We start from the raw sequence: 69,604 nt of genomic DNA on the forward strand, positions 1-69,604 counted from the left end.
CAAAGGCAAGGCAGAAGAGGGCAGGCCACCCATCCTGCCCTGGGGGAGGTCTCATCCTCAAAGGTGATGGTGCAAGAGGGGGCTGCAGGACTGGTTGGAGGGGCAAGGACACAGCAGCCTGGCCTTGCACTCCCACTATCCATGGTAGCAGCTGGATGGCTTCTCCAGCACTAAGTCCACTTGCAGCATCTTGGTGGGGGGACACAGAATCACAGAATCACAGAATCACAGACTGGCCCACAGACTGGCCGGGGTTGGAAGGGACCTCTGGAGATCACCCCATCCAACCCCTGCCAGAGCAGGGTCACCCAGAGCAGGTGGCACAGGAACGCATCCAGGTGGGTTTGGAATGTCTCCAGAGACGGAGACTCCACCACCTCTCTGGGCAGCCTGTGCCAGGGCTCTGCCGACCTCAGGGTAAAGAAGTTCCTCCTCATGTTTAGGTGGAACTTCCTATGGTCAAGTTTGTGTCCGTTACCTCTTGTCCTGTCACTGGGCACCACTGAGAAGAGCCTGGCCCCATCCTCCTGACACCCACCCTTTCAGTATTGATAAGCTTTGATGAGGTCCCCCCTCAGCCATCTTTTTTCCAGACTGAAGAGACCCAAATCCCTCAGCCTTTCTTCACAAGAGAGGTGTTCCATCCCCTCAGCATCTTGGTAGCCTTTTGCTGTCCCCTCCCCTGTCCTTGAACTGGGGAGCCCAGACCTGGACACAGCACTCCAGGTGTGCCCTCCCCAGGGCAGAGCAGAGGGGGAGGATGACACACAACCCCCAAGACCGATGCTTCACCAGGGCTGTCAGCACCAGCATCAGCCAAGGGGGAGGCAGGTTCCAGGCTGCAAACCCCCCCAGCCTGGTCTGGTACCTGTCTCCTCTGCTAAGCCCCTGCTCAGCTGCTGTCATTCACCCATCGTCACCCGGGGGCTGAAGGCTAATGCCGCGCCAGCCGCTCCCTCCCTGCCCGATAACACTGCGTCTTGCACTGAGTAGCCTCCTTCTGCTGTCACAGGCCGACCTATTTCTCACAAATCCTGACTGCTCTGGCCTTAAAACATCTTGACGCAGTGCTGGAACCGGCCTTGGCACAGCAGCGAGTCCCTGATTAAGCAGGAGCCGCCACGGCTTGGCGTGGGCTTTGCAGCCGGCAGGCGCTGGCTGGGCGAGCAGAGCAGCCACAGCGCGGCTCGAATCAGGGGGCACCTACGTGCTCATCAGGAATCATCAGGAGTTATTCTTGACTAAAAGCTCAACCATGCTCCACGGTCCTTGTCACCGACAGCCGTGGGGTGCTGGAGGACAGGGTACGCTCTGGCGCTGAAGGTGATGACAGTGGGCCAGGGATGCAAGAGCAGTCCTTCGTGCGAGCAAAACCACCACACCCCAAGCACTCGTTCGTGCTGCATGCGGGGCACGGGGATGGGAGCCGAGACCCCAAACCAAGACGGCTTCCTCCACAGAGGCAGCACTGCTGAGCTGCAGGCAGGGTGCCAGGTCTGGTGGCACACGGGTCCCCAGGGCAGGAGCACCTCGGGCAGTTTCTGTGCAGCCTCAGCTACAGAAACCACCCAGTGATGCCTGCAGCAAAGTCCCCAGCCTCCTGCAGAGCCGCAGCAGGGCGGCCAGCCAGGGCACTTGGCCAGCTGGACCTGCAGCTTCACCTTGCTGGGGACCCAGCTCATCCCAAGGTAGGCTGGTGGGATGCAGGATGGGTGTCAGCTCCCACCTACAGGATCCTGTCCAAGGATGCTGCCGCCGGGTAAACATCCTCCTTCCCCGGCTCAGGCACAGGCAGGTCTCAGTGCATGGTGGTAGGTCAGGAAGCCTGGAAGTCCCAGAGGTGAAGTGATGTGGATGTCAAGCCTTAGGGTGATGAAGGATCTCCCGTAGTTCTTCCCTGAGAAACGCCCTTTTCAGGCTTGCTCTGGTAGGGAGACGGCAATGAAGGTGACAGGAAGGTGTCCTTGCCCATGGTGGGGGGCGTGGAACTAGATGATCTTTAAGATCCCCTCCAACCCAAACCATTCTGTGATTCTATTCAACATCCCAGAGTCCTGGTGAGACCCTCCTGCCTCCCTGTCCCACATCTCGGCACAGGAGGTTTCTGGTGCTCATTCCCAGCGCAGAAGCTACAAAGAGACCGAGGGATCCTTAGCCCGAATTTGAAAAATGTGCAACTATTCAGAAGAACTTCAGCCGGGGCTGAAGATTGGGCTGGAAAGCTCCCAGGAGCTGCGTGACATGGGGCAGGTCACCTGGCCAGCTGGGGGGAGCTGAATTGGGGTGGTGGGGGTGGTGTATTTCAATTAACGCTCACAAGTGAGCTGGCCCAGCAGCCCCAGGCTCCAGCCTTGAAGACGATGAGACAGCCTGAGCAAAGCCAGTGGGCGGTGGTGAGTGTCCCCCACGGCTGCCCAGGCCTGGTGGGGGATGGTCACCCCCGGCAGACCCGCGTCGGTGGTGTCCCGCTGCGGTGAGGCTGCCAAAGCTGGTGGCAGCGCAGCACCAGGACACGCTGGGGAGCATCCACACACGGCCCAGCCTTGCAGGAGATGCTAGACATCCCTCTGCCCGGCATGGGGGCTCGCTGGACCCTGCCTTGGCCCCACAGCCCCCCAGGCTGGCAGCATCCCCACCAAGCAAACCCGAGCTGATCCCACCACCCCAACCCTCTACCACCGTCCTGTCCTTGGGGTGAACCACTGGGTCACTCAGCACCAGCCAGGACTCGACGCTCATGGCCGTCCCCATACCGCCAACGAGGGTCTCACAGCCCCCCTTGCCAAGACGCCGGCCCCTCCGTTGTCTCACCACCCCCCTCCCCACACCCCCGAGCCCCCGCGGGGCGCATGGCCGGCCCCAGCAGCAGGAGCCGGCTGCCGGCCGGGAGGTCACGCCTGGCCGGCGGCGCTCGCGGCGTCCCCGCCATCCGGCTCAGCTGAAGCACATTTTGTTCGGCGCTTCCTGCATCCTGCCCCATCCCCGCGCCGGGGGGGGCGGGTCAGCCCGGGGTCAGGCCGCTAATTGCAGCCTTGGGGACAGCGGGATGAGGTGGCCGCCAGCCCACCGTACCGGGCTGCGACCCGACAATGGGGGTCCCACTGCAGAGAGGGGCGGGTGACACCCCGCAGACGAGCTCGGCACCCCGCAATGTGCTGGGGTGCCCCTGCAGCAGGACGGGACGCGTCTCTGGCATCACCGCAGAGGTTGCAGCTCCTGCTGCCGGCTCTGCTGCAGCTCACCCCGGACCCAGGGCTGCGGATGCCGTCCTCCCCATGCTAGGCCAGCTCCACCACACAAACCACCGCTGGCATGGCCGCTGCGCCGCTGCACACCCCACAGCAGGGTCCATCCTCTCCTGGCATCGCTTGCTGGCACCTTCCCACATGGAGCCACCATGGCCAAGAGGGGATTCGGACACGGCCGAGCCCTCTGCGACTGCTCGCCCCAGGGCCAGAGGCAGGTTTTGTTGCCCTTCTGCTAACTCTGTTTAATGTGGATGTTAATTAAAAGTGACCGCAGGCCAGCTCTTGTGGTAGCACCCAAGGTGCTCCCTCAGTGCCGTGGTGCCGAGCTCGTTATCATCATCCTGTGCTCCCCATGCCACCCGGCTGCCGGTGGCCACCCCGGCACCCAGCCCTGGTTGCCACTTCCCCCCCAGCAGCTGGGCAGGCAGCGGGGACAGCCTGGCATGGGGGCTGTGCCTGATGGTTGCACTGCGGCTGGGCGCGCTAGAGAGGATGGGCTTCACCCTCCGGGGATGCCCGAGGTCCTGCCTGCCTGGGCTGGAGCTCGTTAGGCACGGCTCATTGGCCAGCACAGGGCCATCCACCTCCACACACAGCCGGGGGGCACGGATGCAGCCCAGCATGGGGGTCAGCTAGAAGTAGGGTGGAGGGGCCACCAGCAGCCCCAGCACCCCATCTCCTCCCACCTCCCCACCACAGCCAGGGGCTGAATCCCACCCTCTCTCTGGCTCCTTCCTTTCTCCCAAACCTGTTTCCCCTCCCGGGGAAGCCCCTGCTCTCCTTGTCCCCCATGAATGCCCACGTCCTCCCCGCAAGCACCGCGTGCCCCACTACGACTGCCCTCCCCTGCCAGTGCCCACCTCCCCTGCTAACACCCACGCTCCCCGCAAACGCCCAGGCTCCCTGCCAGTGCCCGCGGTCCCTGCCGATGCCCTGGCCAGAGGAGCCCGCAGGCGCTGGCACCGGAGGCGGAGGCTCTGGCGGAGCATCGCTCCCAAACCACCTGCCCATACCGCGCAGAGCGGCTGCACCGGCCTCCTTTCACCTCCTTGGAGCATTTGGGCTGCCACGATGCACCCTGCCAGTGTCCCCATCGGGGTGATGGGGACACACGTCCTGTGCCTGGTGGCTCCCCCAGGGGGAAAGCAGAGCCGGGGACAACTGCTGTCCCTGGCGGGAGCAGGCAGTGCAGCAGCAGCATGGCACAGTGGGGTTTGCCACAGTTGGTGGCACTTCACTGAGTGCCGTCACTGCACGCACAGCACCAAGCACAGCCCCGTTGTAGGTGACGTGGCCGGACACGGGGGACCAGCCCCATGGGGCAGCCGCAGCAGTCCCCAGCCCTGGCTGCTGGCGGGATGGAGCAGCACCCCGACTCCGCTGGCCCCACACCGGGTTGGGGCTGGAAATCTCTGCCTGCTGGTCCCCAGGACACTCTCCCAGCATGGGGCAGGGGCTGGCTCCCTCCCAGGTGCCAGGAGTGTGCGTTCACACCGCCCCAACCGTTAGCCACAGTCGTAAAAAAAACGCAGCCAGACTCCTTTTTCCCATAACAGCTCCCCCTTCACACACACCACATTCCTCCTAAGTGATTTCGGCTGTTGCCCGAGCAGCCTCAACTGGGAACCAGCTCCCCGCAGTGCCCAGCCAGTGCCACCCAGCTTGGTGCACGAGCTGGGCACGCCATGCACCGCGGCGCCACTGGGGTGTGAGTGGGGGCCTTGGGCTTTGTCCCTCGCTAGGCTGGCCCGGCTCCATCACCCTCGGTGTGAGCTCCAGCCATCCCCCCGGGCACCCGGGACCCGGCCATCAGCGTGACCTGGGTGCCCAGGGACCAAACCCCCCTGCCGGGCACCGCGGGGTGGAAGGCTGCTGGAGGTGGCGTTCAGGGCGGTTTTCCCCAGGGACCCCTCTGCTGGGTCCCGGCAGGTCGTTGCCCTGCAGGGACGGAGCCCACGCACCGCCGTCGTCCCCCCGCCCTCCGCCTCCTGCGGGCGCACATCTGGTCAACAGATGCTGGCCCAAACATGGCTGGAGCCAGGGACAAAGGCTCCGGCTACCTCCTCCCAGCACGGCAGGGTCCAGGCAGCTCTGCCTCCTCCCCCAGGCTGGGACGACCCTCCGGGGGGTTGGAAGGAGGCAGGCAGCCCACCTGCCGGGCACCGTGCTCAGCGTGGCACCCCAAGAACCAGCCGTGACCTCGCCGGCTTGCCCACAGCCGAGCCCATCCCACGTCCCCACCACCCTGGATGGCTCCAGCCGGCCCAATGCCAACCCATCCATGGGTGCCACCAGCCGCTCATCTTCCCCAAGCCCACTCACCTTCAGGAGCTCGTTTCAGACTCAGCCCCACAAAACGAGCCTGGCCACGGTTCCCCGTCGCACATTAATGACCTGGCTTTACCAAAACACATGGCGTTGCCCTACCTGGTAAAACTCCAGGCGGGTGACGCTGGGAAATATCCCCGGGAGGAGCCAGAGCTGGCTTATCCCAGCCGCTGCCGGGATTAACCGCAGGGATTTAGCAGCCGGGGTGGCTCCATCTCGGCCCATGGCACCGTCCTGCCCCGGCCGGCCGCGCGTCAGCAGCGTCACCCGCGGGACGGGGCACACAGAGGCAGGGGGGAATAGGCCACCGTCGGCATTGGGGGGGCCCGGAGAGCTGGAAAGAGGGGTGGGAGAGAAATAACAAAGCTGTAAATCATGACACAAAACATGCATTCATTTTATTCACAAAAACAGCCTGGATCGCTAAAACATTACAAACAGCATTTCAATTTAATGATGTAGAGAGAGCTGGAGAGACGGGGATTTGAACAGAAGAGAAATATCACTTTTCGTAACTGCTTCAGCACAGATCCTGCAATATTATTTTTATTTTGATTTTTAACTTCAGTTAAGTTTACAAAAAATTACTTCTAGGAGTAAACCGTTGCAATTAGGAGGTTTTTCTGTACGCAGTGTTTCTTGTTCTATATTAATAAACTAACAATGACTTTTTTTTCTTTTTTTTTTCTTTTTTTTTTCTTTTTTTTAAATTCTTCTTTCCTTTTTCGAAGACCGCCGGTTGTGTAGCAATTGTTTTCTTCCGCCTTTTATACCGAACCTCTTGCGGGTTAAACTTACATAGGTGAATGGCTAGGAAAAGGGATACTACATCGCTTTAAACATATTCTCATTTATAAACATGAAGTTGAGGCATTCTAGAAACTATCCACTCTATTGTATGATGGGAAAGAATCAAATAAAAAGTATAAATGAGGGTGCAATTAAACAACTGTGCTAAATTACAGTAGTGCTTATTAGTAACTAGATTTTAAAAGGTTACTGTAAATTTACATTCCCTACACAAGTACTGCATCTTTCACACATAAACAACATCAACACCAAAACACAGAAAGAAACTGATTGTCCATACTCTGTCTATTAAGTCTTGGTACTTTACAGATCCATTGTTTTTTTTGTTTTTTTTTTCTCTTTTAATTATTTTTATTTGAAAAGCAGTTAAATGTCTGACTAGGACTCGAAGATGTTAAAACGAACGCAAAAAAAAAAAAAACAAAAAAAAAATTATAAAAACAGGAATGAGATTTGCGAGAAAATATTTTTGGTTCTAAAGAGACACAGGTGCATCCATTCATTTCAGCCAAAAATCCCTTGCCTGAGACAACACAAGCAAGCAGTGACATTGCACTTGGATGACAGAGCTTTGGGATTCCCGTTCCTACTGGAACCATCTGAACGCGGCTCCTGTAGGAAGCATCACCTTCTGGAAAGGAAGAGAGACAGGGAGGGGGACAGAAGAAGAAGGGACAAGGCGTTAGGTCGGGTCCGGCACAGCCGCGCGGCACCAGGATTGTGCACCCGCGCTTCCCCCCCACCATCCCTGTCCCGGCATCCCGCTCACCGGCCTTGGGACACCGGGATGCCGGATGGAGGGAGATGGGGGTCCCCCCGCCGCCAGCCCCCCTCCCCTCCCCGGCAGCTCGGCCATTGTTCCCGCATCCCCGCGCCGTGGCCGGCACAATGGCGCAGCCCCCGACTTCCCCTCCGGCCGATAGCGAGCACAATGGCCGGGCCGCGGTGAGCTGGCACGGCCCGGCACGGCGGCCCCCTCGCTGCCAGCCCCCACCTCCCCCCAACCATGGACGGCACCACCACGGATTTCTCGGCATCTCACAGCAGGAAGAGGGATGAAGGTGGCCGCTAACACAGTCCAAGTCCTACCAGGCTCGATCCCACACGCAACAAAGGGCCTGACGTCCAACGGGACCCTGTTGAAGCCACCTCCAGGGAAGGTGGTGTGGGAGCCATGCCCCCAACAGTTCTGCGGTCCTCTGGAAGGAGGACCTGGGACACTTCCCAGCTGGGTGGGGGTGGGAAGCCTGCACAACATTCACGACACCACGGGTGGGAGTACGCAAGGACCATGATGTCTCTCAATGCCAATAGCCACCCCCAGGCAAGGCCAAGCCATGCTAGCCAGCAGACAGGGCCACGCGACCGCCTGGAAGACGTGCCTCAGAAGGCCCTTCAGTTCCTGCATCTCCAAACCAGCACGGGACACCAACGGGAAACCAAGCCACAAGCTGCGGTGACGGGCACGGGGCAGCAGGCTGGGCTGCCATGGGGTGGTGGGGGGACAGCCCCAGCCCCAGCTCCTGGCATCAAGCCCTGCAGGGCTCAGGCCACCTCATGTGTTGTCCCAAGAGTCAAACCCATGCCACGTTCAGGTCCCTAACCCTGCGCGGGAGCCAGCCGGCTCTCATCGGGTCCTTCTCTTGGATCAGGATGCCCCCCAAGCCTCAATGAGTAACCAGGGCAGCGTCTCCCCCCACCCCGGTGGACCCCAGCGCGCTCGCTTCCACAGGGACCATGACCCAAACATGGGGCTTGGGCAAGGGGAGGGGGGCGAAGGACGAGAATGGGCAAGAGATGCCCATGGTGCCCAGCTAGGCTGCTGAGAGCTCGCAGCATCTCCCGCTCCCGGCCCGCGCCTGGTCCTCTGGGCAAACTGAGCTGGGCCAGGCAAGGAGCAGAGCGCTGCAGTCATCACTTCTACCCCAAAGGTCTCTGCAACATGTCATCAGGCATCTGAGGAAGACACAAATGCCTCTGGCAAATGATGCACCGGGCTGTGGCACGGCATGCCACCCACGCTGGATCCCACCCAAGGCACCGGACGCAGAACCGGCAGGACAGAGCGTGGCAGACTCACCAGAACAGGCCACCTACTCAGAGACATCATCCCAGGAGAGAGGAACGAGGGGACAGGAGGCTCCTAGTGGGTCTGAAAGGAGACGTCTGATACAGTCCACCTTAAACACCTCTGCCCCTTCGTTATTAAAGGAAGATGGAGAACCAGCTCTAATTTGGATGCCCAGGATAGATCCCCCCTCGTCCCCATCATCACAGAATCTCTTGGGTTGGAAGGGACCTTCACAGACCAGCTAGTCCAGTTGCCCTGCCATGCACAGGGACATCTTTCACTACAGTAGTTTCCTTAAAGCCCTGTCCAACCTGACCTTGGACACTTCCAGGGATGGGGCACCTACATCTTCTCTGGGGAACCTGTGCCAGTGTCTCACCACCCTCAGCATAAAACATTTCTTCCTTATGCCCAACCTAACCCTGCCCTCTTCCAGTTTAAAACCGTTGCCCCTTGTCCTGTCACTGCAGGCCTCGGTGAAAAGTCTCTCTCCATAAAACTCACGTCAAGGTGGCAGTGACCCTCACACCAGCACTAGCTGGGGCACCAAGGCACTCCAACGAGGCTTCTCCAGATGGAGAACAGCTCTGTTGAGTCAAATCCCAGCTCTGCATGGCCTTCATGTGACCTACAGCTCCGGGGACAAGCCTGTCCGGGGCTGCCCCCCAGCCCCCTCGGCGTTACCCGCAGCGGCTGGGGCTGGCAGAGCCCGGAGGAGCCTGGTCGGTGCCTGCTCCGAGCACCCGACCTGCCTCAATCGGCCACCACCGGGACACCGGCAGCAACCGGTTATTTGGGCTCTGTAGACGTGCAGACAAAGCTTAACGGCGGCAGAGGGATTTAGCCCATTTTTTAATGCTGCCATAAAGGTTTAATTCTATTTTTTTTACTGCTTGATTTTAGATCAACTTTTAATCACAGCTGCGGCCCCTGGCCGGGCTCTCCGAGGATGCTCCTCTGGACATGCCGGGCTGGCAAGACTGGAGTCACCGAGGCTGCTCTTCTCCCAGGCAATGGCACAGCTCCCCACAGAGGGGGACGAAGCTTCACAAAGCCCAACGAATTTTTCAGCTCCATATAAAGGGTCAGCGAATGGCCCCTCCTGTCCCGATATCAAGCACTACGGTGTGATGGCACCCCACTGGGACGAGCGGTCCGTGGAGCTGCTGAGCCGCCTCCAGTCGGGTCTCCACCACAAGGCAGGTGTCAGTGGCTGCCCTAGGGTTGGCCCAACGCAACCCATTGCCAAGGCTGGTTGACGTGGGGCGAGGTTTAACAACCCAGTCATTGACCTGGGTGACCTTGGGACATCAGCCAGGATCCCAGCAACCCTGTCCCAGCCACAATACAGCCACAGCCTCATTCAACCCAGCCACATACAGCCACAATCTCTTTCAACCCTACCAAGGTCAACACACGGTGCAAAGGGATATCCTGACAGAGGGGAATATCTGCTCCGAAAAGGGGATGGTGATGCCCTGGAGTGACCCACATCTGCCCAGGCATCCATCCCCACAGGAAAAATGTCTCTCCTCAGCCTCAACACACTTATGGTCGCACCCAGGAGGGATGGGGAGCCATCCTTGGTGAGGCCCAAGTCTATCGCACCAAGAGGCCTATTTCAGTGGCTCCAATTTCTCAGCCATCTGCGGGATGGAGAAACCAATCAAGTGGGTGACCGTTTCACGGTACTGTCCCCGGACCTGGTGCAGCGCCGGGAGAAGGGAGCGGCTCCTCCGGCTGCTGCGAGCTCCGAGTCTATTGACCCGCTTTAGGACTCTTTGGAAGAGATGAACTTTTTTTTTTTTTTTTCCCTTTCTCCCTTTTTCCAGATCACTGACTCAGCAAATTAGAACAAGAACATAATTTAGCAATACAGCGGTTTTTGAAAGACACAGTCCCCCTCTCCTCATCCCCACCGCCCAAACAGATTTATTTCCCCCCCCCCGCCTTCGCTATTCATTCAGAGCTGATGCTAATTGAAAAACGTAGAACGTGGCTAAGAAAACGGTGGGTTGTCACTTTGGGAGGACCAGAGGACAGGCAATGCCCTCCCGCCAGGATACGCAATCCAGCTGATGTCCGGGTGACTTTTTAGTCTTTGCCAGCTCTGGGGATGCGCTCCCCGGCAGGAAGAAGCACGTCGGCACAGCTGACGGCAGGATCAGCTCCCGGAAAAATCAAACCCGGCTTAAGCGTAACACATGGGGGACCCGGTGGACAGGTCTTGGCCCAGAGCAGCCATGGGTGTGCAGAAAGAGGCTCTGGCGCAGCGGAGGTGGCCCTTGTGCCATCCCTGCTCCGCATCCCAGTGCCACCAGCACCCATCCTGCACCCACCCCACCCCACCATGGGCACCTGCCCGTGGCCCCAGCTGAATTTCAGCCCCACGTGGCGACCCGAGCCACCGGACTTTTCCTGCACTCCCCATGCACGTAACACACCTCCCTGGAGGATTTGGCAAGGCGGTACCCCAACCCAACAGCGGCTCGCAGCAACCAAGGAAAGAGGCAACACCCACGGATGGATGTGGTCCCCACGGGTGACAGGCGGTGACAGCCCAGGTACCGCCCCAAGCCTCACGCTGCGGGGGGAACAAGGCATCCCCGCGCTCAGCAGCGGCGGCAGGAGGAGGGGTGCTCCCAGCTCGGCTGGGTGCCGGACTGCGGTAACTCGGCTGGTGCCTTATGGACTCACCGGAGCCATCCTGGCTGGGGCCTCACTGCCACTGGTTGCCCCCAAGCTCTGCCCCGAAAAGCCACCTCCTGCCTCCCCACCTTCCCACCCCATCACCGGCCTAGTAGCCGGTCGCTGGTGCAGGGAGGTGCAGCCCCCCCAGGACAAGGGATGGCGGCACTGCCCGCTGCCACCCGCGTCTGCAAAGGGGACAAGAGCGCGCCCGGGGACCCCCAGGAGAGACCCCAGCCCTCCTCCCCAGGCCAGTAAACCCCAGTAACGTAAGGGAGGGTGGGGGCTGGGGGCACAGGGGAGAGCACACATCTCACAGTGAGAACTGTTAATGGAAAAGGGGAAAATAAAAAAGTAAGAAGTACCAGGTGTTTTATTATCTAGGGCAAGATCCGAACCCAGGAGCGCAGCCCGAGGAGGGGTTAGGGTGCCTGAGAGGGGCCGGTTACCTCCAGTGCTGCAGAAGGCTTCTTTTTGAGTTCTTCACATTTTCGGAATTTGCAAATCTGGTGGCCAGTTTTGCGATTCCTACAACTGCTGCACTGCTCGCAGTTTATCCGTCTTCGGCAGGGCGGGCACATGCCGCATCTTTTCCGTTTCTTTTTCCCCGAATTGATGGCAGATGCCAACTCATTCTGCATGGGATACTCTGCCAAGCCAGCCATATGGAGCGCGCTCTCTGCCAGAAACACGCCGGCAGGGGTCATAATGAAAAGGCCTGGGTTGATGGGAAAAGCCCCCAGGTAAGGAAAATCAGAGGGGCCGTTCATTGTCTCTGCAGCTGAGACGGCCTCCATGTCAGAGATACCAGTCCCGTGGTCGCTTGCTAGAGGGAGATGCTCCTGTACCACTCTTTTGAGCATTTCTGTCGACTGAGCAAACTGTTGTAGGGCGGTCTGTCCTTCTGAGGAGATCTCCGACACCCGGTCTAATTTGCTCAGCATACTAGAGATGTTTTTGTGCTTTGAGGTAGAATGACTTTTATCCACAGTCGCTTCATTGCCATTAGCTAAGGGGTTGCCTTTCTCTGAATGTTCGCTTACCGAGCTGCTGCTACCAAAGGTGGAATAGTGGGAGAGTGGACGGGACTTCTTAAGACTTTTGTTCAAAGGTTCACTTATTATTCCACTTTTGTTCCTCCTCTCGGAGTTGACGGGGGGTTGAGAGTCATCTTGGTTATTTTTTTCCGTCTCTGGCTTGTTCCCAGTGTCTTGATGGGAGCCCGAATTTGACATGGTGCCCAGAGCACAACAACAAAACCAAACCCAAAATTTAAAAAAAAAAAAAAAAAAAAAAAGGAAACAAAAAAAAAAAAACAACAAACAACCCCAAAAACCCACCCCCAACGCCAAAGCGAAAGACCCCCAAAGCCCCTTCTGGTAGCACCAGCCCGCCGGCCACCGGGGAAAGCTCAGACGGGAACGCTCATCAACGGGGCGTCTCCTCCAGCGCCGGCCGCAGAGGGCTTCAGTCCGATCTCAGTGCACAGACATACTCTGTGGCTCTGGGACACAACACGCGGCTCTGCAAGCGGAAAAGAAAAGAGAGTTAGCGCTGGCAAGAGCCAACGGGCTTTTCAAAGCAGCTCTTCCTCCCCCTGCCATGAAAAGTCTCAGCGCCGCAAACAAAGGAACTCCAGGGAACGGACCTCGGTGGAGATCCGTTCCACTGCTCTTTAAAAGGGTCGCCATCCAGATAGAAATGGGGGGTCACTGGGGAAGTCCTGGCCTGGGAGCAATGGCACTACGACGCTTAAAGGCCCTATGTGCCCGGCTCTCCTCCCCCAGGGACTGCACCCCCAGGGAAGTCACGGGGCTCATCTCCTGCTCCGCTCCAGCGGCACGCGGCCCCCATGCCACATGGGACACGGCCGCCCGTGGGATGTCACCAAGCTGGCAAGGGGTGCCTGGTCCCCACCCTGCAGCCGTCGTGTCCCTGCGCCCTCCCAGATGATGCTGCTCACCCTGCTCATGCTGGGCTGCTCCCCCTACCCTCCTCCTCCTCCTCCTCTTCCTCCTCCTGGACCCTTGTCCCTGGGCCACCACTGCACACCAGTGCTGGGCAGGGGAAGGAGGCCACCTAGGGAGCTGTAGTGTCCACCTCCGAGCCCTACAGGGAGCCACAGCATCCACCTCCAAACCCCACCAAGAGCTGCAGCATCCACCTCTGAGCCCCATGGGGAGCCACAACATCCACCTCCAAACCCCATAGGTTGCTGCAGTGGCTATCGCCGAGCCCCTGCAGCATTTATCTCCAAGCCTCATGGAGAACTGTAGCATCCACCTCCAAATGCCATGGGTAGCCGTGGCATCCACCTCCAAGCCCCATGGGTAGCCAAGGCATCCACCTCCAAACACCATGAGGAGCCACAGTGTCCACCTCCAAGCACCATGGGTAGCCACGGCATCCACCTCCAAGCCCCATGGGTAGCCATGGCATCCACCTCCAAGCCCCATGGGTAGCCAAGGCATCCACCTCCAAACACCATGAGGAGCTACAGCGTCCACCTCCAAGCCCCATGGGTAGCCAAGGCATCCACCCCTAAACACCATGAGGAGCCACAGCGTCCACCTCCGAGCCCCATGGACAGCCATGGCATCCGCCTCCAAGCCCCATGGGGAGCTGCAGCATCTACCTCCAAGCCCCACGAGGAGCCACAGTGTCCACCTCCAAGCCCCACTGCTGACCTCCTGCCGTGCCCCGGCATGCCTTGCCCCAGGCGCCCGGCTGCTGTGGCGGAGGCAGGGGCTCAGCGGCAATGGTGGGAGCCCCCCCTCGGCGCCGTTCCCCACAGCAGGGGCGATGCCGCCGTCCCTGGGGCGGCTCTGGGGCAGCTGGGCCCAGCGTGGCTGCAAACACTTGTTGTGAAATTCCTCCTCCTCCCCTCCGGAGCACGCACGCACGCACGCACAGGCACCGCCGGAGTAATCAGGCTTTAGAGGAGAAAAGCTGCAGGGCTTAGCGGAGCAGGAACCCACGTCCCCACCCCGGCAGCAGCTGGGGGAGGGCAGTGCCGGCAGGAGGCCCCTCGCCTGCCCTGTCTCTCCATCCCGGCTATCCTGGCTGCCTCCCCTCTGGAGTCCAAGCAGGGACGCAGCCATGTGCGGAGAGCTCTGCCAGGACCCGGCGATGCAGCTGAGCGAGGGGTACCCCTGCTCACCCCTCACCCTTTGTGTCCCCTTCGTCCCAGCCGAGCCGCGATGCAGCCCCAGCCACCCCTGCTGCAGCCCGGGACCCTTCCCCATGGACACGGCCTGGCAGCCGAGCCAGGGGCATCGCCATCAAAACGCTGACGGGGACAATGTCCCCCGCGCCAACCACCATGGCAGAGGAAGACAGCCCGTCTCACCCCGGTGCCAGAGCTGGCTCGCCTGTGGAGAAGCCCCCCCCGCCGCCCTCGCGCTAAAAACCGCTTGCTTCAGCTGCTGCGGGATTTAAGATGCAGCGCGGATCGATGCAGGGCTCGGGTTCCAGCCGGGAGCTCGCCAGGCCACGTGGGGAGGGAGGGCTGCGGCCGCAGGACAGACTGCCCTTCCCCAGCGGCACGCTCCGGCCGGGCAGGGGGATGCTGGGCGACGGCGAGGCCGGGGAGCATCCGAAATGGGCCCTGCAGCTGGACCCCCCCGTCCCCCGCTGCCGGGGAGGTGGGGACACCCGACCCCGCAGGCGTTAGGATGGGTCACACCTTAACGCCCCAAGCAACGGGTGCTGGGGCCGGAGCGGGGAGCGCGGCAGGAAAAGCGCCGGACGGGAGGATGTGAGATAAAACCGCCCGGCGGCGTTATCTCGTGCCCGCCCGCGGCCGCCTTTCCTGCGGCCCTGCACCTCTTCCGCCCCAGCGGGGAGCCAAGTGCCGGCACCCATTGGCCCGGGATTTACCGGCCTCGTGGCTGCCACGGCGTGAACCGGGGCTCTCCGGCCACGACAGGCAGCAGAGCAGGAGGGGCAGCAGGAGTTCGCCTCCCGTCGCTCCGGCAGAGCCCGAGCCGTGCCCGCGTGAGGCTGGCTGCCACGCCGAGGGGTCCCCCCACTCCCACGGCACACGACGGTGGGGTCTGGGTGCCAAACCAGGGAGGACACTGTCCGCAGGCACGCTGCCATCGCCGCCGCCATCAGTTCACGCCTTCCCCCATGGAAGGAGGTCTTCCCCAGCCGCTCCCACCCCGCCACGTAAATCAGGTGCCAGTGGCTCCAAGCCCCCACCAGCTGCAGCCTCCTCCTGCTGGGGCTGACGGCTGCAGAGCCCGGAGCACGGTCCCCCGGCGCACCCACTGCTGCGGTGGGTGGCACTGCGGGACGAGGGCACCCCCGCCCACCCAGCGCAGCCCCCCGCCACCCACGGGGACACGGGGACGCCCCAGCAGTGCAAGGCGGTGCCCAGCTGCTGGTGCGGGGTGCGGTGCCGAGCTGTGCCATGCCGAGCGGCACCGCCGCACAATCCCGCCATTGTCCCGGCCGCTGCTCTGCCTCCGCCAGCTCCCGCCATCTGCAGCTGCCCGCTCTGCCCTCCAGCTCCTCCGTGGCGGCAGGCACCGGGCACCGCTGTGTGCTGGGTCTGTCCCTACACTGTCCCCCGCCTCCCCGGGGACCCCAGGCCCCGCTTGCCGTGGGGTGCCCGGCTAATTTGCACAGAAGGGGGTGTCCCCCCCAACCCCGGCACCGCGGGACCACCCAGCTCAGCAGCCGTCTCAGCTGCTCCTCGCCAGCCTCTGCCCGGCCGGGGTTGCTAATTGCAGCGGGGGGAGGAATTAATGATCTTAATCCCTTCTTTATGATTGACCCGAGGAAAGACAGCGAGGTCCCGTCCCGTCCCCCCCCGCCCCCCACCCCATCCCGTTTCTGCCCCTTTTCCGACCCCCATCCCCTGGGGAAGGTGCTGGCAGCGTCATCTGGGTCCCTCCCTGTCAGAAGGTGCTTAGTGCCGGCCGCGGCATTAAGGGGCACGTGATGGGCTCCCTCGCCCGGCTTCGTGCAGCGGGCAGCTTAGCAGCCTGGAGGGACGCCAGGGTTCAAGGGGACACCGCCAAGGTCAGGAGGCCCCAGCACACACCCAGAGGGTTCCCAGTATCACCCCGCACACCCCCTGCTCTGCAATCCCCCTGACCCACAGGGTCTGCAAGCCCCGGGGGCCTCAAGCAACCTGGGAGCCACAGCACCCAGGCGAGGCCATCCCTTGGGTGTCACCCGCTTCGCCCTCCCCTCTCCCACCGAGATCCATTTCCATGGGTCACCCCAAAAAACAGCCCCCGCCAGCCCGGGATGCTCATCTGGGCCGAGGCAGCAGCATAGTCCGAGGAGGGAGAAAGGGAGTCACCCCTGGAGCTCAGCCATCACCACCCCGCATGCCCCGCTTCGCTCTGCCCCAGGCCTCTCTGCCTGTCCCAACGCCTCCAAAAAAATAAAACACAGTAAGGGTTGTAAAAAAGAGCTCGGGTGGTCCAGCACCCGGAGAAACCGTCCCCAGACGACGGACTAAGAGTCTCCCTGATTGCAGGCACCATTTACCGGCAGAGGGGAGCAGGAAGAGGAGCTTCGCTTCTCGTAAAAAAATGACAAGCTGTGATTTCCAGCCTGCTCCCCTGTGTTATTTCACCGCGTCGCTGGAAAGCCATCAGCTCCTGCCGACGTAAAAAGTCTCGTCGCCCTCGAGAAAGAACTTCTGCTTTCCTTTAATTTTAAATAAATCAACCTCCTCCCGGAAAAGCTGCCGGTCGGTCAGCTGTGCACAGACACGGCTGTAAAGGGAGAAGAAAGCAGCAAAGCCGACGCTGAGCTGCTCCCGGGCGCCGGAGACAAAGGGAGAAAATAAAAGTTCGGCTTTTTTTCTAATCTCTGGGCGCTGGGTGGGCACCGGGGCCGCCGGCTTTGTCCGCCCGGAGCAGACGGAGGACGAGGACGGAAGGGACCCCGGCGTCTTTTCAGCCTCGAGAAAGGCGGTAATTGTCCCCTCTGCCGGGTTTTTGTCCCCGCTTCCTCCCCCTCGCCATGCGGCTGCCCACCCAGCGCGGCCCCCACCTCCCCGGCAAAGCCCTGGGGATGGACAGACAAACGGACGGATGGATGGACAGACAAATGGATGGATGGATGGATGGATGGATGGATGGATGGATGGATGGATGGATGGAAAGACAAACAGACAAGCAGATGGACAGGCTCAACTGCGCCACAGGCAGCTCTAAGGAGGGCATCCACCACCGGCACTTGCCCCTCTCCAAGGCATCCCAGGAAGGGTGTAGGTCAACGGAGGCTGCAGCTGGAGGGACCTTCCCAGCTGGAGGTACCACTCATGGCTCCAGAGAGGGGCCAGAGGTGGGCCCCGTGCTCCTCAACCAACAGCCATGACCAGGACCTCGGGATGGCCAGGACTGTGGGGCCATGGGTGGTGGGAGTGATGCATGGGGAGACCCAAGATCCCTTCAGGTATCCTGGTGTCTGAAACACACCTTGGGATGAGAAAAGCCAGCAGGTAGCACAGGACCACCACCCTGTAGCCCCATCGTGGGTTAGAGGGTGCAGCTCCAACCCAGGTCAAAGGCTCAAGAGAACACGCACCAGCAGAACAAGGTTCAAAGCAGCTCCACGCCCAGTGCCACAACACCCCACTCAGCTTCTAGGCACCCCATTTCCACAGCACAGTTCAACCTGCTGCTCCCTCCACTGGGTGACACAGGTCAACTGAAAGCAGGCGGTGAGGTCTCATCACAGCCTCATTGACCACAAGTCAGGCAGCAGGTGCCAGACCAAAGGGCTACTGGACCTTTTCGACCACACAAGGAAGCACCATCATGTCTTGAGATGCCAAGGTCTCAGCCAGGCAAGAGCCAGCCACGGGGACTGCTGGCAGGGCAGAGACTTCTGCCAAAGCCACAGCGGGAAACAAGATGAACCAAGAGAGAAATCAAGCCACCACCATCTCCCAAGGTGGAATATCCCCGCAGGACACCCATTCAGGGAGAACATGGTGCCTGATAACTAGGCACGGGCACCCTGAGGCAAAGACAAGCATGTCCTTCACCTACATTGTTTGCAAGTCATCCTCTCTGTCAACCCAACAGCCCCCAAACTCTGCTCTTCGCATTAATCCGCTCAGAAACTGGTCCAGCCAGAAGATCCACTCCTGGATGCAACATGGAAGTTACCCGTCGCCCACTACATTTTCTCTGGACATCAAGAGTGGACGCCCAGGCCTGGGGGAGGTTTGGGCAGTGTCGTAAATGCTAAGCCTCACCCTGGGCGTCCACAGGTTAACGAGCCAGAGGTATGATGGGTTGCCAGATGGGTAACTCGTATGGAGATAGTTCATCTCCCGTGCTCCAGAACATCCTTCGACGGGCCAGTTGTGGCAGCCGCTCAGCTCATCTCTGCTGCTGAGGAGGCACTGAGGGACATTAAGAAGCCAACTCCTGAATTAAAAACGCTATGGAAGATTAAATCCAGCATCTGGAGTTAGCCCTGGAAGCAGATGGCGAATCATCATGGCGCACAGAGTGGCTTTCACCTGTCTCCTCCTCGCAGGCAGCCACTCGGCTCTGGTGGTGCCTCCCAAGAGCAGCTCTGGACACACACAGAGCCCAGCCAGCAAGGGCCAGAGACGCACCGTGCCAGGCACGTACTCCAAGGGCGGTGTGGTGGAGCCATGAGTGACGTGGTGAGGCCATGCACGACGTGGTGAGGCCATGCATGATGTGGTGAGGCCACGTGCGATGTGGTGAAGCCATGCGTGACGTGGTGAGGCCATGCCGCCACCCTGCAGATGCCCAGCTGAGCAGGCAGGAGGTGATGCCACCTCCCCGTCGGCCAACTGGGCTCCTGTGCCTGGGCTCCAGCAAAGGTGTCTATTTCCCCGCTGGTGGGGGTTTTCCCCACATCACCACGGGTGCTGAGGGCTTCCCAACCCACCGGCATGGTCAGACATGTAGGGACGCCCAAGCAAGGCTGAGCCCATCACCAACATGCCCTGGACTTCCAAGGAGGTTACCACCATGGAGAGGACAAGGACATCCCCAGAGACACCATCACCTCCATGCGCATCCTTGAACCTCCCCGTCCCCATGCACACCCGGGGCCACCACCATGGGGACCGAACTGTGCCCGGGGCCGCCCCGCGCCACCCGGCTGGGAAACGTGGCTGTGTCCTGCCTCTGCGGGGTGGGGGTTGTGGATTAAGGAGTCTTAAATGTCAGACGACCAGGCGCTCCCTGGAAATCCACTTATCTCCGCTGCCACTCGGAGCGGCCGGAGCCGGGCGGTTCTGGAGATAACGCGATTTGAAACGTCCACCCGAGCATTGCAGGGCTGCGGGTGCCCCGCGGACAACGCCAGGCACCTCCTCCCCTCCTCCGCTCGCCCAGCTGCTGCCCAGAGAGCCGGGTGACGGCCGCGCTGCTCAGCCCGGGGGCTGCACCCACCTGCGCCACCCCCTCCACTCCCCCGCTTCCCCAAATCGGGGGGACGAGGGAGGCTTGGCAGCCTCACACCCCCCCACCACAGCGCTCATCCATCCCCCCTCCCCGTGCCAAAGCTGCGCCAATTCGCTGCCCAAATCCTAAAACGACTGTAACTAAAACCTACCAGATTGAGCCTCGGGAAGGGCCCCCCCTCCTGTTTCTCCCCCCCCCACACTCCCTTTCCAAATGGGATTGAACAGATCTGCGCTCGCACGAGCCCAGCTCGCAGCCAAGCAGCATCTGACATTCACGCGCCGTGGCACGGCTCTCTGCCGCTCGCCCACTCCCCCCGCCTTGGCATCGCCTTTGCTGCCCCCCCCGGGAGATGAGGCATCGCTCCCAGTCTCGCAGAACCCCCCCCTGCCCTCTGCAAACCGCCCCCCCCCCCAGACCCTCCTGGAAGGACCAGGAGGGTCCCTCCCTCTTTGGTCCAGCTAGTCTCCAGCGTCCCCTCCACCAAGGGAGGTCCCCAAGGTGATTTCAGGGCTGTGCTGTTGAGGAGACCAGGTTGAATGACCCAAGGACTTCGGGGCCAGGTGGATGGGGGGCAGGTGCTGCCCGGCGGCAGATGCCAGCGACAACGGGCATCCCTGCAGGAGCCCCAAGAGCCACCGCAAAGGGCGACGGGGGACCCAGGCAAGGCTTCACCCTGGGGAGACCCACACGCAGCCCGCCAAGGCCAAGCTGAGACGTGTGAATCACTCCCGTTAACAGATGGGGCGATTACAGCGGAAATGACTCGGGGTCTAACTGCTAACCGGGTCACGGAGAGACTCATCAGCAGGCGCAGAGCTCCAAGAAGTTCATTAAAAATAAGAAAAAAAAGTTGTAGGCACAGCTGCATGGGAATATTGGATGGCAAAGAGCCCCAAACCCAACAGTGCCACCTCCAAGTGCCACCTCCAGTGGTGCCCACATCCACCAGTGCTACCTCCAAGCGCCACCTCCAATGGCGCCCAAACCAATCAGTGCCACCTCCAAGTGCCACCTCCAGTGGTGCCCAAATCCATCAGTGCCACCTCCAAGTGGCACCTCCAACTATTCCCAAAACCACCAGTGCCACCTCCAATGATGCCCAAACCCATCAGTGCCACCTCCAAGTGCCACCTCCAATGGCACCCAAACCCATCAGTGCCACCTCCAGTGGTGCCCACATCCATCAGTGCTACCTCCAAGTGCCACTTCCAATGGTGCCCAAACCCATCAGTGGCACCTCCAAGTGCCACCTCCAGTGGTGCCCAAATCCATCAGTGCCACCTCCAAGTGCCACCTCCAATGGTGCCCAAAACCACCAGTGCCACATCCAATGATGCCCAAATCCATCAGTGGCACCTCCAAGTGCCACCTCCAGTGGCGCCCAAACCAATCACTGCCACCTCCAAGCGACACCTCCAATGGTGCCCAAATCCAGCAGTGCCCCTTCCAAGAGCAGCCCCAGCCTGGAGAGGTCCCCTTGTGCTCCCCCCTCTCTCAAAACCCTATCCCTCCACATCCTGCCAGGTATCTCCACAGTGGCAGAGCACAAAGTGAGGGGCTATTCCAGGTCCCAGGAGCGCTGGCAGTGGGAAGGGCCAGCGCACCCATGCCAGCACCTGTGTCACCACCACCACCGGTGAGCCAGAAGCGCGTCGGCAGTGGGAATGCGCACTCAAAAGCGCCGGGGCGAGCTCAGTGCATTTGAGTTTGGTCATTAAGGGGCGGTGGGGACCTCGTGGTCCTTAGTGACGAGACCCCCCCCCACCTCAAGGGTGGCAGGGCAGGGTTGACACCTCGGCGCCTGCGCCCCACGGACCAAGCGAGCGCCGGGAAGCGAGGCAGGAGCTGTGCGAGCAAGGGAGCACCCAGCCTGGCTCTGTGGGCTGGATAAAACACTGCCATCCAAGAGGCATCTCCACTGCTCACCCCACAAACCCCCCGGAGTGCTGGATCCCTGCTGCTTCTGCGCTGGTGGGATTAAGGTGTGCGATCCCGCCCGAGCAGACGCTCCTGAAGGCGACCGCTTTGGAGGAATCGCTTTTGCCGCCAGGAAGGCGGTGGCCCCGTCGGAAAGCCGCCGGGGGTCGAAAACGGCAGCTATTGACAGATGTCTAAGAGGACGGCAAATAATCCCGTCTTCCTCTGGGAGGATTCGGGTCGCCCTCGCCCTCGCCGGGTTTATCCATTGTCTGGATCTGCCGGCGGTTGTTATTTTTGGTCAGCATCGCGTTTTGCTTGGCCTCGCTGGCAGGAGGGAAACAGGAGGAAGAAGAGAAAGGGGAGGAAGGCTGCTTGGCCAGGGCTGGGGGAGGGGAGGGAAGAAGAGCAGCTCCTCTTTGGGAGGGCTCAAGTGGGGCACCCCGCAGCCCTCGGGGAGTCCAGCTCGGTCTCCTCCCAGCCCCACAGCCTTGCTGAGCACAGCCAAAACTCGCCACAGCGATGGGGCTGGCCAACCCAGGCATCACAGCCTCCCCAGTGCCTGGGAAATGGCTCCCAGGAAGCCCAGTGGACCAGAGAAGCTTGAGGGGTTTTGGAGGGAAGGTCTCGCTGCCCAGCTGCCAGCATCCCCCCTGCGCCGGCCGCAGTCCGGGTCACTTCCAGCAGCAACACGAAGCACAGGGGGGCTCCAGCAGGGGCGGGCAGACCCTGCCCGCTGCCAGTGCCATCCCAGGCCCTGCCTGCAGACCCCCACCTGCCTCAGCTCCATCCAGATGGGCCAAAAAAAGCTGGGAAGCCTCAGGAAGGCAAGTCTCTGACCCCCCCTGACTCCCCCTGGGCTGTGGACCCCCATCCCTCGCGCTTCATCCCCAGCGCTGCGGCATCCCCGGCGGCAGGGAAGCTCCACCGGCAGGTCCCATCCTCCCTGATGGCTTGGGTTTGCCGACGCCGCAGGATGCAGCTCAGCCGGGATCCGCACCGTCCCTCCAAGCCGGGCACAACGGGAGGTACGGGCAGAGCCGGGCTAAGAGGCGCCCAAGAGTTCCCGGGGAGAAGATGCGCAGCTGTGCCCCGAGATTTTGCCCTTCTCTCCATCCACCCAGCAGCGACTCGGGGAGCATCCGCGCTCGCCGTCCTCCTGCGCGTCGCCTTTCCACCACCGCCCACTCCGCCTGCCAAGCGCCAAGACAATAAAAAGCTGCCTCCCCACTCGCCGGGCTTTCGCTCCTGCAAGAGATGGAGGGCACGCCGCACAAAACCGCCTTTCCCCAGCTCTCCCCACGCTCGGTGCCGCTTGTCATTCAAGCAAACCCCGTGGCCTTTAAGCTGCCAAGGTACCAGAGCTGCTCCGGAATCAGAGTTCGCTCGGCTCCTGCCCTGGAGCAAGGAATCTGAAACGCTGCCACTGGAAACGAAACAGAGCATCCGTCATTTTACTTGCCAGGAATATATCCAGCCCCCAAAAAAAGAAATACTGCCTGCTAAAGAGCCAGCAACAAAAGCCCTCGATTTCACCGGCAAAGCAGAGCCAGGCATCGGACATTTCCACCCGGGTCCCGACTCTCTGATGAATTCAAAATCACCCGAAATAAAGCGAGCGGCGGAGTCGGGTGCCGGGTCAGGATGGCTGGATGGACCGGTGGGCTCCGCCCGGGATGCTACAAGGAAAAGCCATGGGTTGGGGAAAAAAGGAGGCAGGTGGCAGAGGCAGGGCTGGAGGGGACGAAGGCTCCCTCCCTCCCTCCCGCCGCCCCAGCGCACCCCAGCACAGCCAGCCCCGCTGCGGTGGGTGCTCCCGGGAAGCCACCCTGCCTGTGGCACCCCCCCGGCCAGGCGGGTCGTCACTCCTCGGCCATTCCCAGTGGCATCCCCAGGAAAAGGAGCAGCGTGTTCCCAGCCAGCCCAGCCCCCAGCCCAGGCACGCCAACCCAAATATCTGCGCGAGGCGCTCCCCTCCATGGGAACGGCGACTCGGCACAGAGTTCACATGCCCCAGCAATGCCTGATTAAACTCCCAAACTCCCAGGGAATACCCCTGAGGCTGTCTGAAGATAAGCGAGGAGTGAGGCTGCTCTCAGGAAATGCAGGAACTGGGAAAGAGCAGTCACTTTTTTTTTTCCTTTTAAACCCAGAATAATACAGAGCAAACCCCGGCGCGCTCTAGCTCGGATGCACGCACTCGCTGCCGTGCGCCCCGGGGAGCTTCCCGCTCCCCGGCACCACCGGGAGGTCACGGGTGACCCCAGCACGGAGCCGGGTCCTGCCAGAGGTGGTGGGGATGGAAACCGGGGAGCCCAGGACGACTCAAGGCAGCGCCGGCGAGCTGAGCATGACCTGCCGGGCTCTGGGTGCCGGGCTGGAAAAGGTTGAGCAAGAGGACGGTGCTGGGGACCTGGGCGGAGGGAACGCTGCTGCTGCTGCCGCAAGGCCAGCGGGCACCAGGGAACGGGGACACTTGCTGCCGACACTTGCTGCTGGGCACTGGTGAGGCCCCACCTCGAGGGCTGTGTCCAGTTTTGGGCCCTTCACAACAAGACATTGAGGTGCTGGAGTGTGTCCAGAGAAGGGCAACGGAGCTGGTGAGGGGTCTGGAGCACAAGTCTTGTGAGGAGCGGCTGAGGGAGCTGGGGGTGTTCAGCCTGGAGAAAAGGAGGCTGAGGGGAGACCTTCTCGCTCTCTACAGCTCCCTGAAAGGAGGGTGTAGCCAGGGCGGGTCGGTCTCTTCTCCCAAGGAACAGGCGATGGGACAAGAGGGAACGGCCTCAAGTTGTGCCAGGGGAGGTTTAGACTGGGTATCAGGAAAAATTTCTTCACCTAAAGGGTTATCAAGCATTGGAACAGGCTCCCCAGGGGAGTGGTGGAATCACCATCCCTGGAGGTATTTAAAAGACGTGTAGACGTGGTCCTGAAGGACATGGTTTAGTGGTGGACTTGGCAGTGTTGGGTTGATGGTTGGACTCGATGATCTGAAAGGTCCCTTCCAACCCAGGCAATTCTAAGAGTCTGTGACACCTCCAGGACCCGTAATGCCCTGCAGGTGCTCCATCATTTCGGTTCACCCTGGGGAACATCTCAGACACTGTTTTCACTGGTCCTCGGGTCTCCTGCGACCCTCAATGCCCTTCTCCTCCCCTTTGGCTTTTCCATGACAGGTAGCTGTAGTACTAGACCCAGATTTCCCAAGCCATCCACACGCTCAAGGATGAGGGTAGTCAAGGAAATTATATTGGTGCAGGGACCAACACGATGGGCAAGCTGGAGCATCCCAGGATAAAGAGGAAGGAGATGACGTTCCTCCCTTTCATACCTGCTGGAGCCCAGGGAGCAACCATCTCCTCATCCTCTGGGAGAGCGGAGCCACAGGGAGGGTTTGCACCACGATCTGGGGAGAGTGAGCCCTGGCTCCGTGATGAGACACCGCGATCCCGGCTCTGATGGCAACCGACTGTGATGTCATAAGCTAGAAGTTCCACCTTCAACCAGGACCACTGCTGGGAAGGAGAGCTGCACCAAACGCATGCCGTGCTCTCGGATGGGCGTACGTGTCTGAGGCCAGAGGAGCACAAGCGATGCAGCTACCCAAGCCAAGTTCTCCTTGGGAGGAGATGTCTAACGGCCCTCTTGGTTCTTGACGCTTCTTCAGGAATCAGCCCAAGAGGAAGGGTCTCTTCCTTCCCATTAGCGTGCCAGCAGAGGGTGGAAGAACAGCAGTCCTGGGCAACCTGATGGGAAGAGTCATTAGGAAAACAGTTCCCAGAAAACTGCTGGGACAAGAATTCCTGCCTTAGGGATGTGGTGGCACGGCGGGGAGGGGTTGTACCAACATGGCCCAGCTTGTCTTTGATCGGATACCAGTTTGGCTGCAGAAAGCATTCAGACTGCTACAAAACGCTTAGGTTTTCACTGTGTGTCTCACACGCAGCCACGAGACCTTACCGTGGCCTTTCCATAGATGAAGGAGGCATCTAAGAAGGATGGACAGAGACTTTTCACCAAGGCCCGTCATGACAGGACAAGGGGCAATGGTTTTAAACTGAAAGAGGGCAGGGTTAGGTTGGGCATAAGGAAGAAACGTTTTACAATGAGGGTGGTGAGACGTGGCCCAGGTTGCCCAGAGAAGCTGTGGATGCCCCATCATTCAAGGCCAGGTTGGATGGGACTTTGAGCAGCCTGGTCTGGTGGAAGATATTGTGGAAGTGCAGGGAGAAGGGACTGGATGATCTTTGAAGGTCTCTTCCAACCCAAACCATTCTCTGTGGAGACAAGCGCTGTGCCTTACCAAAAAAGCAGACGGGAGACAGGTGAAGGTGGTAGAACTCAAAGAACCAGCCACAAGACAGTTGGAAAGCAGAGCGGGGGACCTGGGAAGGAGGAAGGGGTCACCACCACCACCACCAGCTGCGACACAAGTCAGGACCGGGGGGGGACCCTCAGATGAAAGAACTGCAGGACACACGGTAAGAAACAGAGGGGCTCACTGTAGGTGTGACCTCGAGGAGAGCCGCCATGGAAAAACCCATCTAAAAGATGTCACAACACGGATGAAGAAAGGGAAGAGCTGCCAGGCCGAGCCTTGAGCATGAAGGAAATGCTGCATTGCGGGAGCTGGAAAGGGCTCGATGTGCTGAGCTTATCCCACTGGAGATGTGCTTCCAGGGGACTTGATTACAGGGCATAAGCATCCTTCTGGACTCATGGTCCATCTTGGCCCCAAGTTCTGAGGGTCTACAATTAAAACTACCATTAGATATCAATGCTTCTGCCTTTCCTCACTTCCCCAAAAGCTGAGGAACAAGGTGGCAAGCTGGAACGGCAAGGAACAAGCTGGATGTGGTTGTCAGAGTTGGTGCCTGCCCCGTGGTGGTCCACCCCTTCCCCAGCCAGGCCAGGGTGGGTTCAGAGTCCCTAACCTTCCCCCAGGGACCTGCCTGCTCAAACGGTGACTCCCCTGCAAGAGAACCATCTTCCTTCACCCGTGCAGAAGGGTTTGACCCTATGTCCCCCTGAAACCCAACACCCACCTCCCCATCTCTGGACGCAGCACTGGCAAGCCTCTGAGATGGCTCCTCCAGAGCACGAGGCACCAACCCAAAGGGTTGATGTCCCCAGTGCCCGTTCTCGGCTTCCACGATGGACATCCTCCTCCCTCTGCTGCTTTCTCCATCTCCTCCTGCTCCCTCTTCCCCACGCTGGCACCGCCACGCCAGGGAGTCCTGCCCTGGGTGACACGCTCCATGGTGGACGAGCCCGAGCAAGCCTGGGGGACGAGCAGGGCTTGTGGGAACAAGCTGGGCAGGGGGCCCCAGCAAACTCCATCCCCCCCGCCAGCAGGAGCTCAGGGGAACTTGGTCTTGCAGGCGGTGGGTGGATCAGGCAGAAAGAACCCTGTCCTTGCAGCGAGGATGAGCCACCGGCATTTTCGGGACTGTCCAGGACACCTTCCTTGGTCTTCTGGCGGGGGGTCAGCAAAGCAGCGGCGTGACAGAGGGCAGGGTGTGGGGAATGCCGTGCTCACACAGCAGGGGAAGGCGCGTTTCCATCCCAAGGACTTCACAAAGACCCATCCTTAGGGTTTTTTTGTTTCCTCCTTCGGTATCTTCCGACACATTTGGACATAGGGCACGGCCAGGTTGAGGGTAGAAAAAAAAATCCCCCAGCAATTCCTGACCGGGTTCCCCTTGACCAGCGTGGCTTCCCCATCCTCGTGCACCCCAGACGGACCCACGTGCCCTCCCCGCGCCTTTCTCCTACACGCCGTGAAGCTGACCCTCAGCACCCGGAGGGGGAAGATCCTCCTTTAAGGATTTTACAGGGAATGAGGTGCTTTTTCTACCCCAACGGCGCAGTTTAACGCATCAAAGCCAAACCCCCGCCTCGCCAGGGCGCTCCCAGGGCTGCCGTCCCTGTCCCTTGAGGCCTGGGGAAGCGGGGCATTCGGGACGGGCGTCTCCGGAGGGTGGCCGCCGACGTCCCCATGTCCCCGCAGCGGGCGGCCCCGTTTCGGCTCAAGGGGTTTAAGCTGAAGTAGTGCAAGTCCCTCCTGCAGACCCCCGAGGCGTAAGGCTCCCTGAGCTCTTAATGGGCTTACGGAGCTGCTGGGACCAGAGCGGCTCCCCCAGCGCAGGGGCTGGGGGGACTTAAAGGCACCGCCGGCCAGCAGCCCCCCCCGGCACCCCCGACACCGGCCGTCCCTGGCACGGCAGGGGCCACCCGCCACCCCCGGCCCGGCTATCCCTGACAGCACCGAGCGCTCAGCCTGCTCCCACCCCATCCCTAATCCCACCCAAGCGCCCCCGGCTGGGTCTCGGGGACAAAGGCGGGTGCGTGCGTCACCCCCCCACCCCCAGCAGCCCTAAATCCCCCCACCCACCAGCCCCAGCATCTCTGTCCCATACCTCAGCCCATGCCTGCATCTCCCATTTCGCCCCACATCCCACCCCGCTGCTGGGCTGAGCCCACCCAGCAGGACCCCCCGGCATCAGGGCAGGATGGGGGCAGGATGGGATATAGGCTTCCCCCCCCTCCCCAGGGGGCTCAGACCCCCCTCAAATTCAGGCTGGGGGTGACAGCAGCGTGTGCCACCCAGCACTCTACCCGGGGAGGACGGAGGGGCCAGCACACCATCCCATGCCATCCCCGGGAAATCCTGGTTTTCCAGGCTTGGATCAAGCACGGGGGGCTGGGAACGACAGCCGGCAGGAGCAGGGCCGTCCAGGGGAAATCCTGCTGGATCCCCATCCCCAACAAGCCCGACCGGCGCTGCCGAAGCAGCCCCCCGCCGCGCTCCAGGGGCGACAGCTCTGCCGTCCCGCTTCAACGTATTTTGGGGGCTTGGACTCCAGCGTGCGCCTTCGGGTATTTTCGGAGAGAAATAGATATTAAAAAAAATAAAAAATAAAAAAAAAAAAGGGCAAAACCCACCCCCCCAAAATACCTGGGCACGCAACTAAGCTGCTGTGATTTCCGTATCAGCTGCTGTACATGCACGCGGCATGGAAAAATCCTTAGGAAATTTCTGCTAAAAAAAAAACAAAAAAAACAAAAAAAAAAAATAAAGGAAAACCCACAGAAGGCTGAGCTCGCCGGACACAGCACGCCAGGAGGGGCTGACAGAGCTGTTACGGTCTATTGGGCCAATAATCCACAAACTGAGACGGATTTATTGTACATGGCAGATCGTAACAGCTCCAAAGAAACCATCACTGTCTCCCCGTGCTTAAAATTCACTTTCTTGGGGGGAAAAAAAGGGGCCAAAATATGGCTTTATGAGATAAGATGCGTGGTTGTACCGTTCGGTGACAGACAGAAGCCTGTGCAAACGCATATATGGGTGGGTTTTTTTTCTTCCTATATAAATAAATAAAATATCTCCTCTCCCAAGGCGAGCGCGACTGCATTACCCGGCTTGGAGCGCTGTCGTTACCACCGGATTACCCGGCTTGGTTTCACCTCCCTTAGCAAGATGGATTTGCAGGGACCTTGTTTCCGCCCCAATATTACCACCCGAACGCACCAGGAGATCAAAATTCAATTAATTAGGGCCAACTTGAGCCCCTGCGCCCATCTGCCTCCTTGGGACGGGTGGATTTGGGTCCCCTCTCCTTGGAGGGGCATGCCAGCAGCGAGATGCCGGAGCGGAGAGCAGGCTTTTCCCACCGGCGCCACACCACGCCGGCAAGCCCGGGATGGGAGGATAGTTGGAAAATAATAATAATGAAGGGCAGAGACGGTGCTTTCCTGGGCAGCTTCGCTTCTGGGCGGGCAGGAGCCCCAGCCAGCGCGGAGGAGCCGGCGCAGGAGCGAGAACAGCCCGACCCCGGCGGTAATTGCGGCGTCTGTTCGAATCGCCGCCACGCTGGAAATCACGCCGGGCCCGGCCGAGAGCTTACCGGCCGGCTGATCATATCAGACGGGGATCAAAGAGGCTCAGCTAACGGGTTTAGTGCGCGGCTCGTCCCAGCCGGCGCTGCCGCCGAGGGGGGAGGCTGGGCTCCCGCTCGCCCCGGGAGGGGGCCGCGCGCCCAGAATGCTCACGGGGAGCACCGCAGCGGGAGCGAGCGAACCTCGGCGGGGCGATACCGGAGGGGTGCCAGCCCTGAGCAGCCCCCCCACCACCCCCCACAACAGCGTCACGCCTGGGCGATGGGTTGGATACGCCACGCTCTCGCCCTGCCAACCCACCCCCCCCCTCCCCGCTGCACCCCAAAACCATCCCGGGGGAGGGAAAGCGGTGGGATGCTGGAGCGGGCGACCACGAGAGCGGCTTTCGGCCGCGCTGGGAGACTCGGAGCGATGCTCGCGGGCAGGGAGGGGGTCGCACGGGGTGCTCCAGCCCCCACCTCCCCGGCAAACAGCGCAGCCCGGCCGCAGAAAGCGACGTGCCGGGCCCGGCTGGGTGGCTCCAGGGAGGGAGCGAAGCCGAGTAATTAGAGCAGGAGGCTGTGAGTCAGCAAACGATGCGTAACCTCGGCGAGGCTGACAATGAGGCAAAAGATGGCAGTTTCGACCCAGAGCGCCCGCCGAAAGGGCATGGGCAGAGACGCGGGAGGCAGCAGCTCCCGGTGACGGCGGGGCGCTGGCGACCCACTCCCCAAACCCGCGGCTCCACAGCCCCCGGCCGGCTGCCCAACATCCCGCGCCTTTCTCCAAAATCATGGCAAATAGAGACGCGGCCGGTCACAGCCCAAATTCGAGGGGAGCAAGGTGGCGGGGACGGCTTCCCGAAAAGGGGGTTCAGGGTCAGGGGGGAGGCACCCCCTCCTCCGGCACCCCGTGCTGCCCGGGGAGCGGGATGCGGCTGGGCTCCGCAGCTGACCTTGCTCCGGATGCCCGGGATCCTGCCGGCACGCCCGCCGCGCTCCGGGATGGATGTCAAGGGCCAGGTTTGGCTTGGAAGCAAACCCCAGCCCCAGCCACAGGCTCGTGTCCCCCACCCCCCCCGCCCCCAGCTTTTGAAGGGGGGGTTCCATGAGGGCTGCAGGCAGGTAGGGCCGCAGCCCTCGGCGAGGAGAGTTTAATTAACCCCGGAAAGCAATCGTTAAACGGCCAGCCCGGGTAATCGATGCGGAAGGGGCAGCTTGCTGCCGAGGGACCATCTGCTCCAGGGAGGAATGGCAGCCCGTCATCGTCATCGTCCCCCCCACCTTGCCGGGAAGCCGCCGTGGGGCAGCTGGTTTGGGGGCCCGATCCTGAGCTTAACGCCGGCCGAGCCGCCCCTCAGCAGGACGGGAGCTCCGGCACGGGTCCCTCCGCCCCTCGCCTCGACCCTCGCTTCCCGTCAAGCCCCAGGCCCCCGAGCCACGTGATTTCCTACCCGTCGCAGCCCCCCCACCCCGGCACAAAGCCCGGCCAAGGGGGGACCCTGCCAGAGAGTCCCCCCAGAGCAGCCCCCGCAGCCAAGACGCCGCTGAAGCAGAGCTGGGCAGGGATGTGGCCAAGCGTCCTCCTCGCCCCGCGGTTATTTTCACCCGTGCGATGAGTTTGGGGCAGTCTCAGCCCCCAAGGGCACAGGGTGGGGGTGTCTGTTGGAGCACCCAGCCTCCCACACATGCATACGGCCATGCTCCTAGGGGAATACTCCGAGGGATGCTCTCAGCACCCCAGCATCACCCAGGCTACCAGCTGCCCTGCCGCGGGGCACCGCGTTCCTGCCCATCCCTGCCTGGGCAAGGATGCTCCACGGCAGCCGGGCGGGAGAGCAGCCGGACAACCCAACCCCCACAGGCAGGAGCTCCCTGGAATAGCTCCGCTGCCAGAGGGAAACTGAGGCAGGGAAGGGGTGGGATGTGCCCACGCTGAGGGACCCGGATGCAGTTTTTCGTGCTGCTCCCCGGCCCGTGGCCACCCCGGTACAAGCGCACGCACGACTTCAAACTCTGGGCCCTTCTGCAACACCGTGCTTCCAAGTTTCTCCTAAACTGCTTTTATTTCCACCCAATCGATAACTGATGCCAGGTGCATTGGGGGGCAGCGGGGCCAGTGTAGGGGGGGATGGTGCGCCCACTCCTGAGGGACGCAGGAGCTACTCCCCGCTCCGGGACACTGACTCCAGCTCCAGTCCAGGATGGGGGCAGGGATATCCCTGACCCCTTGCCCCATGGTCAACCTCTGGGAGAGCTTTTGGGGGGCACCTGGGGATGCAGCCGTCCATCCAGCCGGGGTGAGGAGAGCAGGATTTTGTCCTCGAGGATGGGGCTCGGCGAGACCGGTGTCCCCAGCGGTATCACTACTCCCTCTCCTACCGTCATCACACCCGGCCCGGCTCCCAGTGCCACCAGTGGCATGCCCCCCACGGCGGGGAGTGCTGGTGATGCAGATGCTGGGCATGGAGCTGGCATCCTCCTCCCAGTCTGGATCTGTCCCCACCCCGCAGGAGGAGAGGGGGGGACATCTCCGAGGAGGAGGGCGGCTGCATCCCATGGAAAGCCAGGAAACGCCGCGAGGAGCCGGATGGTGCTACCAGAGCAGGTGCTGTGGCAGGGACGGACAAGGAGGGACAAGCCCTGGGACACGCCACAGCCCTGGCGCCAGGACAAAGCCCTGCCCTCGTCCCCTGCCCCCGGGACGGAGGGGAAGGTGCAGCTGCTGCCAACCCGGGCGCAGGCAGGGTGACAGATGGGTCCCCAGGGCGGCCGGGACCCGCAGGGTTCAAGGTGACCTGCGAAGCAAAAATAGTCCCCGGGCTGGGAGACACCTCGGGCTCCTCTCCACCGCCTCCTCGTGCTGCCCCAGACCCGCAGTCCCCCGGGGAAGGGGACAGCGTGGTTCTCCCCTCTCCGACAGCAGCAGCTCTTTGGGAAGGGGACGGTGCGCCCTGCACCCATGCGTGCACCCCCTCGCACACCATGGCGCGGGCATGGGTCCCAGCTCCAGGGGGACCTCTGCTCCAGGAGAAGGTCCTGGTGGATTCAGATCCCATCCGGAGATGGCTGCTGGGATGGCCAGGAGAGCAGGCTCAGGCTCCGGCATGGAGTTGGCCAGGCGAGGGCTTGTCAGCGCACCCCATGGCACCCGAGTTCCCAGCGGAACGCTCCCGAGGGATGCTCTTGGTACCCCAGCATCACCCGGGGTACCGGCCGCCCTGCCACAGGCCGTGGGGATGCAGTGTTCCTTCCCATCCCCGCCTGTCTGGGCAGGAGGCAGCGGGGACACCCCTGGAAGAGCTCTGCTGTGGGAGGGAAACTGAGGCAGGGAAGGGCTGGGATGCACCCGCATGCTTGGTGCCAGCCAAGGGACCCAGAGCCGGCTTTTCCTGCTATCCCATGGTACGAGTGCACACGGAGGAGGACAGGGAGCAAAGAGGGAGCAGGAAAAACCCATCCTGAAACGGTGCTGGGCCCCCCCCAAACCAGCACCCAATGCTCAAACTGGTGCTCAGCTTCCCGAAATGGTGCTCCATCCTCAAGCCAGTGCTCGTCCCCGCCACGCCGGCGCTGGACCCCTGAGCGGGCGCTCAGCACCCCCCACACCGCTCCTTGACCCCCGAGGTGGTGCTCAGCCCCCCACCCAGCGCTCAGACCCCCCGAAACAGTGCTTGATCCCCAAGCTGGTACTCAGCCCCCTAAAAAAGCGCTCGACCCCCCCTAAACCAGTGCTTGACCCCAAGCTAGCGCTTAGCCTCCCAGAATGAGCCTTGACCACCGAGCCGGTCCTCGGCCCCCCCAAAACGGTGCTCAATCCCTGTGCTGGTCCTCAGCCCTCCGAAACGGTGCCCCCCCCGAACAGTGCTCAACCCCCAAGTTTGGTCCTTAGCCCCCAAAAATAATGCTTGACCCCCCAAGCCGGTGCTCAGCCCCTCAAACCAGTGCTCAGCCCCCCGAAATGATGCTCGACCCCCCACCAAGCTGGTGCTCAGCCCCCTCCCCCCCCAAAAAATCCCCTCCCCATCACCCACTGCCGGCTGTGGCTGCCTGTGGCCACCACCAGCCACCAACTGCCTGGCCCCTGGGGACCCCTGGGGACCTGCCACTGCCCCCACCAGCCTTTTTCCCCCCGGGTCTGGCATCTCCAGACCCCCACTCACAGCCCCATCACTGCACTATCCCCCCATCCCACTGCCACCCCCCACCCCTAAACACACTGCCACCCGCGGCACAAATTCATCCCATTTTTTAATCTTCACAGTGCATCAGCATGGGGAGGGGGGAGGAGCGGAAAACACCTTTTTTCCTTTTTTTTTTTTGGGGGGGGGGGGGGTGTCTTAATCTTTACCTGGGGTCATATTTACTAATCCCCTCGCTAATCCCCCAACGCCTTCGCAAAGAAAGAAGCTGCCCAAGATGCAGCGAGCGGCGGCTGCTCCCGGCGGGAGCGGGGCTGGGAGCAGCTGGAGCCTGGCGAGCGTGTGCCGAGGCCCCCTGGCACGGTGGGTTTGGCACTCAAGGTGACTCCAGTTTTCCCCAGCGAGGTGGCCAAGATGTGTTTTTAAAGGCTTTTTCAGTCGAGGAACCCGAACGTGAGGATGGGGAGAAGGGAGGCGACGTGTCAGCGGGGAGACGCGGGCGCGCCGGGCGACGGAGGCGAAGCCTGAGGGTCTCGGCTCGACTGACGGGCTCCAATATTTCGGAAACATTTAGGGAAAGGATGAGAAACTGCCTCTTAGAAAGGATCTGGTGGAAAACCATCCACCGCTGGTTTGCACCCCCCATGGATGAGGTGCACGAAGACCCCCAGGAGCATCCAAGGCCAGGTTGGACGGGGCTTGGAGCAACCTGGTCCTGGCAGGAGGTGTCCCTGCCCAGGGCAGGGGGTGGCACTGGATGGGCTTTAAGGTCCCTTCCACCCCAAACCATTCTGTGACAGATTCGATGACACCCCCCCCAACGCTGGTCCCTGCCTGCCGGACACGCAGGGCCCCGAGCCACGGTGGTGCTGGGGGTGCAGGCAGCAGCGCCACCCTCCTCTGCCTCAGTTTCCCCATGTGTCGAGGTGACGGGTCGCCCCCTCTCCCCGGGGAGTCTGACAGCACAGGCTGCCCTTGAGCTGCCCCTGAGTCCTCATCCATGCCGGGCGGGCGGACACTCAGGAACCATCCCAGGGCTCTGCAGAGGTGGGGTCAGGGGTCCCTGGGCATGGCGGGGACACAGGGCTCTGCAAATATGGGGACAGGGTTCCCTGCAGAAGGGGGGGATGGGGGTGCCTGAAGACAGGAGGGAGCACGGGGCTCCAAAATGGGGGACAGGGCCCTGTAGATGGGGGGACAGGGGTCTCTGCAGACCAAGGGGCTGGGGGTCTCTACAGAAGCGGGGACGAGGGTCCCTACAGATGGGGGAGCAGGGGCTCTGTAGAAGGGAGACAAGGGGCTTCGCAGGCGAGGGGGGGACACAGGGGACGGGATTCACTGCAGAAGGAGGGGACGGGGGTCCTTGAAGACAGTGGGACAGAGAGGACCTTGGAGACCAGAGGGGACAGGGGTCTCTGTCGATGGGGGGACGGGGGTCCCTAAGATCTGCCCTTCTCAGCCCAACCGCGGCGCACTGGGGCTGCCCCCCACCTCTGCCGCACAGACAACCCCCCCCTGCCTGGCGCGGCGGGAGGCAGGGGCTGCCCGCAGCCCCCCGCGGGCCCTCGCACCCCGCCGGCGGCCGGCAAGCTAACCGGTTATGGCAGCGCGGCCCTCTCGGCCGCCAGACAGCGCACGCTCGGCCGCGGCCGGCACCTTGCCGCGCCAGCCTGGAATTTGCAAGCTGTCCTGATGCATTAAAGCGCAAAAACCCGGCGTCCGGCTCCCAGCCCTGCCAAGGCCACGCCAGGTTGTGCCGGGCCATGGCATCCCCTCCCCAGGGACGCCGACGCTGGGGCCAGCTGTCCCCAAGGGCAGCTGGAGCCACCCTCGCCATCTTCATCCTCTACATTCGTGTTTCTCCCCCCCGCCCCAGCTTGAAATAGCTCCTTCGGCAGAGCGGGGAGACGCTGCCAGGCTCCTGCTGCCGCCGCAGCGTGGCAGGGGACGCGGGGGACATGGGAAGCGGAGGGTCCCCACCAACGCTGGCACTGCGGGCAGGCGGCCCCGGCCAGGCGGAAGCAGGGCAGCATCGTCGGCAATGGGGCCCCTTCTGGCGGCAGCCCGGTGTGCCGGGTCAGTGATGTGCGCCGGGGCACGGAAGGGGATGGGGAGGCGCAGACGGACACAGGGGGACAGACGGACGGGATTCTCCGCTCGCCATCCCCAGCGGGGAGCGGGTCGGGCAGAGGCACAGGACCCCGAGGCGGGTGACACCCACCCATGGGCACAGCACCGCGAGGACCACCGGAGAGCCGGCCGGAGACGGGCTGCAGTCCCCCTGGGGAGCACCCATTCCCTGGGGACCCCGAGGTCCCCCCTCCCCTGCACCCACAGCCCCACCGTGTCCCCCCCAGACCCCCTCCCCACGCTGGGTGCTTCCCACTGGGGCCAGCACCCACCACCCCACGTCCCCCACCCCAACATCTTTCGGAGAGCCCCCTGCTCCCAGGGGACTCCCTGGGACACCCCCCGTGCCCACCCATCGCGTGTGCCCTGAGCTGCCCCTCCAGGTCTTTCCAGCGGGCTGGGCGCGCTGCGGGTGGCTGGGGCCCCCGCCAAGGCTGTGGGCAGAGGGGACACCCCGCTCCCAGCCATCGGCACGCGCTCGCCCCTCGCCCACACGCCCAACGACACCCTCAAATGGCCATGGGACCCGATGCTCGCCCAGCGCAGACCTGCAAAGGGACACATCCATCCAAAGGGACACATCCATCCCGCCGCCGGGCAGGATGGGCTCGACTGGCCCTGCCGATCCCAGCCGGCTCGGGGCAAACGGCAGCGGGATGCCCGTGGGAGGAGGGAACGGCAACAGCCGGCTGGAATAGGAGTGTGAAGAAACGCCTCTTGCGTGCTCTGTCCGGAGCCAGCTAACGAGGCCATATTTGAAATGCTTCGCATACCTCCGGTCATCAGATTAGCGAGATGCAGAAGGTAAAGCAGAGGGCAAGGGGAGTGCTCCCAGAGCCAGCAATCCTCGGCCGCTGGCTCCCACGGGCTGCGGGAACTGGGGGAAAAGTCCCCGGCTGGCAGCGGGGACCCCGAGAGCGACGGGTGCCTGCAATCGACCTCCCTGCTGTCGTCCCAGCAGGACACGGCAGGGATGCGAGATGGGAAGGTGGGGAAGGAGAACCCAGATGGGCACTGGTAGCCCTGGGTTTGGCCGCCCTGGCTGTCTGCACGCCCGCTACCACGTCCTGGCCACCAACCACTCACCTCCCCGTGGCCCAGTCCAGGCCTGGACCTGCTGAAAGACCTTTTAAAACATAAAAGGGGCTTGTAGGAAAGACGGAGGAAGACTTTCTACCAAGGCCTGCAGTGACAGGACAAGGGGCAACGGCTTTAAACTGGAAGAGGACAGGGTTAGGACGGGCATAAGGAAGAAACGTTTCACGATGAGGGTGATGAGACATTGGGACAGGTTGCCCAGAGGAGCTGTGGATGCACCACCACTGGAAGTGTTCAAATTCTGGCTGAAGAGTGCTTTGAGGAACCCGACCTAGTGGAAGATGTCCCTCCATCTTCTGAGGGGAAGTTGGACTAAATGATCTTTGAAGGTTCCTTCCAACCCAAACCATTCCATGAGGCTATGGAAGGAGGCAAGACCCCACACTGCCTCCAAGCAACACCTGTGAGCACAGGTCATTTGCCCTCCCTTCGCCTAGACCCAAACCCAGAGACAGATGCCTGCAAAGCAGAGGGCAGAGCACTGGTCTGCACCTCCCACGGGTGTAGACCTCCCTCCACCAGGCTTTGCACCCGTGTTGAAGGGTGTCCAGCCACCCTCAAGACATCAACGCTCCTTGGGCACAAACGGTCCTCCCCAGCCACGCTCCAGCTCCAGGAGAGGCTGGAGAGCAGGAACCTGCCTCCGGGCAGCAAACAGGCACAGTGGAGAAGAGCCTACAGGACATGGAGGCAGCAGAGCTGAGAGCACCCACGTCTGCAAACCCTTCAGGGCAGGGACGTTCAGGTGAGAAGCCCTCAGCCTTCAGGATGTTCAGGTAAGAGGCTCAGGACTCAGACCTGCACCCCAAACTGCTTTTCTTGGCCTGTCTCCGAGGGAGGAAAAGAGGCACCAAAGCCACAAGGACGATTCTCAGCAGGCCTGATGACCCCAGGAACCTTGGGGACACCAAGAGACCATCTCTGGTGGTCCACGTCTGAGTGGATGGAGCTGCGTTGCTCATTTGGGCACAGCCGAAGACTCATAAGGAAGGCCGTGGGAGGTGGATATTGCCCAGATATCCCTATGAAGTGCTGGAGGACAGGCACGAACTCAAGGAGGGTTTGCAAAGCCAAAAATGAAACACCCATCAAGCCACAGCCGCAGGCGAGAGCAGGGCTGCCTTCCAACAGCGGACAACCACCAGCAAACCAAGAGATGACCAGAGACAGCAGCACCAGAGGACACCAGAGGTGACCATGCCCCATCCCACCATACCAGAGCACAAACTCAACCCTCGCTCAAGCCTGGGCCATCCCCAGGAAGCCCAACAAGTGCTGAGGAAACGTATGCTGGGGTCAGTTGAGGTCTCGTGGGTGGCAGCAGCCTCCCAGAACCCCCTGGAGTCACCCAGAAGCACCTCGCAACCCACAGGGACAGTATATTCCCCAGTCCTGCCACCACCCACTGTCCAGTGCCACACAGGTGACAATCAGACCCTTGGGATGAAGCCCATCTCAGAAGTGCCCCAGAAATGCCAGGCTACATCTCACACCGTGGCACAGGTACCACCCAGCACCTGCTGAAGAAATGTACCACAGCGTTGACGTGGGGCAGAGCCCGTGACCTAAGCCCTTTTCCAGCTCCCACCTCACTGAGCCGGGAGAGCGGAGATGGAAAAGCACATCCCGCTTGGAAAAACCAGAAAATGGCACTTCCTTTCTCTGACACCAGTTCCAGGGTGGAGGCCAACATGTACCTCCCCACGTCCGGGCCACCACGCCATAGGCATCCCTCTGTGAGAGGCGACAGGTCCTCATCCTCCCCGCACAAAGGATGTCCAAGTTCCGCTGATGGAAGATGCTTCAGTATGAGCGACACGGTTCGAGTACGAGGACATAGAGCCGGATCCACAAATCCCAAGGGAAGACCACGGCCTGGCAGCCAGGCCTTCACAAGGTGGACACTGCAGGGCCGTTATTCAGGTCCCTTCTCCATGCCCTAACGACGGATGGCTGGAACCCAGGGACACCAAGGCAGTCTCTTGAAAACCCTGTGACCTTAAAAATCCTTTTATTCACATAATAACAGGCTGCCGCCCCTGTGCAGCAAGGGCTGTCACTTCAGCCCGTAAATGCCCTCCACCTGCTTGCAAGCCAGGATGAAATCACTCCAAAGACGTTACCGAGGAACCCCTCCAGCCCCGCAGTGCCACCAAAGAACAGAATACGGGGCAGGACGAGGAACTGCCCCACAGCACGTCCGCACCATCAGCGCTGAGACGTTGATGAACCCAAAAGCTTCTTTCAACCCCAGTCTTCAGGCGCCGGAGGGCCATTGGCGAGGGTAAAACATGCCCTTTGGACTCTCCCACAGGTGACGGGACCCAGAGGTCGCCCTCAGCCACTCGTCGGGGTCCCACCGTCCTGCTGCCTGCGTCTCCCTGGAGCTCTCCTAGGGCTCCAACACCATGAGCATCCCAAAGGACACTGGGCATGGATGGGGACACAGGCTGCTCCTTGACCCCATGCCCTTGATGCCCACCTGGCGGCTTCCCCGGCACAAGGAGTCACACTCCAGCCCATCTCCCCACCAGAGCACGTCCCTCCGGTGAAGGCAAAGTCCGCTGCAGGCCTGATCCTACCCGGCTCTGCCACAAACCCACGTGTTTCCTCCCCACCGCTCCGTGCCCAGGCTTTCCTGGATGGTTCTTCCCAGAAGTTGTTCCCCCTCCAGCCACCCCTTTGCTCTTCCCTCCTTGCCCATCCTGTGCCACTGCCTGCCTTCACGGCATCACCGAAGGGTTTGGGTTAGAAGGGACCTCTAAAGACCATCCAGTCCGAACCCTCACCGTGGGCAGCAGCATCTTCCACCAGACCTGGCTGCTCAAAGCCCCATCCAACCTGACCTTGAACACCTCCAGGGATGGGGCATCCGCAAGATCTCCAGGCAACCTGTTCCAGTGTCTCACCACCCACATCGTAAAACATTTCTTCCCTCTGTCCAGTCTAAATCTCCCCTCTTTCCATTTAAAACCGTTCCCCCTCGTCCCATGGCTCACTTCCCTGATCCAGAGTCCCTCCCCAGCTTTCCTGGAGCCCCTTTAGGGACTGGAAGGGGCTCTTAAGGTCCCCCCGGAGCCTTCTCTTCTCCAGGCTGAAACCCCCCAACTCTCTCATCCTCTCTCCATGGCAGAGCTGTCCCAGCCCTCGGACCGTTTTGGTGGCCTCCTCTGCCCCGACTCTCACAGGTCCGTGTCCATCTTGTGCTGGGGACCCCAGAGCCGGACGCAGCGCCCCAGGGGGGTCTCACCGGAGCGGAGCAGAGAGGGAGCATCCCTTCCTCGACCCGATGGCCACCATGACAGTGATGCAGCCCAGAAGACACTGGCTTTCTGGGCTGCGAGCGCACGGTGCGGGCTCACATCCCACCTGCCACCCACCAGTAACCCCAGTCCTTCCCCGCAGGGCTGCTCCCAACCCCCCCGTCCCCCGGCTGTGCTGGGACTGGGGGTTGCCCCGACCCAGCTGCAGGACCTTGGCACTTGGCTTGGCCGAACCTCTCCCTGTTCCTCCTGCCCCGTCGCCCACCCAGCAGGAAAACAGCCGATCCCGCACACCGACTACCACCAGCAGCTCCATCCTACCCCCAGCCACCGCGGCCCATCCCTGTGTCCCCAGCAGGGCAGGGGGGGGCCACCGTTTCCCCGGGATGGTGGTTTTCCATCCTCCTCCCCAGCCTGGATGGGCTTCAAGAGCCCCATTCCCTGGTGGCGGGGACACCCTTCGCGGAGGGGAGGCTGCGAGGAGCAGCGGGGACAACTGGGGGGGCTGAGGGGGAAGGGGGAGGGGGGGGGCGGGGGGGCGCAAGACCCCCCCATGCTCCCAGGAGTCCAAGTCGAGGCGGGGGAAAAGGAGGGGAAAAGGAAAAAAAAAAAAAAAAAAAACCAAAAAACAAAAAACCAACCCTTTGGAGTGCAATATTTTAGTTGAGCAACAGAGCATGAGTAAAGGAGGGAGCTTTTCGTGGTCTGGTGAGTTTAAGCTATGAGCTGAAAGTTTAACTATTAATACACTTAATCAAGAGGTTGTTCCTACGGCCGGGGTTTGGGAAAACAAACGGGCCGGTGGGGCGAGGAGAAGGCAGGGGAGTGGTGGCACCCGCTGCCGCCACCCCAGACTGTCCCTGCTTGGGGGAGACGGGGGGACACAGAGGGTGCGGGACCAGCCGGGGCCGGACACAGCCGAAGGGCTGCAGCAGGAGGTGCCGGGGGGGACGTCGGCTGCGAGGGCCGAGCGCCAGGATCCGGCCCTCCTCCCGGCCCCCCACACCCCACCCCCGCAGGAGATTTGACGGAAGGGACAATTTTGGGGAGGGGATGCCACCCCCAAGTCCTGCAGCCTCCCCAGCTGCTGGGCAAGCAGCACCTGCGCCGCCGCCACCCACCCGTCCCCAACGACAGCGGGGGATGCCAGTGGGTGAGGGACCCCCGGGGTGGGGGATCCCCAAAACACCCCCCTTCCCTGTACCCCCCCCAACGGCTTCTCCCCCGCCGCCCGCCTTTGCGGAGGAGGAGGATGAGGAGGGAGAGGCTGAATTTCGGGGCAGGGCGCCCGGAACCCCTCTCCCCTGCCCGCCCACCTCACGCCCTGGGCAGGAGGTGCCGGCAGGCGCCTGGCAGCGCGCCGCGGCCGCCCGCATCTCCGCCACAAAATCCATGTCAAGGACGACGCGGCCGCCTCCTGCCTTCTTCCCACCCAGGCGGGGAGCGGGGGAATGGCGTGCGCGGCTCTCAGCACAAACAACCCCCCCTCAAACCCCTGCTTGCACACACACACACACACACACACACCCCCCGGCAGCCAGGCAAAGCCCCCTCCCTGCCCACGAGGCCACCGAGGCCACCAAATCCCAAGACTGCGCCGGACGGCTGTGGCAGGGGGCCAGGACGAACTTCTGAGCGCCACCGGCGAGTCCTTTGTTACTTTGCTTTTGTTGTCACACGCCGGCGCGTCCCCGTCCCCATCGTCCCGTCATCATGTGTGTCCCCCACACACACCCCCCAACGCCGGCCCCGGGGTCAGGGCACGACATCTGCCAGCTCACGGGGCGGCATCGCGGGGGCGACGCCGGTACCGGCATCCCCGGGTTTGCCAGGCCTTGGGTGGGTATCCGCCGGCAGCCGGAGCCACCACGCGCGGTGACACTTTTCGGGTTCGAGCCTCGGCCCACGTGATGCCGCCACCGATTTGAATTCGATGCGGTGGCAAGAGCCGGCGGCGGCGGCAGCGGGGAGGCGAGAGCTGGCGTCCCCAGCGGGCTGGGATGCTGGGAACGGGGGTGCTGCGAAGGAAGGTGGTTCTGCAGAGCTTTCCCAGATAGGCGTTTTAAGGAGAGACGGACAGACGGACGGACAGAGAAGGGTTTCCATGCCTACGGGCGCTCCCGCTGAGCGGTACCTTTGAGGGGGGGGGTCACCACCTCCCCCCCACCTCCGCCTCCTCAACCGACCCCTCCTCGTCTCAACCCTGCTGCCCTCCCGGGGAGGGGGATGCCACTCAACTCCCCGGGGAGCCACGAAGGGATGGGGAGCGCCGCGGGGGCGGGGGGGGGGGGGGGTGTCCATCCCTCCGCGGCCCCAGGTGCCGCTGGGCAAGGGGGCCGAAGCCGGCGGAGGTGGCGGCGGGGGGGGGAGAACGGACAAAGCGGCACAAAGGGGCTGCTGACACAGCAAGGGCCCGTTTCCAGAGAAACAAAACTTCCGCCGGCTCCGGCCTCCGCGCCCCAGGTAGCCGGGCTTGTGCATCCCCCCCCCTCCCTTCATCCCCAAATCCTGCCTCAAACCTCCCCCCCCATCCCCGCAGCATGTCAGCTCCCCCCATCTTCCCCCACCCCCCCCCACCCCTTCTTCTTCTTCTTCTTCATCTTCTTCTTCTTCCCGGGGTCGCTTGCAGGGAGCGGGGGGGGTAAAGGTTGGCCGGCCCGGGGTCAGGGGCGACGGCGGCGCACACATGTGATCCGTTATCGCAGGATGTGTGCGCAGCTTTGTTTATGCGTGGGACGCGGAGCGGGGAGGGCGGCAGCGCTTTGCCCCGTGTCCCCCCACCCCCCGTCCCCCACCTCCATCCCACCCACACACCCCCCCCCCCCCGCGCCGCTTCTCTCCCCAATCAATCACCCCGGCAAAGAATAAACCGACCCAAAGCAAGCAAACGCGGGCCCGCAGAAGAAGGTCGGCAGCGCTTGCGGGATGTGGTGGGGGAAAAAAAAAATAGTACTAATAAAAATAAAACAAGAGGGGGGTGGAAACCCCCCCACCCCTCCCCCACCTTCCCCCCGCACCGTGGGGCGGCGATTCCGCGGAGTTTGGTGCCACAATCCCAGGGCTCGGGCATCGCTCGCAGACCCCGCGGTGGCTTCGGGGCTGGCAGCGAACGGGGAATATTCCACGGCGGGCGCCGGGATCCAGCGGGATCTCCGGGAGCCGGGGTGCGCCGGGTGCCCCCCCCCCCCCCCGCCCCAACGCGAGCGGGGGGTTCGGGAATCCCGACTGACGGCGAAGCTAGAGTGGCGGGGGGGGGGGGGGAATTACTTGGGAAGACGGGGTGGGGGGGTGGATAATAAAGTTGGGCTAGTTGTTGCACATGGCTGGGCGATGGCGAGCGGCGCCGCTCCCACGGCCACCCCGCCGCCGGTCACCGGCGGAGGAGCCCAACTGCCGCCGGAGCCCGGCGCGGCCCCGGGGGGGGGCGGTGAGAGCGACCCACGCGGGGACCTCGAGCGCAGAGGGGCGGCTGCGAGCCACGGCCGCCGGGGGGGGGGCTCCTTTCCCCCCCCTCCATCCCCCCCCCGAGGCGATCCGCCGCGGGTGGCGGTGGCCGGTCCTGCGCGCTCCCCCCGGCGCCGCGGCGCTGCCGCCCCCGCCGCCCCCCGGCCGCGCCGCCACCATTGTCACCCGGGAAACCACCGGGCGATGCCGCGTCGAGGGGGGCGAGGGGGGGGCTCGCCCCCATCCCCCTCCCCCCCCCTCCGCCTCCCAGCGCATCCCCGCCGGGATGCGGCGGACCGGGACCGGGGACCGGGACGGAGTTGGTGGGGGGGGTGGGGGTTCAGCCGCACCGGGAAAAACTTTGCTCGTTACCCCGTTTCCCCCCCCCGCCTCCCCGCCCCCGGGAAGCGGCGGGGCCGCCGGGGCGCCGCGCAGGCAGCGCGGAGGGCAGGCGGGCAGGCGGCCAGCTCCGCGCCCCGCCGCCGCCGCCGCGGGCAGCCCGGTAACAGCGCCGGGCGGAGCGGGGCCAGCCGCCGCCGCCCCCCGCCAAACTTTTTCTTCACCCCTCTCCCCTTTTCCCACCATCCCCCAACCCCCCCCATACACACACACCCCCCCAACTCCGCCCGCCGGAGCGGCCCCGGCCACCGGGCACCTACCGGGGCTGCCCGGGAGGCGGCGGGGAGGGGAGAGGAGAGGAGAGAGGGGGGGGGATCAGCACCTGCCCGGTGCCGGGGGGGGGGGGCTGGGGGGGGGGGGGGGGGTGTCCCGGGGAGAGGGGCCCCGAGGCGGGCAGGGTGCCCGCCCGCCGCCGCCGCCGCCGCACACCCACCTCCACATCGCCGCTCGCTCTGGGAGTGCACAGCCCCCGAACCGCGCTGCACGGCGCTGCCGCCGCCGCCGCCGCCGCCGCCGCTGCCCGCGGCTGACGGCAAAACCCGGACCGGACCGCGCCGCCCCGCCACGCCGCCGCGCGCGCGCCCCCCGCCGCCCCCCGCGCGCCACGCGCCCGGAACGCACACCCCCAACCCCCCCCCCCACCCCCCCCACCCTCCACCTCCCACCGCACACACACACACACACACACACACACACACTCCCCCGCAGCACGCACCCCGCACCCCCCACACCCCCGGCCCGCACCCCCCCCGACACCCGCACCCCACAACACCCCCCCCGCACCCGCGCCCTCCCCAGACCCTGACACCCGCACCCCCCCGACACCCGCACCCCACACCCCCCCCCCCGCACCCGCGCCCTCCCCAGACCCTGACACCCGCACCCCTCCGGCACCCGCACCCCACACACACACACACCCCACCCCACACAACCCCACACCCCACCCGCACCCGCATCCCCCCATACCCCACACACCCCCCCCCCGACAGCAGCACCCCCCCACCCCACACGCCCCCCCGCACTCGCACCCCTCCCGCACCCACCTCACACCCGCATCCCACACACCCCCCCGCACCCATCCGACACCCGCACACCCCCCCGGACCACACACCCGCACCCGTCCCCAGCCCCCGACACCCGCACCCCACATAGCCCCCGACACCCGCACCCCCCCCCTCAGCCCACACCCCCCCCCCCGACACCCGCGCCCCACACACTCATCTGACATCCGCACCCCCCCCACCCCCCCCGTCCCACACCCACCGCCGCGTCCCGGTCGCCCCCCCCCCGCCCCCACGCGTGTCACCCCTCCGTGTGGCATCCGCCCCCGCGGGTGTCAGCGGAGCTGCCCCCCGGGTCCTCTCTGCCCCCCCTCGCCCCCCCCCCAGGTGTTCACCCTATTCTGACTCACGTGTCTTACCTGTGTCCCCCCCACCCAGGTGTCCCAGTCACCCCCCACGGGTGTCACCCTGCTGAGCCACTCGTGTCCCACCCACCCACACGGGGGTGTCACCGCGGGCGGTGTGCCACTCGTGTCCCGGCCACCCCCATGGGTGTTAGTGGAGCGTGCCCCCCCCACATCACATCTGCCCCCCACGGGGTTCACCCTACTGTGGCTCATGTGTCTTATCTGCCCCCCCCCCGCCATGTCCCAGACGCACCCGTGGGTGTCACCACAGTGTACCACTCATGTCCCACCTGCCCCCACGGGTGTCACCCCGCCGCGTCCCCTAGGGCTGTCCACCCCCCAGGGGTGCCGCTGTGGTTGCCCCCACCCCCCGCTTCCTAGCCATCCCCACGAGTGCCATCACAGTGTGCCCACCCCCCCCGCGTCCCCTCTGCCCCCACGGGTGTCACCCCACCACGTGCCATCCGCCCCCACGGGTGTCACCATGGTGTGCCCCTCGTGTCCCAGCCACCCCCACGGGGTGTCAGCAGAGTGTGGCCCCCGTGTCCCATCTGCCCCCCACGGGGTTCACCCTACTGTCACTCACGTGTCCTATCTGCCCCCCCCCCGAGTGTCACTGTGGTGTGCCCCCCACCCCATCCCTCGTGTCCCAGCTGCCCCCACAGGTGTCACGCACTGTGCCCCCCCCCCCCCCCCCCCCGTGTCCCATCAGCACCCATAGGATGTCACCATGGTGTGCTCACCCCCCCATGTCCCACACACCCCCACAGGTGTCACCCTGCTATGCCCCCCCCCATGTCCCGTGTGCCCCCAGGGGGTGTCACAGTGGTGTGCTGTCCGTGTCCCATCCGCACCCACAGGTGTCAACCCCTGTACACCCCACCTGTCCCCCACGGGTTTCCCCCTGCTGTGCCCCCCCGCCATGTCCCAGCCGCCCCCACAGGTGTCACCCCACTGTGTACTCCCATGTCCCGTCTACCCCCGTGGGTGTCACCCCGGTGCATGTCACCCCCATCCCCTCCTGTGGGGTGTCGTGCTGCTGTGCCTCCCCCCCCGCCCCGCCCCGAGCGGTGACACCCATGTGTGTCCGTCCCCCCCCCCCCCACGTGGCTTGTCCCCAGGGGTGTCACCCTGGCCTGCGCCCACCCTCCCTGTGTCCCGGGGGGCTGTCACCCCAGGGTGCCCCTCCAGCCCCCACAGACCCCGTGAAACTTCACCTCGGCAGGTGGCCCCCATCCCTCTGCCCCCCCGCTGGGGTGACCCCGGAGTGTCCCCCATCCCTCTGTCCCCACCCACGGGGTGCCCCCCGGCGTGTGCCCCATTCTTCCATCCCACCCCTGGGGTGCCCTATTCCCATGGGATGTGCCCCATCCCTCTGTCCCCTCCCTGCCGGGTCCCCCCCGCCATGTACCCCATCCCTCTGTGTCCCATGTGGGGTGCCCTACCCCTCTGTCCCCCTCCCGTGGCATCCCCCCACCCGTGTCCCCCATCCCTCTGCCCCCCCGCGGGGTGTCCCCTGGCATGTGCCCACATCCCCCTGTCACCTCCTCAGGGTGCAGACCCCCCCCCATCCCACACCAGGGAGCTCCGCGTTGGCCGAGGGTGGGGGGATGAGGAACCCCAACTGCGAAACCCCGGAGCCCCCGCCAGCTGGGGGGGTGGGGACACCTCGCGGGTCCCCAAGGCGCAGCATCGCCCCGGATAAACATCAGATAATCAATAAGTCACGCGGAGCAGGGGGGGACAAATCCCCCTGAGGTTTGTCCCCCACGGGGGGGGGGGGACGACACACACTTGGCCCAGAAGTTTCCAGTTTAACTTTTTGTCAGGATTTTTTTGCTGCTGGGGGAGGTGTTGGGGGGGGGGGGTAGGGTGGGGGGCGGAATTTCTTTTTTTATTTCCCCCCTTTTGAAGGGTGGGCACTGAAAAATTGGCGGTTGAAAAAAAAAAAAAATTCATTAAACCCCCGCTCCCGAGGCGAGGGCAACTTTCCAGGGACAAACAGCCCCCCCGCCGCCCCTCCCCCCCCCCCCAAAAAAAAACCACCACCCCCCACCCAACCCACCGCCCCCCATTCCCACAGCCTTTCCGCCCGCCAGCGAAAACGCCCCAAACCTCCCCAAAGCAGAAACCCTGACAAAAATGAAACCGGGTTTGTGTTGCCGTTGATTTTTTTTTAAAATTTTTTTTTTTTTTTTTTCCACGGGAATGCGAAATCGCTTCCCACCCCGCTCCCTCCTCTCGGAATGAAACAAAAAAAAATAAAAAAATTTCAGGTTTTAGAGGTTGGGGGGGGGACTGGGATGGGGGAGCTGCGCGGATGCGCCGTTTGAGCCACGTCTCGTGAATGATGCGCCTTCGGCAGATTCAGGCATTGGGATTTTTGGCCACGCTCCGGCTTCCCAAAAACACCCCCCTCTCCTGGGTGGCAGCGATGGGGGGGGCCATGCCCCATCCTCCCGGGCACCCCTTGTGCCCGGGCCCGGTTGGCATCGCCCCCCTCCCCCTGGCACGCTCTTCCCCGCCTGCCCCCGCCATTCAGCTTCTCGCCCCCCCAGAAAAAGGCGGCGGAGGAGCCTCATGCCAGGGATGCGGGTGGCACCGGCGACGCGTGAGAGAGGACACCACCCAACTCTGTCACCGCCCGGCCGCGGTGACACCAGCGACACTGCCCAGCACGGGACACCTCCTCAACCACCTGGGCTTCTCGTCATCATTTCTTTTGCCCTTTTTTTGGCTATTTCTCAGCACCCGAGTGCGCCCCGACCCCCTGATGCCACCGCGCAGGGTGGCCCGTCCCCCTCGCAAAATCCAGCAGCGGGAGTTTGGCACCCACCAAATGTCCTCTCCCGGCCGCCGCGGGATTTCGCTGCTCCCGTGAACCAAAACTCGCCCTTTCCTGAGGGCTGAAGTCCCCTGGGAGAGGGGAAACTGAAGCACGGAGCCCAGTGGGCACCTGCTCGCAGTGGTGGCAGCAAGGCTGGGGCTCCAGCCCGGCGCTCCCCAGCAAACCTCCCGCTCCCCAGTGTCCCCCCATTTGTACCCGCTGCCCGGCACCCAGTGCTCTGGCCCTGGGGAGGACGGGGTCCCCCAGAGTCCCCAAACGGGCGCATCCTCATGGCATGGGGACAAGGGCGTCCTCCTGGGGATGCAGCCCATGAGCCTCCGTCCGGCTGCTGGACCAGTATCCCTTGGTGTGCTGGGGGCTGGGGGGGGCCACGGGGACGGGGTGGAGGGCAGAGGGGACAGGGATGGGGGATGGGGGGGCCAGGGATGGAGGGTGAGGGGGACAGGGATGGAAGACGACAGGGACTGTGATGGAGAGTGAGGGGGCTGGGGATGGAGGGTGATGGGGATGAGGATGGAGGGCGAGGGGACGTGGATGGAGCAAGACGGGGAAGGGGATGGAAGGCGAGGGGGACAGGGATGGAGGATGAGGGGGATGGTGACGGGTATGGAGGGCAAATGGGACAGGGATGGAGGATGACAGGGACAGGATGAGAGGGATGAGGATGGAGGATGATGGGGATGAGGATGGAGGGCGAGGGGACATGGATGGAGCACGAAGGGGAAGGGGATGGAGAGTGAGGGGGACAAGGACGGAGGGCAAGAGGATGGTGACAGGGATGGAGGGCAAATGGAACAGGGATGGAGGGTGAGGGGGACAGGGATGGAGGGTGACAGGGACAGGATGGGAGGGGCGAGGATGGAGGATGACGGGGATGAGGATGGAGGGCAAGGGGATGTGGATGGAGGGCAAGGGGACATGGACGGAGCAAGACGGGGAAGGGGATGGAGAGTGAGGGGGACAAGGATGGACGGTGAGGGGGACAGGGATGGAGGATGACAGAGCCAGGATGAGGGGGATGAGGATGGAGGGTGACAGGGACAGGATGAGAGGGGTGAGGATGGAGGATGACAGGGATGAGGATGGAGGGCAAGGGGACGTGGATGGAGCATGACGGGGAAGGGGATGGAAGGCGAGGGGGACGGGCATGGAGAGTGAGGGGGACAAGGATGGAGGGCGAGAGGATGGTGACAGGGATGGAGGGTAAATGGGACAGGGATGGAGGGTGAGGGGGACAGGGATGGAAGACGACGGGGACAGGATGAGAGGGACGAGGATGGAGGATGACGGGGATGAGGATGGAGGGCAAGGGGACATGGATGGAGGGCGAGGAGATGGTGACGGGTATGGAGGGCAAATGGGACAGGGATGGAGGATGACAGGGACAGGATGAGAGGGACGAGGATGGAGGATGGTGGGGATGAGGATGGAGGGCAAATGGGACATGGACGGAGGGTGACAGGGCCGGGGATGGAGGCCATGGGGCACAGGGGACAGGGACAGGATGCCAAGCCTGCCTGCAAACGGCAGCGCCGCCGCCGCTCTCTGCCCACCGGCACCGATGCCCAAACCTCCCCCGCCGCACCGGGCACCAGCGGGGTTTGCAGGAATGACGCGGCGGGGGGACACGCAGGGCATGGAGGTGACGCTGGGCAGCCAGGCCCTGTGGCGGTGACGGGGAGGGGGGTTCATGCAGGTCTGTGTCCCCCCCGGGTGGCGGCAGGGGACTGTGGGACAGCAGCTGGAGGGCAGGAGACGCATCCCAACAGCCCCCAGAGCCCAAACACGCTCAAAAATACCGAACCCCAAGCCCCCCCAAGCCCGGCCGCTGCCATCCGAGTGGGTGACAGAGCTGGCACTCGCTTGTCACCTCCTCCGCAGCGGGTGCGGGGCGTCTGCTGGCAGAGGGGACCCAAATCCGGCCAGACGCTGCGCCAGGAGCCCCCGACCGTGGTGACATCCCTGATTTTGGGGGTGGGATGGATTTTTTCCACCATCGAAAGCCTCTTGCAATGGGTTTCCCCATGTAACCTCCCAGAGCTGGGGTGGGGGAACCTGGTGGGACGCACTGGGAAGCTGGACGGGATCCTCCGTCTGCTGCGCCAGAAGTGCCCCCCTACCCCCCGCCCCCGGCCCCAGCAAGTCGGGGTCAGGCTGGCACAAACCCCTTGTTTTTTTAGAAACCAGTTTGATGCCAGAAAAGCCAAGCGGGAGCTTTTTGGGCACCGACCTCCAGAGTGTTCTGGCCACACCTGGGGTCAGAGTGACCCACCGTCCTGCCCGGTGGCTGCCCCAGGGGACACGCCACCCCCTTGTCCCCCAGTTGGGGGGCCGCGGGAGTCCCCACCTTCCCGGCCCCCAAAGCCTCGGGTGCCAGGGAGGGGGTGACCTGAGCAGCACGTAGCCCTCGGCCGGCCCCCGCCGCCCCGTTAATTGAGGCTCTGTCTGCGTTAATTTTTAACCCCAGCTGTCTCCCACATGGCGGCTCCCGCTGGCCCCGCTTCCCCCGGGGACGTCGCGGTGCAGGGACCAGCCACCCCTTCCTGGAAAGGGCTGGGGGGAGGACGCCAGCCCCCGCTGCCCAGGAGGGTTGCCAGGGGGTTGGTGGCCCTCCTGGGAGCCCAGCCTGGGTCCCCCGGATGGTTCGGGGAGAGGGACGTGGCTGCAGGGCAGGCGTGTGGCACTGGCCTTTGCAAGCCGGGGTGGGGGCCGCAGCCTGGGCTGTCCCCCCGGCTCCTCCACGAGCGGCCGCAGCCGCTGCCCGGGAATGTCCTGGCAGGAGGGACCCGGGCCTCAAAGCAAACAGACGCTGGCGGCGGTTGGGAGAAGGGCAGGAAGCCGCTTTCCCTCTGCCCTCTCCCACCCCGGCATGGCGGAGCCAGGGGGGAGCGCGGCACGGTGAGCAGCCCCCAGCCGCCGGCAAGGAGCCCAGGCAAGACCCCCACCCCAAACCAGCCCTTGTTGGGGGCCGGGGAGCTGCGCCAAGGGACACCCCGGCCACGCCGCCTTTGCCGGGAGGACGGGGGTCTGCCAGAGGGCCGGGGGGGCTGCTGGGCGACCCTACACCTACGTGCCACAGGGACACGGGAGCCACAGCGTTCCCACCTCCGGGGACCCTGGCAGGCCTTGGATTTTTTAATTTTTTTTTAATTTTTTTTTTTTTTTTTTTTGAGCCGGGGATTCGCCTGGAATTCAGACGCCCACGTGGTCCAAAATAGCCTGGCTCCCAACATCCGGAGCGCCCTGCGAAAGCCATCTGCCTGCGCAGGCAGGGCAGGCAGCCGCAGGGCCGGGCACGCCGAGGCGGCTCCCGGCCCTTCCGGGGGGCTCCCGCGCCCACTGCGGGGGCTTGCAGGGACGCGGTGCCCCAGCCCCACCAAGAAGAGAGGGACAGGCAGGCGCCGGGACGCGCGGCCGGGCAGGGGACACTCGTCCTGGGTCACTTTAACACGGGAGCTCTCCCGGCACCCGCAGATCTTTGGCTCAGGCCAAGCTGCTGCTCGGCAGCCGGGTCTGGGAAGACACACTAGTGACACGAAAGCACCCATTCTCAGCTCAGGGCGGTTGCCCTTCAGGTGGGAGCTGAAATGCAGAGCAAGCCAGGCTCAGGGGGAAAATTATCCCTGCTCCGCTCGTCTCCTCCCATGTTTCGCCTCTTGGCCAGCCCTGTGTCACCGTCTCAAACCCAGCACCAGCCCCGTGGTGGCACAGGCGCCTTCAGCCCCAGCGCCTGGGACAAGAGGACGCCTGCTCGACGTGGTCCCTCCTCCTCGCAAGCCCCCACCACGGGGGCTGCCGGGCTGGACGGGGCGATCCGAACGGCACCCATCCACCCAAACAAGCAAACACCCACATGGGTGAGGCCAACCGCGGTTTTAGAAAAAGCCGTGCGAGTTAAATGATTTCCCTGGGAAACACCAGAAGTCACTTACGGCAAGAGCTAACTTGGGCAATGCTTGAGTCAGGAGCCGTGGAGAAACAACCGTGAAAACTGTGCCGGCCTCCTCCTCCTCCTCCTCCTCCTCACCAGGGCATCACCTCCTGCCCAGCACGCCCCGCTCCGCGCTGCGCCCCAAGTCTTGCCCGTACCCCTTCCCGGCAGGCAGCCTCGGCGGCAGCGGGGATCCAGGTTCCTGAGGATGACGGTGAGTCTCATCTGGGCACGTTTGGGTCTGATTGGAGGCCGCAGAGGAGCAATGGCCTGGAGCTCGTAGCCCAAGACCTGGTTCACCGCAGCATCCCTCCAGACACGTTGGTGTACGTGGGCTAGCAGCCAGCAATGTCCACGGGCACAGGAGAAGGAGACGACCTCTGGGTTGCCGAAGCAGGGGACCATCCCCCGTCTTTTATAGGGAACATTTTGCCCCACAGCAGGGCCCAGTTTGGGGGATCCAGCCCCCCGGGAGCGCTGGGAGCAGAGCCCCTTGCCAGCGAGGACGCCAGCCTGGGGGGATGCTCTGAAGAAGAGAATCTCTCGGGAGCCCCAGAGGCACGGGAACCTCAGAGCAGAGTTTAACCCAAAGGGTTATGAGCCCCACCCCGGCCATGGAAAACCCCGTCGTCCATCGCGTCCCTGCGGAGGCGGGTCAGGTCACCCCTTTGGCGGTGAGAAACGGTGAGGCTGAGAGGGCCTGGCAGCCAATTGATGCTCTGTCGCCTCCCACGGTCGCAAAGGCTCTGAGAAAAGGTGTGTGGTGGGTCCCTCCACGGTGACATCCCGCTCGGATGCATTCCCCCCCGATTTTCACCTCCCCTCTTCCCAGCAACGCAGCCGCAGCTGAGCCCCGATGGAGACACTGCGACAGGGACGTAAGCCATGCACACCCTTCCTTGCAGAGAGGACTCTCGAACGCCACCTTCTCTGCTTGGGTTGGTCTCCTTTGCCCAGCGCCACCACCGTAGGCCTGAGGAGCAATCACCCTCTGACTCTTAGGTGCCCCAAGCCCACCACGCTCCTCTCTGCTCCCGTTTGCTGCCCGTAAAAGGCGTCAGCAGCAACGTGTGATCGATGCTATTGAAAGAAGCTGACGGATCTGACTCTATGGGTATAGGAAGCCGTCCCCCCTTGGTCACCTAAACACCATCCATCATTCAGGCTGATGCCACCTCTGCGCTGATCCGCAGCCTGTATTGGATTGGAAGATGTCAAAAGGACCCGTTACATCCAGATGACTCTTCCTCCAGGAAGGAACCTTAGGGGCTGAGCAATATCTGCATGTCTTTCACATCACATCTGAAAAACACCTAAGAAACCTTCAAGGTATCTCTCCTCGCTCCATCTTCAAGGGACCCTTCAACATCAGAGTTCAACTACAACGGCAGCACCAAATTCTTGGGCAAGCTGAGATGTGCCAGGGGGCCCATCAAGATCTTCTGGGAGACACCTTCTGCAGCCAGGAGACAGCACTCACTCGCTCTCCTGCTGTCACAGAAGCCACCTCTTCACTAGGAAGCTCTCTGTGACCCGGCTGGGAACACTGGTCCTTAATGGAAACGGGCCAGATGGTCTCCCAACCAGCTGCTTCCCATCCCACCTTGCTGCTCTCCTTCGCTGGAGGCTTCCCTGAGCCCACCCATTCCCCACACCCAGGGGGGACCTCTGCCGCCCCCCAGGAACGTCTGGCATTGAAAGCCCCTGCAGGTGGAGAAGAGTTAGGCCTGAAGTTCTGACTTGTAGCTCCATTTCTTCCGGGGCAAACACAACCCAAGAAAGCACGGCAAAGCGCCAGCCTGGAGTTGGATGGGAACAGACCACCATCTCCTTACCTAGGAAGACCAACTGGACTTGTCAAGAGGAAAGAAATTCATCTACATCTCACACATATGGTCTCATCCTAATGGATATGTATGAGCATAAGGGAAGAAGAATAACCTTCTGGTTAGGCTAAGGGCTTGGCAGTTGAGATTTCGCGATGCTATTCTCAGCGCTGTCCACACCTTGCTCCAAAGCCTTGGAAAACTCTTTATCCATCCTCAGGCCTCACACTTCCATCTGGAAACGTGGCCGATACCTATTTTGCGCTCGCAGCGAAGGAGAGAGGAGGGACATTTGAGATGCGTCTCCCTCCTAGGGCGACTCTCGTTTCGAGTTAAAGAGAGCGGCCATGAGAGATGGGAAGAAGGAAGAGCCACGAGGCTCTGCCGGGAAAGCTCCAGCGCTGCTTCAGGCTTCCTAGAAAACTCAAACCTTGGGGGGAAGAGGGAAAAAAGTCCTTTCCCAGCAGTCCGGGGCAGCACAACGCATCACCTCTGATAGCCCAGAGCAAGTTGGAGCTCTCGGAGTATGTTTTCATCCTCATGACCCAGCCCCAGATGCTTCCTGGGCTCGATGTGTTCCAGGAGGGATCCATGGACATGCACTGTCTAAGCCGGGGGTAGCACCCGGGATGACCCGCCAGGCTGCCAGCCGGACAGGAGGCAACAGGCTGGTGGTGGAAACCCATTGTTTGTTTGTCAGAAAAGCTGCACCTAGAAGCATGCTGTTGCCTGCTGGAGGATGGTGCCACCACCAGGACCCACACCAGCCGGTGGCCCTGCCTGAGGTGCTCCAGGGAATGAGATCCTCCAGGCACCCCGAGATGTTCCAGGGGCCTGCGGCACGTGGCCGGGCTGGAGCTGGGAGAAGTCATTGGCTTCCCAGAGTTGGATGAGGTGTCCCCTCTCCCCACCACTTCCCCATTGCTGGGAGACCCGGTGTCTCTCTGTGCCCATGCTGGGCAGCATCACCCACCTCCAGCCCAGCACGGGGGTCCCACCCCTGTCCTGGCTCTCCCAGCCCCACAGTGGCCTCAGACCACACCAAGGGTGGCCCTCCCCACCCTGCCTCCCCTAGCCCCCCTGCTCCCCCGGCTCGGCACTGGCTGGGACCCCGCTCCCCGGAGGGACGCCATCACAGGCTCCCTCCTCCGTCTCCTCCTCCTCCTGTGGGGCATTTCTCCCCAGCCCTGCAAGGAGAACACGGAGCAGCCGTAAATCCTTCCTGGCAGACCAAAGCTCTGCCAAACTCTCCCTTCCACCCAAATTTATGGAAAAGCAGGTCCCTGCCAGCGAAGCGCAGTACAATGGCGAGGTAGAACATGCGGTGCTCGCCGGCTGCCTCCTCCGCTGACAGCCCTTCTCTTTCTCTTCCTCGGGCTGTCCCCCCACCTCACCATGGCCTGGGGATGGATACATCCCTGCTCAGCTGGAGCACCCAGGGCACAGTTTGCCCCCCTCATCCCGCTCCCCCTGGGGAACACCAGCCCCCCAGGAGCGCTCCAAGCCACCAGTGTGAGCACGGAGCCCCAAAGCAAGGGAGACTCCCCACGGATGGGCACAGATGAGCCCCCCACCACCTCGTGCCACCCCCTTCCCCCCTGTAACCCCCCGGGGCTGGCAGGGGGAAGAGCCCAGACGTTGTGGGGGGAAGACGGAGGGCTCGGGGAGGGAGTGGAGAGCCAGAAGCTGAGCATCGCCGGGGATTTCACCGCGGTAGCAAAGGTCAGCCGCGTGCCAGCCCCTTCCTCCGCTGTCACGGCAGAGGTAGAGCTGACAGCAGACCCCAGTATTTGCATTTCCTGATGGCTGCGTGCTGAAATTTGCAGTCTTAATGGTGCATTAATGCTGGCTCCTGCATTTCATTACTTCCGAGAGCGAGAAAAGGCACAGGGCGAAAATAAAAATTCCCCTCAACTCAGCCGGGTGAGCCTGGCCACCGAGCGCCTGGCTCCTGCTGGCCACCCGAGCAGGCGTCTGCAGGCTGGCCCCCGGCCCTGAGCCGCACGTCTGCAGAAATCCCATTTTAAAACATCACCTCTTTCCTTCGTTTTATCCTTAACCCCGGGATGCTCCTTCCCAGTTACGGTGGAGCCCGGAGCCCGTGCTCCCCCCTGCCAGGCTCCCCCGGGACCCCCCGGCACAGGGGGAGATGCTCTGGAGAGGCGACTCCTCGGCCGCCTGCCCCGTGTCTCGCATCCCGCGCTGCACAGGTCAGGGAATTCAAGATACTTTTTTGCCCAAATGAGACTTGGCTGCTGCTTCTTTGCTGCAGCCTGGACACGCATTTCTGGGCCTGAGCACTTGGAAACCTCCCTGGTTTCCAGGGAGGAAAGCCCGGGGAAGAGGGACAGCCAAGGGAGCAAGCACCAGCGCTGGAGGAGGCCGAGCCGAGGGACGAGGGGGGAACCTCCCCGATGTTCAGCATGGGCCAGAGCAAAGCTTGCCTGCTGGTCATGCTCTCTGCAACGTGCTTTTTGGGGTGAGTTTTGGGGTGTCCAGCACGCCGATGGCCAGCACCCTCTGTGACCCTGGGGACTTTGACTCACGCATGTGTCCTAGCCCGACCCACGGGCCAGGAGGCACGTGGAGGAGAGCACCCGGGCAGGACCGCAGCATCTCCTGGGGCTTTCAGATCTGCAAACCTCTGTGTCTCTACCCGCTTTGATTTTGAGATCCACCATCAGCAGGGTGGCTCCTCTCCCATCCCCTCCCTTGTTTGGGATTCACGAAGGTCTCAGCCAGAAGGTCTCAGAGAATTAGGTCGGATGAATGTGACTCCCCAATCCCCCAAAAAAACCCAACCCCATCCCCAGGGTCTCCAGACCCTCCATAACCCTACTTGAAAGCGACGGGCCAGAGCTGACCCCAAGACCTCCGTCTGAGCAGCCTCCCACCGTCCCCCGGGCCAGGGAGGACCATCCATCACCCCCATGCCATCTGGGGGGCATCGATAGCTGGGGAGCGGGGAGGGGGAGCCCTTCCTCCATCCCCCCCCACCCCCCGGGTGACCCTCCCGATGCCCAGCCTGAAATTCCCGCTTGCTCTCCCCAGCCTGGTTTCCATCGGCGCGGCCAGCCGGCAGCCCCCTCCTGCCCAGGCGGGCCTGCCCTGCCTTTCCCGGCCGTAAAAACAACGGGGGCAGTGGAAATATTTCGGAAACACCTTTTACAGTTCTCTAGGCAGGGCTGCAGTTAACCCCTAAAGGAGCTGGCTGCCATCAGGAAAAACAATTTCATTCCAGCCAAATTATTTCACAGGAAGAGGCTGATTTTGGTGCCATTTCTGACGCGGATGACTTCAGCAGCTTTGCCTCGGACTTTGCCATCTTTTCCTGCTCTCACATCGCGCAACAACCCGCTGCTCTGGCATTCACCGCAGCAAACATTTTCCCTCGCTCCACATTCAGCAGTTTCGGTTCCTCGGGGCGTCTGCCTCCAGCTGCCCCCCGTTTTGAGGGACGGTGATGCTGCGCCGTGGCGGGCGGCTCAGGTCCGGCAGCGCTGCTGAAACCCAGCCCCTCCGGCTATTTTCAAAGGCACCTCCAGAGCATTAGGTCACAGCGACTAAAATAGCAGATTCCGGTCCAAATCGGGGCGATGAGCACATTTTGTCCAGCCCTTGCCCAGGTCCCAAGCGCCGGAGCTGCTCCTGTCACAGCTCTGGGCAGGGACACCGTCACCCCGCGGGTGCCAGTGCCACCCCACTGTGAGGCACCTCATCAAACCTCTTGCTTCCAAAAGCGCTTCTTCCCCGCTTCAGACCTGCTGGAAAAGTCCAGCGCCTGGTCAGGATGAGACACCCCCCCCACCGCAGGGGACCTCTGCTGGAGTCCAGGCGCGGCGGGACGGGAGGGACACAACCCTCTGCAGTGGGGCAAACGGGAGGGTCTGGGGCTCAGACACCCCCCAAGGGGTGCTTTTGCTCCGCACGAACGACACGGATGAGGTCTGCGAGGGGCGAAGGCGCTAAGCTCAGCCCCACGGCGGCTCCTCTTGCGGCGGCGCTGACCTCCACCGCGTCCCAGCCCCCTCGGCCGCTCCTGGAGACGGCAGCTCCAGGACGTGACATTCCCTTCGTTTTATCTTCACACATGGGCAGTTCTCAACAAGCACTTCGCTCCGCCCGCAGCAAAGGCCAAACTCTTCCACCACCTGGCACGTAAGCCGGGATGGGGGCAAAGCCAGGCTGGGAGCGCCCGTGTCCCACACACAACCGGGGAAAAGGACACCCTATCCCCGTCACCCGGCTTGAGCCCACCACCAAGGTCCCCAGGAAGGGACAAACACTGCCCGGAGGTGGAAACCACGTTCTTTCAAGCAATGCCCTGGCTGTGGGGTCAGATTTATGGGTCCCAGAGAAACCTGGTCCTCAATCCAAGAGCGTTGCCTTGGTGCTGCTTGGGCCATGGCACGCTCCTGGGCCAGTCTGTGGGTGGGCACAGAGAATGTCCTAACGAGGGCCCCGTCTACATGTGGCACCGGCAGGTTGTACAAGCTGCCCCGAGCAAGCCAGGCGTGAATGACCTCCTGGAAGGTGGCCACTGCGTGCCCCAGCAGATGCTCCATGGAGATCTGGCTGCTGACACTCGCTCAGTTCACGGATGATCCCAAATACCTGTCTCCAACATGGTCCTGAGGAGGACATCATCTCTGTCCCCTGCTCCCCCACTAGCTGGACCATCTCCCCGTGCTGGGGTTGGTGCCCCGCGTGGTTTTCCGCTAACCGCTCCCTCCTTCCTGAGGGCTCAGCATCCTCAACGAGTGCTTCAGAGGCAATCGAAAATCGCTATTTTTTGCCTCTGGGAAAATTCAGCAGCAATGCAGGAAAGAGCCTGGTATTCGGGCCATCTGCATTCGACATCAGTTACCACCCATGGCACACAGGGCTCGACTGAGTCTCTAAATCGTCCCGTGCTACCAGTTTCCCACCTTTCTAAAACAGAGAGGTCATTCCTTTAGTTGTCCCACTCTTTGTCCTCCCTTTGCGCGGAGTGTGGCTTCCGGGCAGCCAGGGGGTTACCTAAATGCCCCGGTTTGGGAAAGGGGCTCAGGGAGGAGGTAAGGGATGGAGGCATGTCCCCCAGGGCTTGGCTGTCCCAGGAAGGAGCAGAAAAGGTGCCAACAGCCAAGCTGGGGCTGCAGGGGTGGCAGGAGCTCGGAGGGTCTGGTGGGACTGGTGGGCTTCGGAGAGGTGGTGTTATCCTCCAGGAACCCAGTCCCTCCTGGAACCAGGAGAGGGTTTGCAAGTCCATGCTTCCTAGCTCCATGCTTCCCTCCCTTTCCTCTCCAGGCTCGGCTGAAAGCCATGTCCTCCCATCTCCTCTGCCCCCTTCCAGCACCCACAGCCCGTGGATCCGGGACCCCCGGTCCCTCGGAGAGCCCCTGCCGCAAGGGCCGAGCAAGACGATGGGTGCCCAGGGTTCATGGGAGCCAACTGAGGGAGCTCCTCCGGCTCAGCTTCCCAAGGGACACCGGACATGCACAAGGACCTCCATGCCCAAGAAAACATCTCCCACCTGATCTCCTGCACCTGTAGGAGGCGAGGGGGAGATGCCAGGGCTCCTCATTGCTGCCAGCAGCCCCCCACCAGGAGTCCCAGGGGAGGACGCCCAAATGAGTGGCGTGGACTTTGCACCCTGTAGCCAGGCTGGCCACTAGCCCCAGCCTCAGGAGTGCTGGCCCCATTTGGTTTGGATCCCAGGCCGCCTCCCCAGAATCGTCCCCGTCCCTGGAAAGGCAAAGGTCTCCGGCTGAGGCACAGGGAGGTTCAATGTGTCTTGATGGGACGTGCCTGGGAATATGGGAAACCATCCGCCCTCCCTGGAGCTGGGAGCAGAGTTGGGGACTACCCCCTAAATGCGGTGAAGCCCAGGTCCCACCTCCCATCGCTGATGGTCGGAGACCTGGAGCCCCCCCAGGGAGGGACCAGCAGGCTTCCACGGCAAGGGGCTGCCCTCCAACAAAGCCCTCCTTTCCCCGAAGCCCACCTCCCAGGGCACGGGTGGCCCGTCCCCGCCATGGGGCCATCCCGGCTGCGTGGGGTTGGGGGGAGGCAGAGGCAGAGCCCCCTGTCCCCCGTGGAACGGGGATGGAGGAACCGGCGGAGTTGCCATGGAGATTTTCTCCCTAGCAGATGCTCTGGGCAGGTGCAAGAAGAGGCTCTGCCCCCCTCGCTGTGCGGCACAATGCCAGCCGGATCCTGCAGAAACAGGAAGCCTCTGCCACCACCCGCCTGCCAGCCCAACGGCCACCGCCGCCACCGCCGGCCTCCCGGCGAGCAGGCGGGGGCGGCCGGGCCCCCCGCCGGCATCAGCGCGGGGAAACTGAGTCACCTCCCAAAGCTGCCCCCAGGTCCTGGCTTCACCCCCCGCTGTCCCCAGCCGCGTGCGATGGTGGCACATCGGGTGGCTCCGACCCACCTGTGGGACCCACTAGCCCCCCCAGCTGCCTGTGTGGGCTGGGACCCCCTTGCCTTCTCGCTGAGGAGGCTGTCTGCAGGCAGCACGCACCCTGTAGGATCTATAGGGCCCCCCCGACACTGCCGGCGTGGTCCCACATGGGCAACCAACCTCGGCCAGCCTCTCCAGCCTGTCCCCAGGACCAGAGCGGCACTGCCGGCCTCGGGGAGCCACGCGGGGCAACCCTGCAGGGACAGGGGATGCCATTGGTGGGGACAGGTCCCCGTCCTGGGGGGCTCTGAATCCACCCTGGGACACCCCCCCACCACCACCTTTCCTGCTGCTCCCAACACTCCTCCCTCTCCCGGTCCCTCCAGCCGCTCGCCGCTCCTTAAAAACCATCCTCTGAAGTTCTCGGAGGTGTGACATTGGGTACTTCAAAATCCCCTTTCCCTGGCTTTTTCACAAAGGGTGCCTCGAAAAAAAAACGTGCCGCCGGGGAGCTCATCGTCACGTACTGGGGGGAAAGCACGGCTCCTCCAGTGGGACCTTTATTCGGAGCTGATTTCCAAGCGGGCTCCGGCCAGCCTTGGTTTTTTTTCAACTGTTTGCGTTGCCGGTTGTAAAGCGGTTGAGGCGAGCAGCCGGGAGGGTTTCGAAAGCGTTTTCCCCACACAATCAAAAGCCGCTCTATTAAGTCGGCGGCGAGCGTTTCCGTGGTAAGCAAAAGCCGCCGGTTTGTGTACCTAGCGCAAAGGCTGCGCTTCAAAACACGCTCGGGGTCGCTCTCCCGCTTGCGCCCAGAGCCGAGGAGGAGATAATGGAGGCAGTGTTTGGACATATTTCGGCGCTATCACGGAAATAACGCGAGCCGGCAAATCCTCCTGCAGCTGCACGACGCTCGCAGCACCCTCCCGGTGCCGCGGGCGCTTGCTGGGGGGGACCGCGGGCCTGGCCGCGCCGTGGGGGGGACCCCCAGCTCCATGGGTCAGTCCCCCTCCTGAATTCCAGAGGCATCAGGGGTGGTGGGACACCGCCGTGCCCGTCCCGGCATCCCGGGGAGGGCAGACGTGTGGCTGCTGCACCCAGTTGACCAAGGGCTGTGGGTGGCACTTACACCCTTGGGACAAGCTCTGAGGGTGGCAGCGCTGGGGGGGCGGCGCAGGAGCAGTGCTAAGGGGGCACAGCGCTGCGGTGTCCTGGAGGTGGGGGGACATACCTGCACCTTCCCGGGGGGTCTGCGGCACAGGGAGCGAGTGTGCAGGGCAGACCCGGCACGGCACCACGCGGAGTGGCAGGGCAGGGGGCTGGGGGGGGGGCTGGGGGGGCAGTGGGGTGGGGTGCTGGGGTGGGGTGATGCTGCGGGACGGCAGGGCAGGATGGCGGGGAGCACGGTGCCCGCCGTGATACCCGCTGTGACACCCGCTGTGATACCCGCTACGGCGCAGCCCCCGGCGTGGTGCGCTGGTTGTGCCGGGGTGGTTATGCCGGCCACGGTGCCGGCTGCGGTGCTGCCCAACCTGGTGCCAGGGTGCCCGGCTGCAGTGCCTGGCGTGGCACTGGTGCCCGGTACAGCACTGCTTGGTGCTGGTGCGGCGCTGCCTGGCACTGGGTCGGGTGCCTGGCGCCGCAGGGCCCGCTTGGTGCTGCCCGGTTATGTTGCGTGCCCAGCACAGCACTCAGTTCGGTGTCTGCTGCGGTGATGCCCGGTTCAGTGCCAGCGTGGCTCTGCCTGAAGCGGTGCCTGGTGCCCGGCATGATGCTGCCCAGCCTGACGCCCTGTTCTGTGACAGGGTCGGTGCCAAGGTCAGTGCCTGGTTCGGTGCCCGGTTCGATGCCCAGTTTGGTGCCTGGTGAGTACCCGGTGCAGCAGTGCCCGGTTCCGTGCCCAGTACAGTGCTGCCCAGCCCGGTGCCCAGTTCTGTGCCTGGTTTAGTAACCGATTCAGTGCCCGCTGCAGCCGTGCCCGGCGCAGTGCCCCTTCCAGTGCCTGGGTCTGTGCCTGGTTCCGTGCCTGGTCCAGTTCCCAGTTGTTTTCCCAGGCCGGGGCCAGTTCAGCGCCCAATGTGGTGTCTGGTTCCATGCCCAGTTCTGTGCCTGGTCCAGTGCCCCTGTGGTGCCTGGTGCGGTGCCCGGTTCTGTGCCCGGTTCAGTGCTCAGTGTGGTCCTCGGTTCCATGCCTGGTTCGGTGCCTGGTTCGGTGCCCAGTTCAGTGCCCAGTGTGGCACCAGTTCAGTGCCCAGTTCCATGCCTGGCGCAGTGCCTGGTTCCATGCCCTGTTTGGTGCCCACTCGGATGTCTGGTTCGGTGCCCAGTCCCATGCTTGGCCTGTGCCTGATTCAGTGCCCAGTTCTGTGCCCAGTGCAGTGCCCGTGCTGTGCACGATCTGGTGCCTGGCTCCGTGCCCTGTTTGGTGCCTGCTTCGGTGCCCACTCTGGTGTCCAGTTCTGTACACAGTTCCGTTTCCCTGTTCAGTGCCCAGTTCTGTGCCTGGTCCTGTGCCCGGTCAGTTTCCCGGTTCTGTGCCCAGTCCAGTGCTCGTGCTGTGCACGGTGCGATGCCTGGTTCCATGCCCTGTTTGGTGCCTGTTTTGGTGCCCACTCTGGTGTCCGGTTCTGTGTCCAGTTCCATTTCCCAGTTCAGTGCTCAGTTCCGTGCCAGCCCTGTGCCCGGTTCCATGCCTAGTTCCATGCCCGGTGCGGTGCCCAGCGCTGTGCCCTGTTCTGTGCCCGGTTCCGTGCCCCGTGCTGTGTGTGGTCTGGTGCCTGGCTCCATGCACAATTCCCTGCCCGGTGTGGTGCCCGGTTCTGTGCCCAGTCCATTTCCCAATTCAGTGCCCTGTTCTGTGCCTGGGTCCGTGCCCCGTGCTGTGTGCGGTCCAGTGCCCAGTTCCATGCCCAGTTTGTTTCCCAGTTCAGTGCCCAGTTCTGTGCCTGGTGCAGTGCACAGTGCCATGCATGGTCCGGTGCCTGGTGCAGTGCCTGGTTCCGTGTCCCATGCTGTGTGCAGTCCAGTGCCCGGTTCCGTGCCCAGTTTGCTTCCCAGCTCAGTGCCCAGTTCTGTGCCCGGTTCCGTGCCTGGTCTGGTGCCTGGTGCCACGCGCGGTCTGGTGCCCAGCGCAGTGCCCGGTGCAGTGCCCGGTTCCATGCCCAGTTCTGTGCCTGGTGCGGTGCCTGGTTCCGTGCCCAGTTCCATGCCCGGTTCCGTGCCCCGTGCTGTGTGCGGTCTGGTGCCGGGTTCTGTGCCTGCTTTGTTTCCCAGTTCAGTGCCCAGTTCTGTGCCCGGTTCCGTGCCTGGTCCGGTGCCTGGTTCCGTGCCCCATGCTGTGTGCGGTCCGGTGCCCAGTTCCGTGCCCGATCCGTTTCCCAGTTCAGTGCCCAGTTCTGTGCCCAGATCCGTGCCTGGTCCAGTGCTCCGTTCCGTGCCCGGTGCGGTGCCCGGTTCCGTGCCCGGTGCGGTGCCCGGTGCGGTGCCCGGTCCGATGCCCGGTTCCGTGCCCGGTTCGGTGCCCGGTGCGGTGCCCGCTCTGCCGCCCGCCCCCTCCCTCGGCCGGGCAGTGCGGCTCCGCGGCGCGGCGCGGTCCAGGCCGGCTCTTCGGGGCAGCGCGGCGCGGGCGTCGCGCCAGGCGGGGTGTGCGGTGCCACCGGCGGGGCTCCCCGGGCCGCCGCCGCCGCCGCCGCACATTGGCTGGAAAGTGGAGCAGCGCGGCGGGGACGGTCGATGCGGATCGATCGCGGCGCGGGCGGCACCGCACGGCACCCGGCACCGCCGCCCCCCCACCCCAGCACCGCTCCCCTTCGCGCCCCCCCGCCAAACCCACCCCCCCAAACCCCCGCCCGGTCCCCGCTGGGGGCTCCCCGCGCCGCCCCCGCATCCTTCCCCCGCGGGATGCGCGCCTGCCCCCCCCCCGCCCCGGAGCGGGCGGAACGGGAGCGGGAGGAACGCCGGGAGCCCGGCCCCGGGGAGGACCCGCATGGGGGGCTGGAGGAGGGGGGGGCGGAAGGGGGGCGGCGCACCGGTCCCCCCCCGGCGCCGGCAGCGAGTTTTGCTGGGGTGATGCTGCCCCGTCACCCTGTCCTTGCGACCCGGTGGGACGCGGATGGACGGGCTCAGCCCTGTACCCCAGACCCACCGCGGCCGTCCCCACACCACCCCACCCCCCCCCAACTCCACTGGATACCCGCCGGGTCATTCCACATAGTGGGGGTCTCTCCCTCCCCCAGATCACGGGGCCCTTTCAGACCCAGCGGCAGGATCTGGCCCTCCCGCCCGTCTCCTTCCATAACCTCCCAGCTCCTTGCAGGTGTCTCCACCACAAAGAGCTCCACGACCGGCCACCAGCGGCTTTGGGACGAGGAGGGGGACGGTTGTGCCCACGGGGACCCCCAGGCTCGCCCCATCCCCGCCAGCTCTCAGCGTCTGCCGTCCCCGGAGCTGGCGAGGGCTCGGCTCCGGCTGCTTCTTTCAGGCTGCTGCACAGGGGACGTTGCCCAAAGTTTCCTTCCTGGCGGCAGGGAAACCTTTTTTAATAGAGGAAAGCCAAGCGTCTGGCTCGCAGTGCTCATGCGCCGCGTCCAGCGCAGCCCCGCTCACGGCCTGCAGCCGCCCGCGAGCGATGGCCGTGTCGCTGCGCTTTATCTTTCCCAGCCAGGGCCGGATTTTCAGGGCCAGGGACACAGCGGCGGTGACAAACCACCGGCGTCGGACATCGCAGCAGCATCTCCCCGTCTGCCTCGGCGGAGATGGGGTGGGGGGGGGATGCGCTGAGACCATGCGGTGCGGGATGACGGCTGTCCCCCAACGCTGGAGCGGGGAGAGAGACTTTTTTTCCGAGAACGCCTTTAATTAATGGCAGAAGGAGCTGACGGGGCGGCTCAGCAGCGCTTAGGAAGGATTTTATCCGGGGAGTTGGCCGTTCCCGGCGGACACCCCCTCCCTGCGCAGGCAGCCCCCGGCCGCTGCCTGCTCTGAAGTCACTGGGTGCCGGCAGGACCAAAGTTTCACCGGGTGATTTTAATAATAATGCGGCAGGATCCTCTCGCAGCAGGCACCCTGGGGAGACTGACCATCCGCCGGAGGGCCGGGGAGGGGGGGGCGGGGGCGGGAAGCGGGAAGCGTTTAAAATCAGGGGACTGGAAAGACTTGGTAAGAAATAAAAAAACCCAAACAGCCGAATAAAACGGTAAATCGCGCTCCTGGGTTTGGTGTCCTTCGCTTTTTGCTCCCGTGGCATCGGCAGCGGGGCTGGGGAGGAGGTCACCTATGGCGCTTTGCATGAAGGGGAGGCGTAAGCCCACCTTTCCCTAATTTTTATTTTTTCTTTCAAAGAAGGAAAAGAAAAATCCCTTTCTTTGGCAACTCCTGCATGAATCAAGTTAGAATTTCACAGCTATTTAACACCTGGTTACAGCTTTCGCAGCAGAACCGATGATACTCCACGCTCAGCGCCCGCTTGGCATGGCGGGATCTCGCCCCTTCTCGCGTGGGGGTGGTGGGGGGTGGGACGAGCCTTATTTATTTCTCCTTTATCGGGCCGGGATTTAAGGCAGGAGGTGCTTGGCGTGACTTCGGCCGCGGGTTTCCCCCTGCCTCTGCCCGGCGGGGTGAAGCCCCAGCTCCCCCTGGGCTTTCACCCAACGCGGCCGCTAACCCCGTCCAGCTGCCATTACAGTCGGGTGGGAATCGACTCCAAGTCCTTAAACCCCAAGAGTTAATCAAAGTGCTTTGAATATGTAAATGCTGAGTATTGTTTATCATCGCCTAGAGCTGATACAGCAGTTTTCCTGCTCAAAGCCCCGTTCAGATGGTAGCTCATGAAAATTCACAACAGCCTCGCAAATAGGTGATGGGTATTATCACCCCCCGTCTTCCACACCAGCCAGCGCAGGAAGAGCCACCCTAGCGACGTTCCCTCCCCGTGGCAGCGGGAAGGAGCGAGGGAGGCCGGTGGGGTGCTGGCGGGGGGGGAGACGGTGGTCTGCCCCCTCCGGGTGTAAATCAGCGCTCTCCCCCTTCTGGCCCAGCGTTTTGTCCTGTGCTGCCGGGCCTCCAGACGGCGTTTGGGACCGCAGCCGGCGATGGCTGGGTGTGACGCTCGCTGAAACACGCACGCCGCCGGCGCCGGGCAGATAAATCCGCGCCGGCAAAGTGCAATTTTCCATAAGGCTCTTCTGCGAGGCCTCCAGCGACAAACACTCTATAAATTAATAAAACAACGCGCTCGACCAGGAATGTATGGCGGGCGTACGCAGGGGTACCGGGGGGGCAGGGGGAGGAGGGGGCGGGCGAGAGGACTGCAGGCCCCGCAGGCAGCCGGGTGCCGGCGGAGGTGGGTCACCGAGTTGGTCCTAGTGGGGCTCCCCGGGCACCTGCATCCTGGGCAGGGCAGGGGCCGGCAGCCCCGGGGATGGCTCTCTGCCCTCGCCCGGGCTGTGTGGGATGGGGGGGACGGCACGGACCACCCCCCCATCACTCGGCTCCCCCCAGTGAGGGGACCATGGGGCTGGGGACCTCGGCTCACTTCAGACCCATCCGTATCACCCAGGGTTCATCCCACGGCGCTTCCCAGCAGGTTCCCTCGGGTCAACCCGTTGACGCCAACGCCTGGAAGAGTTTTTGCCGTCAACTCGAGGCGGGTGCCCGCGCGGCCCAGAAGATGCCCCAGTTTTTGGGTTCCCCTTGCGCAGGGCAGGCGACCCTGGAGGTCCAGGGCGGTCTCCCGCGTCACGAGCCCTGCCTGCAGCAGAGCTGCCAACCTCAGGGGAGGCTGGGGGACAGCTGGGAGCAGGACGTGTCTCAGCCAGCCAAATTTAATCCTCCTACGTTAGCAAGGCTTAAAATAGGCTCCCTGCAGCATCGATGAGGGTGGTGGAGTTGGCCTACTCCAGCCCTCCCAAGTATTTTGGGGAAGAGGGGATGGCTGTATTGCAGACAAGCACAGCTGGGAGAAACTGCGCCGTGCTGCTCGGGTGTCCTTTGCCGAAGCCATCCCGGGAATTAAACACACCTTGCGGCACCTTCGCTCCTCCGACCTCCCACCAACGCAGGCTCCTCCTCTCAGGGTGCCACCTCCTCCCTTGCCGTTCTGCCGCAGTCCTCTCCCGCTGTCTCCCATGGCCGGAGGGCTCCTGCCCTGGCTCGTTTTTCCCTGCACCCCATTGAAACCAGCCCTTTTACTCAAGCCCAGCTCAGGGTTTGGTCTGGGTCCACCCTCCATCAGCTGCTGCCCCCAGGAGATGTGGTCCTGAGAAGTGGTCGCCCATGGCATGACCCCGCTCACGGCATTTCAGCAGCTCTTGGGGGTAGTTGCCCCGTGGGACTGGCTCCTCCGTGGGCAGAAGGCCACAGAGGTGGCCACACCGGTGAGAGGTGTCGGGCTCCTGCTCCTTGTGGTGGAAAGCCCTTGAAGCGAGGCACACGTGGTGACGTGCTCAAGGAGCCAAGCTGGCAACTCTGAAGACATGAAGGCATTATCGACTTATCATCATCTAGAGGGACCATCTCCATGTCCCAAGTGTGCTGGATGTCGTCTCAGTCCTGGATGTCTTCTCAACACAAAATGCAAGCCCCTGGACTGCTGCAGGGCCAGCGCCAGCTGTTGACCACCATGGTGAGGAGCACCCGAGCTTCCCTGGGCTTCTGGCTTTGCTTCCAAGGTAGCCAGAGAGACCTTCCTTGGGCAGAGCCGAGCCCTTGTGGTCACCGGCTAGCTGGCTGTGCGTCCTCCCCTTGGGAATGGGCACCAGCACTCGTGGGCCAGTGGAGGAGTCTGTCATTGGCCATCACCTTCCATCAGGGCAACCACTGGTGCTGAACAGGAGGGGCAGGGTGGACAGGTGTGTGTATGTGGACGTGCAGAATAATAGACCCAGATTAGCAATGTGCCCCCTCCTCCCCGGGCCGTACACGTGTCATCCCAGCAGGACTCAGCAGCCTGGAAGAGATGTCCCGCTGCAGAGCTGGAGCTCTGCCCCCTCGAGCCAGAAGGTTCATCGGGAGCCAGGATCCAAGCCCAGAAGGTCTGACCACGCTGGAGTGGGACCCTTGAGCATGTCCCAGCTCCCCCCTGGGCAGGGCAGGACGGGGGCTCCAGGACAAAGGGCTCCTGCTTCCCCTCGCCCCCGGGGCTGAGGGGGGGGCTTTGTGTGTCAGTGTCTCTGGGGGACCAAGCTGTGGTGGGGTTTGGGGGCTAGTGGGAGAGTCCTGCTCCTAGCCCGGTGGCCACATTGGCAATGCCCGTGCTCGGCGGTGGGGCTCGGGCACTGGAGCTGGTCCGGCCCCCGGGGCTCTGCCCCCCTCCTGCCCAGCCCCTGCGGACCCCGCTCCCCATCCCCTCCGGGGCCAGAGGCTGGGGCTCCCCTGGGGCTCTGCCCTCCCTGTCCCCCCTGCCCCCACCAACACCATCCCACCTCCCCACCACACCCGGGCATTTAAAGAATCCGTTTTTCCCTTTTCTCCTTCCTCTGTGCGGCTTCTCCCCGGGCCCACGCACCAGCTGGGCCCCCCCCACCATGCGACTCCCACCTCCCCTGCCGCGCTCCTGCCTGCGCGGCCGCCCGCCACCTGCCTTCACCTGGGGGGTCCGGCCCTGCGCGGGGGGCGGCGAGCGCAAGAAGAGGCAGGAGAAGCCCCCTCCTCCCGTCCTGACCTCCGCTAGCTGCCCGAGCTGGTCTCCTCCTGCCTGGGGGAGCCCCCGCCGTGAGCTGCCCCTCGTCCCAGTGAACCCAGCGCAGGACCATCGCCGCTGCGGGCGTCCCTCCGGGCTCAGCTCCCCCCAACTCTGGGCTTTCCTTCGGCTCTTTGCGGGATCAAAGCTTCCTCGGGAGGGGGTGCGGGGGCAGATTCCCATGTTCCACTGGGCTTTGCCCCCGGCCATGCCAGCCGGGAGCCGGCAGCATCCCGGCGTTGCCCCCCAGCCCAGCATTTGTCACTTCGCAAGGCTTCGCTTTTTCCTCCATGTCCCCAAAAGGGGCTTCTAGACCGTTTCGACTCGTTACCCGCACGGCAACCCAATCGTGTCCGTCCCCGCCACGACACCGTGGTCCTGCGGCAGCGGAGACCTGCCTACGCCGCTCTGTCTGCCCGCTGTCTCCGGTGTCGCGGCGTGGACGCGGCTGGCCCCAAAAAACCCAGTCAAAGCCCCTGATTGTGTGTGTGTGGATGTGGAGGAGGGATTTTATTACCGAGAAGCGGCGGCACATCCATCGTTGGGAGCTGGCAGGGGGTGGCCAGCGGGCAGCCAGGCCGAGCACCACGCCAAGTGGTGGCAGATCTGCTCCTCACCAACTGCACGACCTCCGTGGCGTCCATTCCTCCGTCTCTCCGTCCGTCCGTCCCTCCTCAGGCCCCCTGCC

At 63.2% G+C, this 69,604-nt stretch overlaps 1 protein-coding gene across 1 annotated transcript; it reads right to left on the reverse strand.

Annotated features, from left to right (window-relative positions):
• Positions 1-5,949: 5,949 nt before the first annotated feature.
• On the reverse strand, positions 5,950-44,407 carry CXXC5 (CXXC finger protein 5). The gene is made up of 3 exons (XM_074604178.1): positions 44,275-44,407; positions 11,595-12,669; positions 5,950-7,017 (listed from the first exon to the last, which is right to left on the reverse strand). Exons 2-3 carry the CDS (start codon positions 12,378-12,380, stop codon positions 6,973-6,975), a joined length of 831 nt encoding a protein of 276 aa, XP_074460279.1. The 5' UTR covers positions 12,381-12,669; positions 44,275-44,407; the 3' UTR covers positions 5,950-6,972.
• Between the last annotated feature and the right edge of the window lie 25,197 nt (positions 44,408-69,604).

Source organism: Larus michahellis, chromosome 11, assembly GCF_964199755.1.
Source record: "Larus michahellis chromosome 11, bLarMic1.1, whole genome shotgun sequence".
Lineage (NCBI taxonomy): Eukaryota > Metazoa > Chordata > Aves > Charadriiformes > Laridae > Larus > Larus michahellis.

Excerpts from the sequence above, each read along its gene's own strand:
- CXXC5 (XM_074604178.1), bottom strand. The coding sequence starts at position 12,380 with ATGTCAAATTCGGGCTCCCATCAAGACACTGGGAACAAGCCAGAGACG. Across the intron at positions 7,018-11,594 it reads AGCCTTCTGCAGCACTGGAG|AAGGTGATGCTTCCTACAGG; the intron begins GTAACCGGCCCC and ends CTTCCTTTCCAG.